At 56.9% G+C, this 64,106-nt stretch overlaps 11 protein-coding genes across 14 annotated transcripts in view; 6 read left to right on the top strand and 5 right to left on the bottom strand.

Moving 5' to 3' along the window:
- The window catches only part of BOLA1 (bolA family member 1), a 1,401-nt gene extending 64 nt beyond the window's left edge, over positions 1 to 1,337 (bottom strand). The window contains exons 1-2 of the mRNA XM_066206683.1: positions 1,249 to 1,337; positions 1 to 649 (exon numbers count right to left, since the gene is read on the bottom strand). The exon at positions 1 to 649 is cut by the window's left edge and continues 64 nt beyond it. Coding sequence (XP_066062780.1) covers positions 229 to 639 — 411 coding nt within the window. The 5' untranslated portion in view covers positions 640 to 649; positions 1,249 to 1,337 and the 3' untranslated portion in view covers positions 1 to 228. The remainder of the gene's footprint in view (positions 650 to 1,248) is intronic.
- Positions 1,338 to 3,397: 2,060 nt separating this feature from the next.
- Positions 3,398 to 7,262, top strand: HJV (hemojuvelin BMP co-receptor). Its single transcript, XM_066206711.1, is given in 5 exon segments — positions 3,398 to 3,649; positions 4,038 to 4,199; positions 4,375 to 4,877; positions 5,315 to 5,881; positions 5,884 to 7,262. Coding segments are annotated over 5 exon segments (1,380 nt in total). The 5' UTR covers positions 3,398 to 3,582; the 3' UTR covers positions 5,965 to 7,262.
- Positions 7,263 to 12,915: 5,653 nt separating this feature from the next.
- On the top strand, positions 12,916 to 16,241 carry TXNIP (thioredoxin interacting protein). Of its 2 annotated transcripts, XM_066206906.1 has the most exons (8): positions 12,916 to 13,325; positions 13,952 to 14,024; positions 14,115 to 14,262; positions 14,549 to 14,651; positions 14,743 to 14,999; positions 15,097 to 15,253; positions 15,363 to 15,511; positions 15,599 to 16,241. In XM_066206906.1, the coding sequence occupies exons 1-8, from the start codon at positions 13,076 to 13,078 to the stop codon at positions 15,632 to 15,634; spliced, it is 1,173 nt and encodes a 390-aa protein (XP_066063003.1). In that variant the 5' UTR covers positions 12,916 to 13,075; the 3' UTR covers positions 15,635 to 16,241. The 2 variants fall into 2 exon arrangements, with proteins under 2 accessions (XP_066063003.1, XP_066063001.1); XM_066206904.1 differs by having other exon boundaries at positions 15,363 to 16,241.
- Positions 16,242 to 18,425: 2,184 nt separating this feature from the next.
- Positions 18,426 to 20,844, bottom strand: POLR3GL (RNA polymerase III subunit GL). Of its 2 annotated transcripts, XM_066206908.1 has the most exons (8): positions 20,776 to 20,844; positions 20,185 to 20,322; positions 19,970 to 20,099; positions 19,537 to 19,605; positions 19,383 to 19,439; positions 19,235 to 19,302; positions 19,039 to 19,152; positions 18,426 to 18,956 (listed from the first exon to the last, which is right to left on the bottom strand). In XM_066206908.1, exons 2-8 carry the CDS (start codon positions 20,302 to 20,304, stop codon positions 18,870 to 18,872), a joined length of 645 nt encoding a protein of 214 aa, XP_066063005.1. In that variant the 5' UTR covers positions 20,305 to 20,322; positions 20,776 to 20,844; the 3' UTR covers positions 18,426 to 18,869. The 2 variants fall into 2 exon arrangements, with proteins under 2 accessions (XP_066063005.1, XP_066063004.1); XM_066206907.1 differs by having other exon boundaries at positions 20,185 to 20,816.
- Positions 20,845 to 21,247: 403 nt separating this feature from the next.
- Positions 21,248 to 23,986, top strand: ANKRD34A (ankyrin repeat domain 34A). The gene is given in 3 exon segments (XM_066206903.1): positions 21,248 to 21,446; positions 21,449 to 21,645; positions 22,277 to 23,986. Coding segments are annotated over 3 exon segments (1,812 nt in total). The 3' UTR covers positions 23,693 to 23,986.
- Positions 23,987 to 24,302: 316 nt separating this feature from the next.
- On the bottom strand, positions 24,303 to 27,133 carry RBM8A (RNA binding motif protein 8A). The gene is made up of 6 exons (XM_066206909.1): positions 27,029 to 27,133; positions 26,414 to 26,473; positions 26,240 to 26,317; positions 25,522 to 25,658; positions 25,053 to 25,189; positions 24,303 to 24,690 (listed from the first exon to the last, which is right to left on the bottom strand). The coding sequence occupies exons 1-6, from the start codon at positions 27,093 to 27,095 to the stop codon at positions 24,645 to 24,647; spliced, it is 525 nt and encodes a 174-aa protein (XP_066063006.1). The 5' UTR covers positions 27,096 to 27,133; the 3' UTR covers positions 24,303 to 24,644.
- Positions 27,134 to 27,396: 263 nt separating this feature from the next.
- Positions 27,397 to 33,262, bottom strand: LIX1L (limb and CNS expressed 1 like). The gene is made up of 6 exons (XM_066206689.1): positions 32,971 to 33,262; positions 32,521 to 32,684; positions 31,434 to 31,574; positions 30,716 to 30,811; positions 29,272 to 29,349; positions 27,397 to 29,186 (listed from the first exon to the last, which is right to left on the bottom strand). The coding sequence occupies exons 1-6, from the start codon at positions 33,260 to 33,262 to the stop codon at positions 28,944 to 28,946; spliced, it is 1,014 nt and encodes a 337-aa protein (XP_066062786.1). The 3' UTR covers positions 27,397 to 28,943.
- A 147-nt stretch (positions 33,263 to 33,409) lies between these two features.
- On the top strand, positions 33,410 to 36,647 carry PEX11B (peroxisomal biogenesis factor 11 beta). 2 transcript variants are annotated; one of them, XM_066206709.1, is made up of 4 exons: positions 33,410 to 33,873; positions 34,156 to 34,283; positions 34,395 to 34,596; positions 35,098 to 36,647. In XM_066206709.1, exons 1-4 carry the CDS (start codon positions 33,818 to 33,820, stop codon positions 35,465 to 35,467), a joined length of 756 nt encoding a protein of 251 aa, XP_066062806.1. In that variant the 5' UTR covers positions 33,410 to 33,817; the 3' UTR covers positions 35,468 to 36,647. The 2 variants fall into 2 exon arrangements, with proteins under 2 accessions (XP_066062806.1, XP_066062805.1); XM_066206708.1 differs by having other exon boundaries at positions 33,410 to 33,930.
- Positions 36,648 to 38,475: 1,828 nt separating this feature from the next.
- Positions 38,476 to 48,507, top strand: ITGA10 (integrin subunit alpha 10). Its single transcript, XM_066206538.1, has 30 exons — positions 38,476 to 38,670; positions 39,353 to 39,464; positions 40,042 to 40,139; positions 40,221 to 40,300; positions 40,400 to 40,514; positions 40,632 to 40,759; positions 41,312 to 41,460; positions 41,784 to 41,934; positions 42,017 to 42,182; positions 42,275 to 42,348; positions 42,497 to 42,641; positions 42,981 to 43,129; positions 43,218 to 43,361; positions 43,631 to 43,834; positions 43,925 to 44,055; positions 44,377 to 44,543; positions 45,140 to 45,282; positions 45,385 to 45,492; positions 45,567 to 45,652; positions 45,730 to 45,871; positions 46,282 to 46,374; positions 46,453 to 46,529; positions 46,628 to 46,711; positions 46,799 to 46,883; positions 46,949 to 47,062; positions 47,140 to 47,223; positions 47,320 to 47,433; positions 47,541 to 47,633; positions 47,904 to 48,017; positions 48,244 to 48,507. The coding sequence occupies exons 1-30, from the start codon at positions 38,619 to 38,621 to the stop codon at positions 48,301 to 48,303; spliced, it is 3,462 nt and encodes a 1,153-aa protein (XP_066062635.1). The 5' UTR covers positions 38,476 to 38,618; the 3' UTR covers positions 48,304 to 48,507.
- A 615-nt stretch (positions 48,508 to 49,122) lies between these two features.
- On the bottom strand, positions 49,123 to 57,560 carry RNF115 (ring finger protein 115). Its single transcript, XM_066206540.1, is given in 10 exon segments — positions 49,123 to 50,201; positions 50,272 to 50,387; positions 51,666 to 51,759; positions 51,837 to 51,909; positions 51,999 to 52,070; positions 52,662 to 52,867; positions 54,223 to 54,274; positions 54,745 to 54,803; positions 57,232 to 57,320; positions 57,323 to 57,560. Coding segments are annotated over 10 exon segments (1,110 nt in total). The 3' UTR covers positions 49,123 to 50,090.
- Positions 57,541 to 62,451, top strand: POLR3C (RNA polymerase III subunit C). The gene is made up of 15 exons (XM_066206539.1): positions 57,541 to 57,586; positions 57,757 to 57,949; positions 58,369 to 58,624; positions 58,971 to 59,156; positions 59,253 to 59,341; positions 59,603 to 59,707; positions 59,783 to 59,875; positions 59,950 to 60,030; positions 60,653 to 60,704; positions 60,787 to 60,847; positions 60,928 to 61,078; positions 61,326 to 61,427; positions 61,869 to 61,918; positions 62,002 to 62,151; positions 62,230 to 62,451. Exons 2-15 carry the CDS (start codon positions 57,803 to 57,805, stop codon positions 62,309 to 62,311), a joined length of 1,605 nt encoding a protein of 534 aa, XP_066062636.1. The 5' UTR covers positions 57,541 to 57,586; positions 57,757 to 57,802; the 3' UTR covers positions 62,312 to 62,451.
- Positions 62,452 to 64,106: the final 1,655 nt, after the last annotated feature.

The raw sequence follows: 64,106 nt of genomic DNA, 5'->3' as shown, positions 1-64,106 counted from the left end.
CCCCCCCAGCGTGGGAACAGGGAGGGGTGGTTGGGTGGGTCCGGGCTGGGGGTGCTGGAGGCTCTGGGGGTGGTGTGGCGTGCGGGGGTCAGGGCAGAGCATGATGGGGAGGGGGTGTCACCCCCATTACTTTTGCCCCCTCTCCACTCCAGGCTCCTTCTGCTGTGCTGACACCGGGCTGGGGGTCCCGGGAGCCTCACGCTGTTCCTGGGGGGCTTTCCGGGGCTGTCACTGCGGCCCCGGCGCCGCCTCCTCCTCCCCGTCCCCGCGGCGTTGCTCCCGCTTGGAGCCCCCCAGGCAAGGCGGTGCGGGAGGGGCGCGGGGGTCACTCTGCCACTGCTGGGGGGTGCGGGCGATGACCTGCAGGGCGTGCAGGGGCCCGGCCAGCTCTGCCCGCAGCGCCTCATGCACCAGGCGGTGCCGCTGGAGCAGGGGGAGCCCCGCGAAGCGCCCGCTCACCACCAGCACCCCGAAATGCGTCTCGGCGCCGGGGGGGCCCCCGTGGCGGGGGGAATCGTCCCGCACCTCCAGGTGCGTGGGCTGCAGGGCCGCCGTCAGCTTGGCACGGATGGTGCGGGCCAGGGGCCCCCCCGCGCCCCCCATGGCCCCCCCAGCGGCCGCCAGGAGGGGTCCCCGCATCGGAGAAGGGCTGCAAGAGAGAGGGGCGATTTGGGGGGCTGCAGAGAGAGAGGCGCCCCCCTACCCGCCGTGGCCGCCAGGAGAGGACCCGGCATCGGAGGAGAGGACGTCTGGGGGAGCTGAAAGGGAGAGGAGGCTCGAGGAGAGGGCAGTGGGGGGCACAGGGATTGGGACTGAGGGTCTCCGGAGGATCCCGCATCGAAAGTGGGGATGGCAGGAGGGGGAAACTTGGCACGGAGGGATGAGGTGGGGGAACTCTGCCAGGTCAGCAGCTGCTACTGGGGACGGCGGAAGGGGGAACGAGGGGGTGCCGGGGGCGGCGAGCCCATCTCCTGCCCCGGGAATGGCAGGGGGGGCGCAGGGCGATGTCCACGGAAGCCTTCGCGCTCGGAGTGGGGAGGAGTCTCAGAGCAGGAGAGAAGGGCCTGACCCCCCTCAGCCCTCCCCAAACCGGGGGTGCACCCAACGTCCCCCTATCCCCCGTGCGACCCACGGCGGGCACCCCCGACCTTTCCACAGGAAGGATCCCCGGGACCACCAGACCCTCCCACAGCCCGCAGTGGTGCTCGGGACCCCCCGATCCCCCTCGGGCCTCTCCCCGGTTCTCACCGCCCGCTCCGGTCACGCCGCCCGGGGTCGCTCCGCCGCCGTCACGTGACCGCCTCGGCCCAATCCCCGCCGCGAAACCCGCAGGTGGCGTAGGCCACGCCCCTCACGCACCGATCCCACGCCCCCTTGCCGAGCCCGCCCCTTTAGCCTAATATGGCGTTTGTGGGCGGGGCCGGAGGTGTGCGGGCGGAGCCACGTGTGCCGGGGGACGGGGGGGGGGCTGCTGGTGGCCGAGCGCCCCATGGCATCCGCCACACAGCACGGCAGCGTGGGAGACCTCTCGGGGTCTCTGCACAGAGCTCAGGAGGGTCCCGCTCCACCTGCTCTTGGATTTTTTTAGCCCCCAGCTGCCCGGCCCCAGAGCAGGTGCTTGGGGATGGGATTTATCCACATGCCAGTATCCCGGGAGCTGCTTACAGCGGTGGGATCCTCTGGGATTTTGGTTGTACCTTTGAGCCAGGTGGTTCCTTCCCCACCCCGCTCAATGTCTTCCAGGCATAAGAATAAAATATCCAGTTTCTCTCAATATCTGCCCCTTTCCAGGACCTTCCAGGCTCTCCAAGGGAGGGAGAGGGAAAGCTCTGGAATGGAGAATCGCAGAGAAGAAGTGTGACTGGACACCACCATCTCCATGGGTTTTCCCATCTCTCTGCTCGCAGAGCCAGGACGGGAGTGCTCTGCAGCTGGGGCGCACACTGCCAGGTGCTGATGGGATGGGAGCCTCCTTGGATTTCTGGCAGCACTCTGCATTCCCAACCTGCTTATTTCTCCCAGAGCCTGGAGAAACCTCAGGATGGGCAGCTCTAAGGGACTCCATGTCCACCTCACCCACTGCTTGTGTGTGCAGTTGGGAGGTCTTGGCTCTCCCTGTCTTCTTCCTTCCCCTCCCCACTGGAATTTGCCTTTTGGGATCAAAAATCCTACCAGCTATTTTTAAAGTGCTGCTGGAGCCCACTCAGTTCCCGCTCCCAGTGACAGATCCGGCTGTCAGAATCTTCAGCTGTTTTTTGCTCCCTCTGCTCTGCTCCAAGCCCGGGTGGCAACAGCCGGGATTCCCTCCTCATTTTCACCCGGAGCCGGACCCAGGCCAGGGACCAGGATTTTCCTCTGGAGGGTCTAGGGGAATTCGGTGCCCATCCCGTGGCATTTGCCAGGGTAAGTGGAGTGCTGGGATCCTTGGCAGAGGTATGGGGATGGAGGGATGGGATTTATGCTAAGCATGGCATGGAAAGAAGAGTGCATCCTTTGGGATTGCTTGTGCACATGGCCCATCCTGGAAAAAAGAGGGATCCACTCTTCCACCTCTCTGGCAAATGCTGCTTTCCCCAAATACTTCTTATCCCAACCCAGCCCCAGTGCTGTAGCTCTCCTGGGCTCAGGTGGACACTAGGCTTTGCTCCCCGCAGGCCAGAGCCGGGTGTGGAAAACTGCAGGAACTTGGTTTAGGAGACAGAAGGCTTTCCTGAATATGTTCCCAAAGGGATTCGTGGGTGCTGGAATGCTGAGGGACCAACTTCCCATCCCTGTCCTCCTCCACGGCCTCTGGAATGGACCTGAAAAATCCTGGTGTGGACATTCCTGACCATTCCTCTTCTTTGCAGGGAGCAGGGGCTGGTGCAGCTACTTCCTGCACCTTTGTAGGTGGGATGTCAGGAGTGCAGACAGCACAGTCTGGCAGTCATCGATCCCTGGGGACATTGGCCACCAATCCCTGGGGACACTGATCATCGATCCTTGGGGACACTGGCCAACTTTGGCCCGTCCCATGTTTATGTTCAGGACTTGGCTGTGCCCCGGGAGGGGAGGCTGTGACAAAATGCTGGAAAAGTATTCCCTGTCAGGAAACATCCCGTTCCCTATTGGACGCATCCCGCAGGGAAAAACATGGTGCTTTTCCACAGGGATTCACTCCTGGGGGGTGCAGGCAGGGGGTACCCAAGGAGGAAAATCCATGGAGCTCCAGGGAAGCTCCCATGAGTGACACGACCCCACAGTCACCAGGGTTTGGGGACTCCCAGCTCCTCCTGGAGCTCCTGTGCCCCACCTTCTCCACAGTCCGGCTGTTGTTCCCAGCTGGATCAGAGCCCAGCTAAATTTAGGAGGATCGATTTCAACCCCCGCCTCTGCCCTGCAGGGGAAAGGACAGAGCAAAGGTGACCAGGGACGAAGAGCCACGGGGGGCTCCACTCCCTGGCCCCTGGACGGGCTCGTGGAACCGTGGATTTTATCAGGCTGTGAGGCCATGGAGGAGCCCAGGGAGGCTGGAACTTTCCTGGGTCATCCCATGGGTCTCCCTGGCTGTCACTTGGGGCAGAACTTGTGACAAGGACGCCCATGTGTCCTACAGAGAAGGAGCTCCCAGCGCTGGGAGCCAGATCGTGTCCTGAGGAGGCTGACACAGGTGAGTGGAGCAGTGGGAAAGCAGGAATGAGGGTCCCAGGACATCGCTGGCACCCAGGGATGCTTCAGGCTCTGATCCCGCATGTGGTGTCCCCAAAGTGAGGGAGGAGTGAAATGCTCAATATCACCACTGTGAGGAAACAGCTCAAGCACCACCAGGGGAGGTTTAGGTTGGATATCAGGGAAAATTTGCTCATGAAAAGGGTGGTCAAGCCCTGGCACAGGCTACCCAGGGCAGTGGTGGAGTCACATCCCCGGAAGGGTTCAAAGCTGTGTGAATGTGCCACTTGGGGACAAGTGGTGGCCTCGGAAGTGCTGGGTTGGACTTGCTGCAGGGCCCCTTTTAGTCCTGCCTGCCAGGCTCTCTCCAATCCCACCTCTGCTTCCAGGGGAGCTGCCGAATGAAGCCGGGAGCTGCTGGTGGGTGAGAGACCCCCCCGGCTCCGCATGGATGGGAATGGGGACACTCACCCACAGTAGGAGCCCAGGGCAGCTGGAAAACTCTGGCCTCTTCCTCCGAGCTTTCCTGCTCCTTCTCCTCTGCAGGCATGGTAAGGATCCACATGGGCAGAGTTGTTCCCTGTAAAAACCAGGAGACAAGTGCTTCCAGGAAGAATCTCCATAAGAATCTAGAGCAGGCTGGATGGTGGGAGGTGGTGGGGGGGAGGAGAGGCTCCCCTTCCCCACCCCATCCCCTCTCCCAGGAAGCCGTCCCGTCTCTCCCAGTCTCTTCCCAGTGCAAGATCCTACGCTGCAACTCGGAGTACGTGGCGGCGACGCTGCACCTGCGCGGCCCCGACCGTGGTGCCGCGTTCTGCACCGCGCTCCGCTCCTACTCCCTGTGCACCCGGCGCACCGCCCGCACCTGCCGCGGGGACCTGGCCTTCCACTCTGCTGTGCACGGCATTGAGGACCTCATGATCCAGAACAACTGCTCCAAGGAAGGGCCCACAGCCCCACCACGGCCCCGGCCCCCGGCCCCCAACCCCCATGGCTTCGAGTCGCTCGACATCTGTGATTATGAGCGGAGTTTCCTCTACAAGCATGGCCGCCCCCCCAGTTTCCAGCACTGTGCTGCCTTTGGGGACCCCCACATCCGCACTTTCCACGACGACTTCCACACGTGCAGGGTGGAGGGCTCCTGGCCGCTCTTGGACAACGATTACCTGTTTGTGCAAGCCACCAGCTCACCAGTGGCCAAGGGGTCCAACGCAACTGTCACCAGCAAGGTAACATTAGCACACAGGCTGGGCAGCGAATCCAGAGTCAGGGGGCCTCCTATACATCCCAAAATCCTTGGAACCTTCAAACCCAGGGGGGATGAGGAAGGAGGGACAACAATGGTGAAGGCTGTTGAGGGGACCCTCAAACACTCCTGTTGCTGTCAGGTGACTGTGGAGTCCATGGGGTTCCTGGGGGAATCTTGTGGCCCATGGGGTACCTGAAGGAATCTTTCTGGGTTTGGCTCCACCTGAGTTTTCCATTGCTTAAATGGCGTTAAAAAAAGAAGGAAAGAAGGAAAGATTGTTGTTATCCCAAAAGGACTGTGGCAGGGGTGGTTTGAGGATGGATAGGAGGGGAGGGACCTGCATCCTGGGATACCCCGAACACCTGGGATGGGGATGTGGCCACCATGCTCATCCCCCTCCTGTCCCGCACCCCGCAGCTGACCATCATATTCAAGAACATGAAGGAATGCATTGACCAGAAAGTCTACCAGGCTGAACTGGACAACGTCCCGGCAGCCTTCCAGGACGGCTCTGTGAACGGGGGTGCGCGTCCAGGTGGGAGCAGCCTGGTGATCTGGGAGCGCAGCCCTGGCCGGCACGTGGAGATCCGTGCCGACTACATTGGCACCACCATCGCCGTGCGCCAGGCTGGCCGCCAGCTGTCCTTCTCCATCCGTGCTGCCGAGGAGGTGGCCCGGGCCTTCACGGAGGAGCAGGACCTGCAGCTGTGCGTGGGCGGCTGCCCCCACAGCCAACGCATGTCCCGCAGCCCCCGTGGGCGCAGCCGTGTCCCTGCGGAGACAGCACAAGCGCTCTGCCGGGAAATACTGCCCGTGGAGGATGTCTACTTCCAGTCGTGTGTCTTCGACGTGGTGACCTCGGGGGACACAAACTTCACCATGGCAGCGCATGGGGCACTGGAGGATGCCCGGCTCTTCCTGCCTGATGCTGAGAAGCTTCACATCTTCCAAGCTGGGGGGGGCTGCCCGCTCACCTCTCCATCACCTCTTCTCTTCCTCCTCCCCTGTGGATTTTGGGCTGTTTTGTTGCACTTTTAATCCCTGCCTGCTCCATAGGGAACTCGTGAGAGCTGCTGGCTCCAAGCTGCAGCCAGGAGAGATTCCTCACCTTGAAGGAGGTGTCTCCACAGCCACAAGGAATCAGAGACCCAGGAGAGGGGAGAGATGAACCCCTGGTTTGCACCCACTGGTCTCACATGGATGGTGCAGCTGCTCCCAGCTCCTCTCCTGAAGGCAGATCCAAACTTTTCCCTTGCATTCTGACATGTTCCTTTTCCCCTTAGGATGTGACACCGCACTGCATCAAAGAAAAATAAACCCCCTGGGTTAGAAACCCCCTCTGTCCCTCAAAGCCTTTCCACAATTCACTTCCCACGCTTCTCCTAGTGTTAATCTGGCAGAATTCCACTCAGGAACCCTACAGATCCAGAAATAATGAACTCAGCCCAAAGCCCAGTTTTTAGCAGTTAAAAGGTTTTTTTTAGTGGATTTGGGACCCTTCACTCGGATGCTCCCAAAGCAGAGCGAGGCGACAAAACGGTTTGGGGAGCGTTGTGACCAAGAGGGAGACTTTTGGGTAGAAATCATCTGGTTTTGTCCAAATGCTCCTCTTCCACGATAAATAACAAGTGGATCTCCAGCAGAGGGAGCTGTGGAGCTTGACACATACATCCGAGGCCACTGTTGCTATTTTTCCTTGTTTTCTTGGCACCTGTTGTGGACTCAATTTAGCAGGGTCTGGACTTGGGGCTGGTGTCAGGTTTCAGGGAGGACAAAACACTCCTTGGGAATTCTCTCCTTTGGGCCCAGATTCTCTGTCACTGCTCAAATTTGACCCAAACTGGAGCTTTCGCTTGGAAAACAGAATTCCTGATGGCAAAGAGCCAGCTGGGCACACAGATGGGCAGGGTATTGCCCCGTGGAAGGTGCAAAACTGCAGAAGGGAGAGCAAATTTCACATATTTCAGCGGATTTCAGTAAAGCAGATGGAGATCTACAGGAGAAATCTTTTCCATGGGGAAGACTTTTCTTTATTTTTTAATGAAGTATTAAAAATTTGGCTATCCCTGTCCCACAGAATTGCAGGAAGGGCTTGTGGAGATGGGGGAAGGGGAATTGCAAGCCCTCCAGGCATGGAGGCTCCATCAAGGGAGGTTTTACAATTCATGTTTCAATACATTCAGTAAATGGGGTTTTCTCTCTCTTTATTTTTTTGTGCCAAGAGCACAAAGAATACATAGGAAATAATTTCATGGATATCATGGCAAATTGTCCCTTGGATGGGTGCTCACAGCAAACAGTGATGAGCAGGAGACCTGCTCCATGTCTTTTACCCTGCTCCTAGTAATCTCTGATGGATTTGACATTAAAGGGGTCTATTTTTGAGTCCCTATTTCCCGTCATCTGTCTCTTTATGTCTTTGGGCAGCAGTGGCAGATGAGGATAATAATATCTCCTTCCTCCCCTGCTCCTTCGACACTGGAGCTTTGGGTGGATGAAATGAAGCACGAATGAGGAAGGGAAAGCAGGCTGCTTCCCGATGTGCTCCACATGTCCCTTTGGGAAGAAAATCATCTGGGGAGGAATAAAATCCTCTGTGGGGGGATAAAAGCCTCCATGGGGAGAATGTTCTCCATACAGATAAAATTATCTGTAGGGGTGAAATCCTCAGGAGCAGCGTTGATAGTGCTGGAGTTCCTGATAGAAATGGGATGGATCTGATGATGCAGAACCTAATTGTCCTTTAGCTGTTGGCCAGGAGAGCCATTCTACAAGAATTCCATGGGGAAAGGAGGGTTCCCAATGGAACTAGACTCACCCTCCTGAACAGCCCATCACCTGCACCACCAGGACTGGGCCTGGCGCTTTCCTTGTCAACTCTTTCTCAGGAGCCACCTCTGAAATTTAGAGTGCAGCTCCCAAACTGAAAATGTCTGGGAATTCTAAAGACATGCACCTGATTTGGAGAGCCCTGGTTCCAGGTTCGGCATCTCCACCTGACCCAGAGTTACACTAGGAGTGGCCCAACATGGGCACTTCTGACAACTGGATTTCAACACGGAGAAGCTGTTGCTGATGAATTATGGAATCATTAAGGTTGGAGAAACCTCTTAGATCATTAATCATTAACTCTCCCACAGCACTGCCAAGGGCATTACTGTCCCATGATCCCACGTACCACATTCCATTTGTTTTTGAAAACCTCCAGGATGGTGCCTCCACCATTCCTCTGTTCCAATGAACACAATTTCCCAAATATCCAACTAAACCTTCCCTTGAGTCCTCCTCCTCTGGTCCTGCCCCTTGGGAGACTACCCTGAACCCCCTCAGCTCCAACCACCCAGACTGCACACCTGGATGCTGAACCACCCAAAGTGGGTTCCTGTCATAGCTGGACGGAGTGGCTGAGGTGGTTTTTAGCAGGTGACATCAGCCAGGGAGGGAAAGGGTCGATCCAAAGTCCGCTGACGTCAATGGAAACATGCTTATTGACATCAACAACTAGGATTGGCGCCGATGTTCTGCTCCTTTATTCGGGGTGGGGGAAGAGGTCTGTTCTCTGCCTCAGTGTGGCTCTGAGAGACCTCATGTCTCCTTCGCACTGAGGAGGAGCAGTGTGAAATAATTAGGGAATGGGCCAGGACCATCCCATACTTGGCACATTTTCCCCACTTAGCTGAACCCCTGCCTGGCTATGGCTCAGATTTGAGCCTCTGCAGGGTGTCCAGATGAGGTGGTGTCCCTGTGACAGGGTGAGGTGGTGGTCCTGTGACAGCAGAAGGAGATGGTGGCTCTGTGACCTGCTGTGACACCCCCATACCTGCCCTGACCAGAGCCAGAGATGCAGCCCCACCGTGAGCTGCTCTGGGTGGGCCAGATCACCTTCTCCAGGGAGTATTGGCCAAAGTCCCCTCCTCCAGGGGACAAGACCCTGAGTCACAGGGCCCACCTGAGGTGGAGACGCTCAGAACACACCTGGGACACCATCCCTGGAGGTGTTCACAGCCAGGAAAGTTCACAACAGCAAGGGAATAAGGAAGTTTTCCTCCTTCTTAGCAGCCAAGACTGCTCCAAGGCTGCGAACGAGAGCTGAGGAATCTGACCTAGGGAAGAGGAGACGATGGAGGGATGGAGGGATGGAGGGATGGATGGATGGATGGATGGATGGATGGATGGATGGATGGATGGATGGATGGATGGAGAATTCTCTGCCATTCCCGGGAGAGCCTCTAGATGTCCACAGAACGCAGCACACAGGAAGGACTCCAGCACAGCCAGAGCTCCAGAGTGCCAGGATGTCCATCCTCACCCCAATCAACCAGGAATCACAGAATTCCAGACTGGGTTTGGCTGGAAAAGACCTTAAAGATAATCTTGCACATGGCAGGGACACCTTCCAGAGACCAGATGGCTCCAAGTCACTTTACTTCCCCAAGTTTGACACTCCCAGCTCTTGCTCACCACCTTGGAGCAGCTTTGGCTGCGGAAAAGGAGGGAAAATTGCATACTCCTTAGGTGTCTGAGGGGCTCCAGTGGCTCTGCCAGCAGCTGGGGGACGTCCCTCTCTCCCAGCTGAAGTGGAGCTGATGTCACTGCCTCTTCCTGCAAGAGCAGATGACAAACACGGGACTTTTCAGAACCAAGATCTGAATTCCTTCTTGTTTATGGTTGGCTGAGCTCTTCTGGAGCTTCATCTGCTCCTCCCTGATCCAAAAACACTCTCTGGGCAGAACACAGGAAAAAGTCTCACCTGGATGAAGAACTGACAGGCAGGAGGACTTCCACATCCCAGTCTCCAGTGGGAGCTGGAAAAGTGGTACTTCAGGGGGAAAATCCTCCTGTGCAAGCCCTGAGAGGACTTGTCCCTGCTCAGGGAAGGGGAAAAGGGGATCCCAATCCCTGTTCCTGGGGTATCTCAACACGGGAGTCAAAAGCCTCTGCTGGGGACGAAACAGCAAAAAAGGGGGGTTTTGGGAATCCCCCGTGGGAATCTGCCCCGGGATCTTTCTAAACTGCTCCTAGAAGATCTCTGAAGAGTGTCAAACCTCTGTACTTGGCAATCCTGCATAGCTGAGCATTCTCTGCCTCCAGCCAGACATTAGAGACCTTCCCTTCCATCCCCAAACCACTGCTGGGATTTAGGAACTGACCTGGCCCCGCTCTGGAGCCTCCACTCCTGAAAATCCCCGCCGTGGGACAAGCAGTGACTTTCCAGGAGCCACCCTATTCCCATAGTCCCTTGTTTTCCAGCTGGGCTCTATTCCCAGTGTTCCTTGTACACAAACAACCAGAGGAAATGCGTTTTCCACCCCAGCTCCCAACTGCACACCCGGGACACTCTGTCCCCACGCTCCAGCCATTGTAGATCCCTCCCCGGCCCTCTCTCCCCCCTCCCAGCCTGGAATATGCTGGAAGAGACCATATAAGGTGAGAAATATGGAGCAAACAGCCCGTGGAAGCTGCGGGGCTGTTGGCACCCTCCGGCTGCCCAGCGATCCCGGCTGGAAACTGCTTGTCTGATAGCAAGGACAAAGGCCAGGCTGTCACAGCAGCAGCGTGGCTTCTCCTGGCAACCAATCCCGATAACCTGGAGCAGAAAAACACGGATCTTATCAGCACCAGGAGCTGTGCTGGGGAAAACAAGTCTGTGCCATGCCCAATTCCTTGCCCGGGACCCACCCAGTGCTCAGTGAGTCACCTCAGGGCCCATTTTCTCGCTCTGTGGCTTTGGAAGTGGGTTATTCCGAGGCGAAGTGTTAGTCACGCTGTCCTGACCATCTCTTTCCCCTGGCTAGGAGCTCCGGGAAAGGCAATGGATCCTGGCACTCTCCCCATCCATCCACCTTCTGCAGAGGAAATTAGGGTCTGGGATCCCACGGGAAAGCAGCCGGGGGGGAGGGGGGGGATGAATGCCTTGAATAACAGTTTCGTGGGAGCAGGAGGTCATCCCTGCCCAGAACTCCTGGTGATTTCTCTCCTGATTTTCTTTTTTTGAAGGAGATCTGGGAAACATTGGGAAAGTTTGCTTTTTACAAGTGAAAATCCCACAGTGTTCCTGACCCCCCAGATCCATCCGGGGGTGCTGCTGGTGTGAGAACAGTTCCTGGAGCAAGTCTGACCCCCAGCAGCAGAGAGTGGGGAGGGATTGACATCGGATGGAGGGCAGGGGGGGAAAGGGCAGCACTGATTGACAAGTCTGGAGGAACTGAGGAAAGATTCGGGATGTGGAACATGCCTTGGATCATATCCTTGACAAGTTCCTTGGCGTGAGGCTCCAAGGCCCTTTGGCTTTGCAGGAATGTGTCTAGCAGCTTTAGGCTGAGAACGGTTTCCTTGGAAAGGCACACACCGATGGGAACCGGAGAGGGAGAGCGTAAACATGGCTCAGACAGGAACGCCAGCACAGATCTAAGGGGTCAAGTATCCCATGGCAGAGAAGGCTGGAAAAAGCCTTTCACCAAATTAGAGCAAATCCCTAATTCTCCTTTAACCCATAACCTTTTTCCTAGTGGGAGACAATGGGGACCAGAGGAAAAAAGGTGCAATTCCTCCATTCTGCCCCAAACCACGGAATAATTCCCTCTCAAGGAGGAATTCTGTCCTGTGGTTTGGCAGGAGAACAGTTTATGCCCTACAGTTTATCCGGTGCTTTATCGGTTTATACGATCAGGTGTGAATTAACTCTGGGGGAAGGAGGCAATGGAAGGGCAGGAAAAGTGCCAGGAACACTCGGACAAACAACCTCTGAAGGACAACTCCCAACAAAAACACCTCCCTGCTCCTGGTCAGGGTGGGGAGCCCCCCCATTTCCTTTGCTCCAGTGCTGGGTCACTCCATAAACATAGTTCTCCTGTTTCCTCTGCTCCGAGCATTTTCCTGAGCTGGGAAAGCACTAAGGGCTGAGGAAAAAAAAAGGGGGAAGGAGCCAGTTCCTGTCCTGCAGTAATGCTGATCCAGGGAGTGAAATCTGAAGGTTTCTTGGAAGTCAAAGTCTCCTGGAGGGGTTGCAGGGGAGGCAAAATGCTGTCCTACTCCCCAGATCCCGGCTGGAAGACAGAGCTATAGTTTCTGGAATGGATGTGTGTGTTTGCTGTGCCTTGGATCAATGTTTGGGAGGGGTATTTTGGGTAAGTAGGAGTGGGAAGCTTTGGTGTCCCCAAAACAGAGCGGGAAGCAATAGAGGTAGAGGGAACACTCCCACAAACACACCAGAAGGAGGGAGGGAACCCCCAAAGTCAGGTTTTCATGCTGAACCCCCAAACCCACCCTTTATTTACCCCAAATAACAGGGAAAGTGTGTGGTGGGTGAGAAAGGGGGCTGAGAAAACCCTTCTGAACCATTTGAAGGTATTCCAGGGGATGGGGGCTGTGGAAGCAGCAGAGAGGGGAAAATCCTCCCCAGAGGGGCTCGATCAATCACGTTCGATGCCGTACCCCAAATCCGCCCTTATTTACTCCAGTAAACAGGGGAGGGTTCACCGGGGGGGCTGAAGTTACCCCGGGGGGTGGACATTGAAGGTGCCCCCAGGCTGCCCCGGAGGGGCGGGAAGGAGTCTAAGGAAGGGGGTGAAGCCCCCCCCCTTCAGAGCCCGGCCTGGCCGCTCCCAGTTCCCCCAGTACAACACGGCCCGTCCCGAACTGGGAGCCGCACCCCCTTTCGCCCTGAGCCTGGGAACATGACATCGTGTTCCGCGCTCGCCATTGGCCACAGCCGCCGCCCTTCCTCGCTCTCCATTGGCCCTCTGTGCTGTCACTCCGCCTCCGTCCTGCCCGCCCCATTGAACACGCGCGGCTTTCCTTCACACGCTGTCCACGCTCCGCAGCCGCTGCTCTGATTGGTCGGTGGTGCCGTAAACAAGGCAGCGGCGGCCAATGGGCGCGCTGATCACGCGAGCAGCACGCCTGGCCACGCGCCCTGAGCGTGGCAGCCCCGGCAGCAACGGGCGCGGGCGGGGGTGGGCGGGGTTCCCGAGCCTATAAAAGGCAGCGGCGGCGGCGGCTTCTGCAGATCGCTGAGGTTCCGGGGCAGGGCGGTGCGTTGGTACTTTGCAGCGTCTCCAAATAAAAGCTTTCGATCGCTTTTTTTGCCCCGGACTTGCCTGGCCGGGCGGCTTTTGTTGCTCCACGGGGATAAAGCTGCGCAGCTGTTCCTTTGTGCGTCCCCGTGCTCCCCCAGCCATGGTGATGTTCAAGAAGGTGAAGAGCTTCATGGTGGCCTTCAGCGAGCCCGACAAGATCTATTGCAGCGGGGACAAGGTGGCTGGGCGTGTGCTGGTGGAAGTGGCCGAGGTGACCCGTGTCACCGCCGTCAAGGTGTTGGCATGCGGCGTAGCCAGGGTGACCTGGGCCAAGGGCCCGGCCCAGTGCCGGCAGGAGATGGAGTACCTGCGCTTCGAGGACGTGCTGGCACTTGAGGAGCAGCCCACGGGTGAGGGCACGGGGCTGCAGGGGGAGCAAGGGTTGCCTTAAACACCGGTTCATAACCCCAACCCTGACCCAGGGCTTGGCCCCATGGGCGGTGTGGTGGGGCTGGATGGTGGCAGAGGGTTTGGGAGGGGACAGAGAGATGGAGGCGCTCTTGGGATTGGCCACATGGGTGCTGTGGGTCCCAGTGGAGCCCCTTGATCACCAGGACAGAGTCGATGCTGTGTCCAGAGTCTGGAAAATGACGAAATCTAGGAAAACTTAGGTACGTTGGAAGGTTTAGCCAAGTCAAGTTGAAGTTTGGGAGCTGAAGGACAAAATCAGAGCCTGAGGAGCTCCTGTGCTGTGTTTTGACTCCACAGGGGTTGGTAACATTGGTGGCATAGTCAGGGAGGAGCACAGGATCATACCCCGGGACTGGAGCAGGGAGATAAGGGGAAGCTGGAGGTGGGGTGGAGCCAGTGAGACACTGTGTTCTGCCCCGGGGGCTTGGGGTGTTGGTGAGGTGAAGGGAGCAGCATGGAGAGAACACGGGGTTCCCGGGGTGTGGACAGGTGTTACATAACGCCCTTAGGACTGAGGATCACCCTGGAGCTCTATCTGATGTTTCCCTCCCCTTCTCTTCTGCAGACGAGGACGGCTCTGTCATCCTGAGACCTGGGAACAAGTACGAGTACAAATTTGGCTTCGAGCTGCCCCAAGGGTGAGTATGAGGCAGCGCCTGCCACTGGGGATGGAATTAAATTGGAAAATCCCTGTTTAGGCTCGGGAGTAATCCTTTGCTTGTCTGTAGGCCACTGGGCACTACGTTCAAGGGGAAGTATGGCTCCGTGGATTACTGGGTGAAGGCGTCCCTGGAGCGTCCAGCGTGCCCCACACAGCAGATCAAAAAACGCTTCGAGGTGATGGATCCTGTGGATGTGAACACGCCGGAATTGCTGGTGAGCCCCGAGTGCTCCAGAGGCTTGGGAGAAAAGCCCTTGGGGAGGGTCAGCCCAACCTAGTGGCATCCAGATGTCTTCAATCAGATCCGGGCTGAGTAGGATTAAGGATGGGATTAAGTAGTTCTGGATAATTCCAGAAACTGACACTGGGTGGGGCGTGTTCTGTACTCCAGGGGAATTTGAGGGTTGGTTGCAGAAAGGGAAGGAAGGAGGGGAGGAAGGAAGGGTGGAGGGTGGGAAGGACAGGATGGGGCCAGCGTGTGATCGTTCCCTCTCTCTGCAGTCTCCGGTTGCAGCCAAGAAAGAGAAGAAAGTGTCATGTATGTTCATCCCAGATGGACGCGTATCCGTCAGTGCCCAGATTGACAGGAAGGGCTTCTGTGAAGGTGAGGATTGCTGGGAACAGGGAACTGGGAGCAGGGGAACCAGCTGAGGAAACCCCCAACATCCCTGACATCTGGGTCCTTCCCTTGGCAGGTGATGAGATCTGTATCAACGCGGACTTCGAGAACACCTGCTCCCGCATCGTGGTGCCCAAGGCGGCCATTGTGGCCAAGCACACATACCTGGCCAATGGCCAGACCAAGGTCTTCTCCCAGAAACTCTCCTGCGTTCGTGGCAATCACATCATCTCTGGTACCTCTGAATCCTGGCGTGGCAAAACCATCCGTGTGCGGAAGCTCAAACCCTCTATCCTGGGCTGCAACATCCTGCGTGTGGAGTATTTCCTGCAGGTGAGTGGGGGATTCCCTCATCCTCCCCCTCATCTTCCTCTTTATCCTCGGGATCTTCTTCCTGTCCCAAACACCCCTAAATCCTGCTCTCCTGCAGATCTACGTCAGCGTCCCAGGCTCCAAGAAAATCATCCTGGAGCTGCCACTGGTCATTGGGAGTCGCTCAGGCATCGGGAGCCGCAGCTCCAGCATGGCCAGTCAGACGAGTTCTGAGATGAGCTGGGTGGACCTGAACCTCCCAGACGCTCCAGAGGGTGAGTGGAGTGGGATCCCTGAGTGGTGGGATCACTGTGTGGGGAGCCCCTCAGTGGCTTGGGGGCTGCACACAGGTGAGCTCACAAATCCCTCCCTGCATCCCCACAGCCCCCCCTTGCTACTTGGACATTGTTCCTGAGGATCACCGGCTGGAAAGCCCCACCACGCCACTCCTGGATGATCCCGATGGATTTGACAGCCCCATCTTCATGTATGCGCCCGAGTTCAAGTTCATGCCCCCCCCCACCTACACGGAGGTGAGCGTGGCACCAGCACGGGATGGGCCGGGTGGATCTGGGATCACCTGCCTGGATCCCTCACCCGCTTCCTGCTCCGTCGCCCAGGTGGATCCCTGTGTCGCCAACAACAACGTCCAGTGAGCACCACACCCGGTGGGTCGCTCCCACTTTTCTGGACTTGGCTCCATGTGCCACACACCTGTGGCACGTCTGGCCCCATTCACCTGGAGGGGACGTGCTCCCGAGGAACTGCCACATTCCCGAGGAACTGCTGCATTCTCGAGGAACCACTGTTCCAGGCCTGTCCCGGGCACCCGAATCTTGTGGAAAACCCCGGCGCTCTGAGCCGGCAGAGAACGCTCAAGGACTGGGGGGAGACAAGGTAGATCTGGCTGGAAAAGAGCTGGAAAACCTCAGCTGTCATGGCTTTTGGGACACACTGCCTGTCCTTGCTCTGTCACGACATGTGGTGACAGGCAGGAGATTCTGGTTTTAACTAATTCCGTCCTAATTCTGTAACTCTGGGTGCTGCTCCGGCTGCCCTGCACTCCCGCCGAGGGAGGAGGGGGACACTGTGACATCATGAATCCCTTCTGTCGCGACACAAACCCATTATTGCGACCAGCACCTTTTGTACTCTTTGGTTTTGTACATAGTATTGGGAGGGGAGGGGAAGCACAAAAATGCGAATTTTGTACCTTTTTGTGGCCCCTGGGGGGCAAAATTTGTAATAAATGAATGAAATGGTGCCTTTATCTCACGTCTTTGTTGGGGGTGGGCGAATGGCAGAAACCCCCTTGGAGTGGGGATTAACCTTACTTTCCCAATTGCTGTTCTTTCGGGGAGCAGCCCTGGGGAGGGGTCTCCTGGTTTTTCCAGGGGAAAAAGCAAAAGCGGAGCAGAAAAGTGGTACAAGGAGGGGAAACTGAGGCACAGGGAGATTAAAATGGGCTGGGTGGGGACATACAGAGCGGGGAAACTGAGGCAGGCAGGAGACTATTTCTGCCGTTCCTGCCTGTTTTTGGCACTGCTGTAGGAGCCCCTCTGGCTCATTTTTGGGATGTGGGTGAAAGGTGCTGGTGTCCAAGAACAAGGCCGTGACCTTGGCTCTGCTTCTTGCCCTCTCTCCCACTTGGAGCCCCCCCAAAACTGCTGTGCCTCCCTCGCTGTGCCCCCCAGCCTTACCCCTGTCCATGGCTCGGTTTTCCTTTGGAGCTGGAGCCAGCCTGGCTCCCGGCCAAGGAGGCGAAGGGTCATCCTGCTCTAGGCCAGGGATGGGCTGGGCCGAGAGCCTGCAGGAAGGCGGGGGCACGGGCAGCCCAGGGCCCCCCCACTAAAGTTAGAGAGAAACTGCCAGTCCCCTGCTGGAGACCCTACTGTATCACTCCCCTGAAACAGCTCCCCCTGGAAAAGGCTCTGGAGGAGCCAGCACCACCCCCAAGCTCCCCATTGCCCCTGAGGGCTGAACCCTGCACTCACCCTGCCCCCCCCTCCCCAGTTTTACAGCTGTAATTAAACTAATTAAGGCCATAAACCTCCCCCACCATTCCTCTGCCTGGCTTTTGTGCCAGAGCAGCTCTGGAGCAGGATCCACACAGATCTGGGAGTTCAGCCTGACGCTCCCTGGTTTTTTGGGGACCCTCTACAGGGCAGCTCCCTGGCTCTCGGCCTGTGATCTGTGCTGGCTCCAGAGCTTCCCGATGAATTCCAACTGGGCCAAAGGGCCTGGAGTAAACTGGGAACGCTGGCAGAGGAGCAGTCAGAGCCTCCAGGGTCAGGATGGGAACAGGATGGAAGCACGGGGGGACCCATGGAGGTGGGACAGGCCCCACAGTACCAGGGAAACTGAAGCACGTGGCTGATGGGGGTGACACATATCCAAGGGATTTGGGCACCTTGCTCAGTCCCAAATCCTTCCCCAGGCTGGGGGAGGCAGACCCCACCCCTGAAAGCACCGGGGGCTACAGATGGGAGTCCCATGGTTCCCACAGACAGCTTGAAAGAGGGGAGAAAGAGGGAAAGGGATAAAAAGGGGGCTGGCATGGGAGCAGCTGGAAGCCCACAACTGCTGGAATGTTCGTGGCCTCAAACAGGAACCAGCCGGGGGCGAGGGGGGGAGAAAGAGGACCAGCATGTGACGCTCATGTGAGCAGTCCCCGCCCCAGACCCACGGTACAGACACACCCCCCTCCGAGAAAAAAAAAAACACTCCTTCCTCTTGAAAAACCCACATTGCCCTTTCCCAGAACACCTCCCCCTTTATCCTCACCTTTATCCTCAAGAAAACATTTCCCCCGCCAAAAGAGCCATTTTTCCTCACAAAAAAAAAAAAAAAAGCCTCTCCCCCCGAAAAACTTGCCCCCCAACCCCACCTTTCCTCACTCCAAAAGCTCAACTCGGAAAAACACCTACCTTTCCCTCTCCCAAAATCCACCTTGTCCCCTAAAATCCATATTATTTAAAAAATACACCTTGCTCCTCCAAAGAAAACCTCCCCCACAATAAACCAAACTTTCCTCCCTCAAAAAAGCACCTTCCACCAAAAAATACCTTTTCCTCCCCAAAAATACATCTTTCTCCCCAAAAAGCCAACTCGACCCACAAGAAGATACATTTCCCTCTGCAAAACTATACCTTAACTCCTAAAAAATCCACCTTCCACCAAAAAAACTCTTCCAAAAAAATACCTTTCTCCCCCAAAAAACCTTTATCTCCTGAGCACTTTTTCCACCCCCAAAAAGATCTTCCCCTCCCCATAAAACCTTTCCTCCCAAAATACCACCTTTTCCTTCTTCAAAGAAACACATTTTCCACCTCAAAAAGCCCCCTTTCATCCCCCCAAAACCCCTTTCCCCCCTTATAGTCCTTCTTTGCCCCGGTAACCCACCTATCCAACCCCCCACGCAAAAAGAACCCAGAGCTGAGCCACAAATACCAAAATCCACTTCAATCCACTTCAAAATTTGTTCCAAAAAGCTGCTGTAAAAGGTGTGGGGGGCGGTCAGAAGAGTGCCAGGGCACGTTTGAGGCCTTCCCATCACACCAAAACCCACCCCAAAAGCACGATCCCCCCGTCCCGCTCAGGAGGGGCTCGCCCCGCGCTCCGCGCCTGGACCACCGGCGCCACCTGGTGGTGATATGGAGGATGACGGGCGGGCAGGGGACCCTGCTGCCCCAGGCAGGGGGCTGACAGGGGACCCCAATGCCCCCGAGGGATAAGAGAGTCTCTGCTTCCAGGTGATGGAGTGAGGGGGTCCCCACTGTCCTGTGGGTGGGGCAAGGGGTCCCTGCTGCGTCAGGGGTGTGGGGGAGTCCCCACTCTCAGGGTTCCCCACAGCCTGAGGATGCATGCTCTCGCAGGTACCCGTTCTTGGGGTCAGTACACTGCCTCATCACCATTATCATCGCTGTCAGGGCCGAAGCTCTCCCCGTTGTCAAAGTAGGACAGGACGTAGTCGGTCTCCTGTGGGGGAAACAGTGGGAACACAGTAGCACCTGGGGATGCCCCCACCCCACCAACCTCCCCAGGGTTCTCCCCTTTCGACCTCTTCATGCTCCTCCTCATCGTACTCCTCCTCCTCTTCCTCCTTTCCCTCTTCTTCCTCCTCCTTCTCCTCTTCCTCCTCTGATGTCACCTCCTCCTCCTTCTTCTCCAGGCTCTGGGTGGGTCAAGGGAGCGTTACCAGGGAGAGACATGCCAAAATCCAGCCAGTGGGGACACCCCCACCTTCACCTCCCTACCTCCAGCTTCTTAATAGTCTCCTCCTTGTCGAGTGCCACATATTTCTTGGGGACGAGGGAAGTGGTCCCTGGGGTGGGCACAGGGGACTATCAGCCACCGGCGGTAAAAGAAGGGACACACGGGTGGGGGCAGGAAGGAGTCACTCACTGCCTTTCCGTAGCCGCCGCACCCGGATCTTCAGCTCCCGTGGGAGCCGCCTCCAGTCTGGGGGGCAAAATGGGGCAAAGTGGGAGATTGGTCAGCCCCCCAGTCAACCCCACAGCCCCATGTCCCCCCCAGGGCCTCTCCCATGTCCCCGCACCTGGGTTCCAGTCGATGGCACTGTCCACAGGGCTGGAGAGCTGGTACTTGTCTGAGTAGCGCTCAATGTCTGTGTGGGAAGCAGGAGGGAATGTGGGGAAACACGCTGGGGGGGACTTAGGGGACATCCACCCCTGGGGACACCTGCGGCAATCGCATGGGGATGGCTGATGGCACGAGGTGGTGCAGCTGCGGGGAATAAAATGGGGGGAGGAGAAACAAAATGGGAGGGCTGGGGGTTCCCAGCCTCGTGGAGGGGGAGTGAGAGGGCTGAGGGGGGGTGACAGCGCTGGAAAGGCCATGGAGCAGCAGGGTGGAGGGGACAATAGGGATTGGGATAAGCTCCCTTTCAAACCCATTCCCACCCCTCTTCCTCACAGGGGCATACAGGAGGGTCAGGATCCAACCACATCCCCCCTCCCCATCCCCCGTACCTCTACGGGGTGCCCCCGGTTTGACGAAGTAGGGGAGCCCCCTCATCGCCCTGCGCAGCTCCTGTTTCAGGGCCAGCATGTACTCGCCCTCCTCGCCCCCGGGCAGGGGCGCGGCGCGGCGCTCCAGGGCCTAGGTCAGGGGCACGGATGTGATGAGCGTGTCAGTGCTCAACCCCCGAGGGGCCTCCGGACCCCCAAACCCCCGGAGGACTCACCGGGAAGAGGGGCGAGGGCTGCAGCGTGGGCGGGGGCAGCGCGTCCCCCTTCCCGATCCCCACGGCCTCCACGTTGAACGTCATCTGCCCCCGGCCCCGGCCGCGGCCGCGGCCCGCCATGCTGAGCCCCAGGGGCCGCTGGGGACAAGGGGGGCACGGTGACACCTCCATCCAGCTCTCCTGTGCCCGCTCCCGGTGATGCCCCAAGTCCCGTCCCCGTCTTTTCCCTCCTCGCCGCCGTCCCGCTCCCCAACACAGTTTCTCCCTCGGTCTGGTCACGGTGTTTCTCTCACTCGATCCCGGTCCCGGCTCCCGGTCCCCCCGGGCCTGATTATCCCCCGTCCCGGGCCTGATCCCGGTCCTGGCGTTCCCCCACAGTCCCGGTTCCACCCTGTTCTCGGTCCCGGTCCTGATCCCAGCCCCGGTGTGTCCCCCTGGTCCCTGTTCCCGTACTCCCCATTCCTGTCCCGGTGTCGCGTCGCTGTGCACCGCTCAGTCCCGATGGCCTCCCCTGGTGGCCCCCGGTCTCGGTCCCCGTCTCAATCCCCGTTCCTGGGTCCTCCCGGTCGCCCTCCCAGTCCCGATGTCCACCTCGTACGCCCGGTCCCGGTGCCGATCCCCGCGCCGGTCCCACCCCGCGCAAGCGCAATCACTCCACACGTGTACGCGGCCCCGCCCCGCACGGAGCGGGCGGTGCTTGGGCGGGAGCACCGCGCTGATTGGCGGGTCGGGACGAGGGGCGGGGCCGATAGAGGGATCAATGGATGGACGGGGGGGCGCGGGGTGGGAAAAGGGGGATGGAAGGAGGTAAGAAAAGGGGGATCAAAAGGTCCCTCAGCCCCCCACACCCGGGCCCCCCCAGCCCCTCTTCCCTGGGGTAGCTCAACCCCCCTGTATAGGGTCACCCTGGCCCCAGCCCCGCTGTGCTGTGCCCCGCAGTCCCGCTGCCCCACGGCCCCCAGCCCCGCTGTGCTGTGCCCCCCAGTCCCGCTGCCCCACGGTCCCCAGCCTTACTGTTTTGGAACCCCCGGGCCCGTTGCCCCCTGGCCTCCCCCAGTGCCCGATGTTCCAGGGCCCTCAGCCCCCCTGCTCAGCGACCCCCAGCCCCGCTGCTCCATGGCCCTCAGTCCTGCTGGACTGCGACCCCCAGTCCTGCTGTCCCACGGGCCTCCTACAGCCTCCTGTGCCCCACAGCTCCTGGTCCCCCCTCCTCACTCCCACGCAGGGCCGGGCGCTGGATGCGCCGTGGGTGATTCATCCTGCTTCAGCCCCCCCGCGCCGGCAGCTGCCAAAAATAGCACTGCAGGAGGGGGGGGGACCCTCCACATCACCTCCCGCCCCCCCGCCTCACCGGCGGCAGGCCGGGATGGCGGCCACGGGCCGCCGTCCCCGACACCCCCATCCCTGGGGCCGTGGGAACCGGGACCCGGAGGGGAGGGACCCCACGCTCTGGTTGCCACGGTAAAATGGGGATGGAGTTGGGCTGGATGCGGGGTCCCCGCTGTGGGGTGTCCTCACTGCGTGGGGGGTGGCGGGACAGCCCCCAAGCCCGGGCTCGGGGGTCTCTCACTGAGGGGACTGAGGGCACTGTGAAGGTGGTGGCTTCTCCCCCATTTTCCCGGCTGATCGAAGCGGGATGAGCGGCCGTCGCCATGGGAACCGTGCAGGCAGGGATGGGGTGTGAGCAGGGATCAGGGTACCGGCAGGGATGGGGGGACAGGCAGGGTATAGGAGTACAGGTAGGAATGGGGTTGTGGGCAGGGGAAGCAGGTGAGGCAAAGGGAGGAGAGGGAGGAGGATGAGGAAGGGGTGCAGGAAGGGATTTGAGGAATGTGAGAGGAACTGCCAGCAGGGGCAGGTGGGGTTTGTGGGTGCGGGCAGGGGGGACGGGGGTCAGTGACACAGCCTGGGGGGCTCGGCCTCGCAGGAAGCCTCCCTTGCTGGGGTAACTGAGGCAGGGAGGGGGGACATCCCATCCTGGGGGACTCCAGGGTCTCACCCTGTGCCCATCCTGGGAATCCCAGGGGGAGTCTGACCCTCTGCCCATTCCGGGGAACTCGCGGATTTCACCCCGCGTCCTATCCCCTTGCAGTGAGCGAGCGCCATCCCTGTCCCTGCACTCCGTCCTCTGAGCCCGACCATGCCCAGCCCTGTCCGCCGCCCCCCCGGCGCCGCGGTGCCACTGGGACTCCCCATGATCCCGGCGGAGGGTTCGGCGCTGCTGCGCGCCGTATCCCAAGGGAAATTCCGCCTGACCCGGCTGCTGCTGGAGGGAGGAGCCTATATCAACGAAGGCAATGCCGCGGGCACGACGCCGCTGATGGCAGCGTGCTCTGCCGGCTACGCCGACCCGCCCGAGCAGCCACGGATGGTCCAGTACCTTCTAGAGAACGGCGCCGATCCCAACATTCCCGACAAATCCGGGAAGACGGCGCTCATGCACGCCTGCGCCGAGCGCGCCGGCCCGGCCGTGGCCGCCATCCTGCTGGCCCACGGCGCCGACCCCAGCGCCCGGGATTATGCAGGCGGCTCCGCGCTGGTTTACGCCTTGGAGCGCGGGGACCGGGAGACGCTGCAGGTGCTGCTGGACGCGTGTCGGGAGCGCGGGCGCGACGTCATCATCATCACCTCAGCCACGTCGCCCCGGGGCACCAAGACCACCCGGCAGTACCTGAACTCGCCCCCGTCGCCCGCCCTCTGCGCGTCCCCCTCCCAGGTGCAGGTGCGGGCGGCGGCGTCGCCGGGTGCCAGCGCGAGGGACGAGGAGCGCGACGTGTTCCGCTTCCCGCCCGCGGCTCCAGGCGCCGCTCCAGAACCGTCCCGGGCCGGGCCCAAGAGGCAATTGAAGAGGCTTAACTCAGAGCCATGGGGGCTGGTGGTGCCGGGGGTGGAGGGGATGCGGGGGCACTCCGAGGAGACACAGGGAAGCCTGGAGGGGACACAGGGACCCCCAGAGGGAGCACGGAGGATCTTAGATGAGATATGGCGACCCCTGGAGGGGACACGGAGACCCTTGGAGGGGTCACAGGGCCCCTCAGAAGGTTCGTGGGGTTCCCCTGAGGGCCCACGGGGGCCCCTGGAAGGGACGTCAGCCCCCCCAGAGCGGCTGGCGGTGGGGTTGGAGGGGCTGCGGTTGCGCCCGCGCCGGCACAGCGTGGAAGGCCGTGAGGTCTCAGGGCTGCCAGCAGTCACCTGGGCAGAACGGGTGCCCCCCGTTCCCACCCCGGGGCGTTGGACCCCGGCCCCCGATCTTCCACGAGGCAAACCCCTGCGCCGAGACCCCCCCAATCCTGAGCTAGCCGTCCCCGGTCTGCTCCGGCACCCGGCTGGGCTGCTGGAGCGCCGCGGCTCCGGAACGCTTCCCCTGGAGCCCCCTGGGCCGGGCAGGGCCGGGCTGCTCCCCCCGCTGCCCCCCCGAGCACTGCTCCGCCGGCATTCCATGCAGCCGGAGGCCCTGCGGCATCTCGGGGCCTTTGGCGGGGGGCTGGGTCCCGAGCCTGGCTCTTAGGGACCCTCCCCAGGGATATGGCAACCCCCCAAGCCCAGGACCCCTTCGGGAAGGCCTCACCCTGGGCAGTGGCATTGTTTGCTCTGAACCCTATTGAGGGTCAACTCTACCATCCCTCTGTCAGCACAAACTCTGCACGATTCTGAATTCAGGGAGCTGGTGGGTGCATTCCCAACTCCCAGGCCTCCCCAGTATCCTCCTCCTGCTCCTGCCTCATCCTCCCAGCAGCTTTTTCACCCAGACCCATCACTGGGGGTCCCCCGGGTCTGCCAATAAAGGCCCTGGTGTACCTCAGTGACTCTGAGTGGGGGGGTGGGCACATCTGTGGGCTTGGGGACATAAGGGACAGCCAGGGGCACAGCTGGATGCTGGCACAGTCTGGGGACAGAAACCCCACTGGGTCCCCTCAAGCTGCACAGCCATTACTTCCCAACGCCAGTTTTAAGGGGAAAAAATGGTTTTCCAAAACCTGAGTTGCTCTACTGCCAGGCTGGGAGGGATCCCCAGGATCCTTGGGCATCCAGCAGCCTGGATGGGGAGGGTTTTTAGGGAAAGGGGCATGAGAGGGGCTGGGGAGTGTTAACGAAGGACAGAGAACAAGAAGACAAACTTAGACAAAATCTCGTTATTTGACAGAAGACAAGGGATTCCTGGTGGGATAAATAACATTGGAGATTTAGGGACCATTTGCTTGGGGCATGGAAAAAAATCCCGGGATGTACTGGGATATGGAGCTGGGAGGGATCCCCCCAAACCTGAGGGAAAGCCCCCCAACCCTCAGAGACTGCTGCTTTCCTCATATTTGTCCTTTGAAAACAATAAAATTCCATAAACCCCAAATTTCCCCAGGGATGGAGCTGGTTTGGCTCCCTTGAGGCTGTGTACAAACCCCAGTTTTCCCAGTTTCCCCCAGTCTGGACTTGGAACACAAATGGGTGGAAGTCTGGATGCATCATCGGCGGCGCCGGTCCGGACTGCGGCTCCGCCGGCGCCCACCCCTGGAAAACAGGGAAGAGGTGGGGAAGGGAAGGAGGAAAAGGGAAGGGGGGGTAAGGGAGAAGGAGATAAGTGAAAAGAGGATAAGGGAATGGGGAAAGTAAAGAAAGAAGGGTGAAAAGGGAAGGAAGTGGGAGGAAAGAGGAAAAGGGGAGAAAAGGTGGAAAAAAGTTACAGAAAATAGGGGAAAAGAGAGGGAAGGAAGGAGTCCAGCAGCAGAGCATTTTGGGGTGTTTGTCCCTATTTTAACCCCACCACCCCCATAATGATGCATGGAATGGCCCCATTCCCCTAGCCAAGGGTTCCAGAGCTCCCACAGGTCCCTCCCATTCCCAGCTCCTGGAATTCCCAGGAATTCCCTCACCTTCGCTTGCCCTTGGGAGGGCCCCTGACGAAGCACCAGTCAACGCTGACTGGCTGCCCCATGAGCTCCTGCCCGTTGAGCCCCTCCATGGCTGCCTGCGCCTCCTTGTACGTCTCATACTCCACCAGTGTGTAGCCCTGGGATGAGATTGGATCGGGAATGGGACTGGGAATGAGCCCTGACACCAGAGGAACTCCCACCTCAGGTTTGGGGTGCACAGACCCCCTTGACACGCCGGGTTTGGGAATGGGAATGACCCCAGGCACCACGGGAACCCAGCTCACCACTCAACCTCCAGCTCAGTTTTGGGATGCAGGGACCTCCCAATAGCTCAGTTTCGAGGTGCACGGACCCCAATGATGCCCAGAATTGGCTCAGTTTTGGTGTGCACCAAAAACTCCCAGGCCAGAGCCTCCTCCAAGCTGAGATGGAGCCTGGGGGTCCCTACAACCACCCCCCTGGCCCCCACCTTCAAGTATCCTGTGCGCCGGTCCAGGTTCAGGTGGATGTTCTTTATCTCCCCGAATTCGGCGAATCGGTCATGCACGTCCTCCTCTGTGGCCTCCTCATGTACCCCTGTCACAAACAGGATCCAGCCCTCCACGGCTGGGCAGGAAAAGGGGGGGTCACGGAGGTGGGAATGGAGCTTTCCCCCCAAAATCCGTTGCCTTGGAGAGGGGACATGGAGCCCCCACGGGTGAGATTTGGGGATTGAGCCAAGAGTGATCCTGGGAAGCTGGGGAAGAATCGTCTCAGCATGGCCCCAATTCCTCCTCCTTCTCATGGTGGGTCCCCAGGAAAGGGTCTGTCACCCAAAATCACTCCCTTTTCACAGCTAGGAAAGGGAGATGGAGGCCCAGAGTCCACAAATCCTGGGTGACGTTGGGGAAAACTCATCCCAGCAGGGCTGAACCCCAATCCAGAGCCAGGACACCTGTGTGTACCCCCCCCAGCTTCCCCTCCCTTCCATGGGCAAAGTGCCCCTGGTGATACTTGGAAGCCATGGGGTTCTCAGGAAGCAGCATCTCCTCCAAATTCCCCCATTCCCACCTTAGGAAGGGGATATGGAGCTGGGGTTTGCCCTAAAATAAGTCCACGGAGTGAGGGAGGGAAAGGGATTGTCCCAGCAGGGCTGAGCCCTGACCCAGAGCTGCAGAGCCCCCATGAAGCCCTCCAGGTCGTCTCACATCTCTGTGGTCCTGGCTCATCCCCGTCCTGCTCAACGCTGTCGTAATCTTCGCGCACTCGAGCGCGGGATCCTTCCTCTGGAAAGGAAGGAAAACGGGGGAAGAACGGGGCCCCCAAACTTCAGGGTCACCCAGCCCCTCCCAGAGTGCCAGGGAAGGGGTTTGGGGCCTCACCTGAGCCGAAGCCACGGCCCTTCCGCTTCTTGGCCTTTTCCTTCAGCTTGTGGATGCTCTCTGGTGGGAAATGCAGGGAGGGACCGGGATCGTGGAGGCAGCAGGAGCAGGGAAGCCCCCCCGGATGGACAGGGACTCCTCATCCTGGCTGGAAAGGGCCCCCCTGGGCTGGGAATGACCCCCTGGGCTTGGAAGGATGTCCCTGGGTCAGGAAAGACCCATCTGGGCTAGGCAGGATCCCCTAGTACAGGCAGGGACATGCCCGGAAAAGACAGGACGGTCTCCCCATGATGGGAATGACCTTCCCCAGGTCCCCCAGAGTCCCTCCGGGCCAGGAATGATCCCATGAGCCGGGAATGACCCCTTACGGACAGGCATGATTCATCTCCCATGCTGGGAATGACCCTCTGAGCCAGGAATGACCCCCCAGCTCCGAGAAGGAGCCCCCTGGGAACGACAGGAACCCCCGCCCCAGGCCGGGGCTGTCCATGAGGCTGACGGGGTTTGGGGGCGCGGCCAGAGACGGCGGGAGCGGCTTCGCTGAGCCGGGGCCCGGCCGGATCGGCCGGCGGGGCCGCTTAGGGCCAGACGGTATCGTCCCAGCCCCGCGCTCACCGTCGCCGTCCTCGTCCATAGCGAAATCTTCTCCGCCCGCCTCATGAAGATCCAGCACGTCCGCCATCTTGCCCAGGATAGCGGGGCACGCCGGGAGCGCGCCGGAAAGGCGGCCACAGTGGGAGGGTGTGTGGCGGAAGCACCGGCACGGCCACATTGGGGAGGACGTGGGACGGAAACACCTGCCCCCCCCGCTGGGGAGGGCTCTCGGCGGAAGCGCCTGTTCAGCCATGCTGAGAAGGTCTTGCCGCCGCACTGAGACGATCGGGGCGCTTCCCTTTCCCCCGGGATTCTCAACCCCGCACCGAGGCGGCTCAAAGCGGTTGTTGGGCACCGCTAGCCCCACAAAATGAGCAAGAGCACCAAAGTTAACCAAAGTCGCTGGGTTTATTGTATAAAATCCACAGCAGTGTTTATCCCGCCGGATTTCCGTAATTCCACCGCCTCGACAAGGAACAGAGTTTTCTCCATACTGAGAAAACTTGAATCTGTTAATTTTACACCTTCCAAGGAGAGCCGGTGCCTCTAAACTGGCGCCCCGATCCCACAAGCAATGGAATGTCCGGTTTCTTCCCTTTTCTTTTTCTTCTCTTCTTCCGCAGCGATGAACTCCCCAAATCCTCCCGGATCTATTTACCTGGGGCATAAAGAAGCCACCGGAAGGAGCTTCAGGGATTCCCTTATGTGCGGAATCAGGGGAATAAATTGCGGGATTAACTCCGTGTTATTCTTAAATCAAAATTTTTCAATATTTCAAGAAAATGACGCCTCCCCCCCACCCCTTTAAATTCCCATTTCCAGCGACATCAAACGTTAATAGTGTTTGTAGAAAGTATAAAAAATATATAAACCCCCAAAACAGGCTCGTTAGGATGCAGATATAAAAATGGGGTACCTACAGACAGTGGAATGATCACAATTTTATCCTAAAACAATGATCATTGCTGGAATATCCTGTGGTCACACAGAGGGAAGGAGGAGGGTGGGAATAGTGGAATCTGAAGGGTTTAAGGGGATAAGAAGTGGGAAAAGCTCTAAACTGGGGTGAAAATGGAATTCTGGCTTGGAATTCAGTTTATATTCCCAGTCTGCTGGGGAAAAGGGGAGTAAGATGGAAATTTCCATGGATAAACTGACATTTTCTTGGGTGAACCTTGAACCTGGAGCTGTTTGAACAATCCCATGTCATAAAAGGGGTTTTTAAAGCTAAATATAGTCTAAATTCCATATGGATGCCGATACAAGAGATAGGGAACGATTAGTGCAAATCCTTCCCTCATTCACTAACTCTCCAGGACCCTTCTAACCTTCCATGAAAAAGCCAATGCTGATGTTTGGCTACAGACAGGGCAATTCCAGGGGAAACTGGAATTGTTGTGCTTGGGACTGGAATGCTGCAGGCTGATCCCAGATTTAATTCCAAACCGCAGTTTTCAATCCCTTTGGATATTGCACGTGTTGGTATCCATTAAGATTTAATTAAGGAGCTCATCGAGGAGGTTTAATTGATCCCTTTCTGCTACAGGAGGGAGGGGGTGCCAGGCATTGGATCTAACAGGCTTTTCCAGAAGCAACACTGGATTCTGTGGAATCCCACCTGCTCCAGTACCGATGGAGTGTGGAGAGAACAAAACCTGTGATCTAAACACTGAAAATAAGGGACAGAAAAAAATCCATAGGGAAGGAGGAATTCCCGGGGAATGAAAAGTTCCCTAGAGAATAAGGAGTTCTCAAGGGAATAAGAAATTCTCTAGGGAACGAGGAGACTGAGGAGCAGCTCTAAAAACCAGGATGAAACTGCTAAAATCCATTCAGGAGCTTTTTCCCTAAATTTCTTTCTAATGTGCAAATGGGCCAGGATTCAGGAAAGGGGGTTGGGAGCATTGGGAAGGATCCCAGGGCCAGATCCTAGGGTTCAGCAGCCAGAGGAGTGTGCTGAGCCCAGCTGGCCAGCTGCCAGCAACAGGATGTCCTTCTTCTCCTTATGGAATCGCAGCTCCTTCCCGGCCAGCCGGGCCTCATCCAGCTCTCGCTCTGTGGCCGCCAGCTCCCGGGAAAGGGCGCCTGGAATGCTCTGCTCCCGGTTCACCCAGTCCAGGGCCATCTGGTTCCGGATGTCATCGTCCAGAGCACGGTGGGAGTAGTGAGCCAGGACTTCCTGGTGGGAATGGGATGCAGGGGGAAGCTTAGGAATGGGAAGGAGCAGCGGGATCAAGGCGGCCCCTGAGCAGCCCTGGACTCACCTGGCGCGAGCACTGACGCTCCCGCATGGCCTTCAGGCTCCCGTTCCAGTGCAACAGCTGGAATACCGTCATCAGCTCCTGGGATGGCAAGAGGGAGGCAGGATGAGAGCAGATACAGGACCAGGATCATGGACTCCTGGGGCCCACCCCTGGGGCAGAAGGGACCTCATAAATCACCGGGAGCCCAGGGTGGACACTGGACACCTGCCTGGGTGGCTCTGAGCCCCTTCTAACTTGGCCTGGAACACTTCCAGAGATGGGGCAGCTACCCTGGACATGGATTCAAGCCAAAGGCACCACCAGCATCAGGATACTCGGGCAAAATTCCCTGATTAATCTGGACTACAATGAAGACAGAGCCTCCAATGCTCCCTGTGCCCTGGGAATTCTGGGATTCTCTTCTCCAAGCTGAACCACTAGCAGTACCAGGTACAATTCCAGGTTTTCCAGTGACTTCTCCCCTCCAGGCCACACAAATTCTGGTTAAAAACTGGGACCTGTTAGGCTTCCCAAACCCAGATGGGGCTTGGAATCTCCATCCCAGAGTCTCCATCTGTAAACAGGGCCCTGAACATAAACACCTCCAGTCTGCCACCCTGGAGCATTCCCATACCAGGGAAAGAAGCCAGCAGAGGGGTTGGAAAAGTACAGACTCCCAAACACAGCCACATTCCAAAGCTGGATTTGAACCCTGGAGCGGAGCCAAAGCCAGATTTCTTCTCTAATGAAAATCGAGCTCCAGTGATGTGTGCTCCAGAATCATTTCCAGCCCCTACCCAAGGCCAAGTTGAAATTAAAAGGATTCAGGAATCTCAAGGAACTATTGGAACAACATCCTGGGATGGACAGGGAGTTCTAAACATGATTTCCCTGGCTCTGCTCCCAGCTGTTTCTTCATAAAGGCTGGAATAAAGCCCAGAGGACTCTCCATTCCCAGCTGTTCTCCTAATCCTGATCCATGTTCCAGAACCTTCCCTTGGCAGCTCAGACTTCCCATTGTCCAGGTGTTCTTCCCAGCCACATTCCCACATTCCAATGGGATATAAGGATAGCCCTGTTGTTTGGGGGAGTGTCATGACACCACTGACTCCCAGTTCCACAATCAAAGTGTCTTTGGGGGAAACATCTTCCCATCTTTCCTTGTGAGAGCTCTTGCATCCCTGTTTTCAGGGAAAGGATAAATCCCACTAATTAACTGGACAATTAGGACATTTGGAGGTACCACCTGGAAATATCACAGTGACAGTGAGAAACCCAATTCCAAGGACTTTGCTGCACCCGGAAGTACCCTGAATCTGATCAGAATCAGAAGGAAACCCTGAGTTTATTTTCCACAGAAAACACTAAAATGCAGCCGGGAGATCAACCCAAATATCCCTTAACCAAATCAGGAATGGGACCTGGGTAGATCAGGAACAGTATCCGCAAAAACTGGAAACAGTACCTGGAATTCCAGCATGGATTTTCCCTTGTTGGATTCCAGCATGAAGCGGAAGGCCCCGATCCCCGTGTTGGGATTATCTGCCTCTTCTCGATTGCCCTGCAGAGACATACCAGACAAGAGCTGCCATTCCCACAGGATCTGCTCCTGCTGCACTATCCCCACTCCCAGAATTCCCAGTGGGATTCAGGTGAGCCTGATGCCAGCACAGGCTGAGCTGTCACACTCTTATCCAGGTAATCCAGCCTTAACTGCGTGGCATGGACCACTCTGGCATTCCCTGGACAAATCTGGGACATCACCTGGATAAATCTGGCTCTCCTGGAGCAATGAATCCCCTGGGAAGAGGATTTTTCCTGCACTGATTCCAAGGCTTTCACAACACTCCAGAGACCACAGAGCACCATGGGCCGCATGGCAAGAATTCCCTCCGAGATAATCAGAGCAGGAAAGGGAGAATGCAAAGCTCCCAGTGATAGAAACTAAAATTCCTGGAAAATCTTTGGTTTAAGGAAAACTAGTGGGGGGACAACCCTGTCATGGAACGGCCAGAAAAATACACATCTCAGCCTCGCTATCCCACCCCAGAGTGCAGCACAAAGAGCAGAAGAATGGGAATTAAGCTACACTTAAAATCGTACTACTCCATCAACCCCCCCCAAGAAGGAGTTCTTATGCACTCTTTGAGGTTTTTCCCAGGATTTTCTGTCCCCATCCTCACATTGAAGGATGCCAGGGCCTCGGAGACACTCTTCTCGATGAAGTCATCAGTGATCCGGCGGGAAGGGTGCTCGTTGAACACGGAATTCATCAGCGCGATCTTGGCTGCGCTCCGGCGCGCCTCAGCCTTAGTGGGACAGAACTGAGGACACATAGCCACTGTCAGGACATTCCCAGGATCACGACACCCCCCGGTCCACCAGGAATGGTAATTGAGTAGGGGTGGAATTAGGAAATCATGCTCTCGGAATCAAGAGAGGTTCAAAACCTCCTGTTGCATTGTCAATTAATTAATTACCTCAAACCCAAACTGTTCCCAAATTCTCCCCAAAGACCAGGATTTTGGGATGGGATGACCCTGTGGCTGCTGGAATTGCTTCCTTTGGATCCATTTTCCCAACCAAGAGGAAGGGCAGGAAAGAATCTGGAACATAGCCAGGATTTGATGGGACATTGGGACTTTAATCTCTTTGGTGAGGGATTTGGGTCAGGAGCTTTCCCAGGAGGGGTGAAGGAATGAATTCCTCCAGTGGGATGTTCCCTGCCCAAAGCACAGGGCTGGAATTGGATGGTGTTTAAGTTCCCCTCCAGCTCAAGCCATTACAGAACTCCATGATCCAATGCTCTGACTTGATTTCCAGAGTCTTTTGGCATCTGGAGAAGAGGTTTTGGGACAAATTCTGAGCTCCAGCAGAGGAATATTCCTCTGCCAGTTTAAACCTTTGGCTAATTCTGGGAAGGAAAAGGAAGGATCAAATCCTGGGAAGGAGAAGGAAGATCAGATCCAGCCAACTGAACAGTTTTCCCCGATATCCCATCTCCTGCCTCATCACTAAGTTTCAAGTGACCAAAATAGGGAATAAAAGACACAAAAAAAGCACAATACACAGACAAATCTTGCCGGCTTGGGATCTGGTGGGGATTCACAAGTCGGGAGCAACTTGCAAGTAAACTTCCTTGGAACTAAAGAGGTTTAGAGCCAGGCGCAGGGGCTGGAATGGGCAGGAAAGCGCCCGCGCCGGGAGGAGATAATTGGGAAACGATTCCGGTGGGGTCCGGGAGAGGCATTCCCGGGATCGGGCTCGTACCTGGAAGCTGCCGAAGCAGCTGCCCCCGGGCAGGGTGACATAGCAGACGTAGGGGGGGCTGGCGGCCGGGACCATCTCGTAGAGTACCAAGGCGCCGTTGCGCAGCTCGGCCCCGCGCGACTGCTTCATCTGCCAGAATTCCTGCAGCGCCTCCACCACGTTCACTGCCGGACACAGCCGAGATCAGTCGGAAGAGAAGCCGGGAAGAATCCCCAGGGATTGGCATGGCAGGGTGGAAATGGGGCACGGAAAGAAGGAAAAGAGGCAAGGGGCAAGGGGGGAAGGAGAAGGGGGTGAAGAAGGAAGGAAATAGGGCATGGAAATAAGGAAAAGGGACAGGACACGGAAAGAAGGAAAAGTGAAAAAAGGGAATAAGGGAAAATCGATACCACCCCCCCCCCCCCAACCCCGGTCCGTCGGCATCCGCGGATTCCCCTCGATCCCGCTCACCGCGGCCGTAGCCCTGCGTGTGTTTGGCGAAGCTCCGCACCACGGCCTCCACCGCCTCCCGCAGCACCGCGGGCGGCCCAGGCACGGCCCCGGCCCCGGTCCCGGGGGGCGCGGGGGGGGCCTGCAGACCCAGCGGGGGCGGTGGCGGCGGCAGCCCCAGCCCCGGCCCCAGGCCCGACCCCGATCCCGGTGCCGGTGCGAGCCCCGCGGGGGCCCCGGTGAGGCCGGGCCGGGCCCCACGGGGCCCGGCGCCCACCCCGGGCTGCAGCCGCTGCGCCCGCACCGCCTCCATAGCCGCGCTCCCTCCCCAGCGCCGCGCTGTCAATCAGCGCCGCTCCGCGCACAGCAAACCAATAGAAGCGCCGGATCGGAGTGGAGGCGGTGGGGAAACCTCCAGCAGGCCAATCATAACGCGGTGCGCGATTTGCGGGGCGGGGACAGGGCGCGGCGCAGTCACCCACTAACACAAATAGCGGTGTGTGGTCGTGGGGCGGTAAGGGGGCGAGGATTAGGGAGCCGTTGTCCAATCGCGCTGCGGGGCTTGTTACATTGACAGGGGCAAAAACGAATCAAAATGCAGGAAGCACAAAACAGCAGAGATGGCGGTACGGGATGACAGCCACAATGTTATTGATCAGGAGAAGCAATTAATGGCAAAAGGAACCAATCAAACTGTTCGACACAGATTTAGAGGCGGAGATTACGGCTGTCGCCCATTCATGGACTCTGTTTTGGTAGGAGAGGGCGGATCCGCGAACAGCCAATGGGAACGAGCCGCGGCGGCTACCGGAAGTGACGGTCTGCCGGACTCGGGAGCGGGATCGCGTTCGGGACCGGGTCCCCCACCATGGAGGCCTGGGTGCGCTTCAGCGCCCAGAGCCAGGCCCGGGAGCGCCTCCTCAGGTGCAGCCTCAGCTCCCGGGCCCAGCGGGCAGTCGCAGGGAAAAGGGGGTCGTGGAGGTTCGGAGGGAGCGGTCACGGGAGCAGTGGGGATTACGGAGAGCCCGGGGATGGGGGTCACGGAGGCCTCGGAACCCGAGGAGGGGGGATCACGGGGGGTCCCAAAATCCCGGGGCGGCGGGTGGGCCGTCACGGATGCCTTAGACCCCAGAGAAAGGGGGTCCGAGGCCCCGGGGTGATGTTCCCAGTGCTTTCTGACCCCCCTGTCTCCCTCGTTGTCCCCAGGGCCGCCCAGTACGCCTGTGCCTTGGCTGGTGCCGCGCTGAGCCGCGGCGGGAACGGCTCCGGGGGCAGCTCCGAGACCCTGAGCCGCCTCCAGCACCTGGAGGCTCATCTGAGCCTGGGCCGCAAGCGTGAGTGGCGGGGGGGGGGAGCGGGGCTGGTCAGGGCGGTTTTGAGGGGGGTCAGGGCGACTCTTGGGATCTGCAAACCCCCGGTGAGCCTCTGGTGTCCTCCTCCTGCAGTGCTGCGCTTGGGGGGCTCGGCCGAGGCCCTGGGGGGGGCCCAGCGCTCGCTGCATCTACCCGACCCTGTCCTGCGCTTCTGCCTCACCTTGTCCCACCTGAACCGTGCCCTCTTCCTGGCCTGTGACAATGTCCTGTGGGCCGGGAAAACCGGGATTCTGCCTGGCCTTGCCATGGACAAGTGGAGCCAGAGGTCCTTCAGGTGAGGGAGGAGAGGTGTCTGGATTTGGTGGGGCATTCATGGAAGAAAGGTTGGAAAAGCCTCCTCAGGTCTGTTGGGCGAGCAGGGCAGGGAGGTCAGATTGCTAAAGGAGAGCACGGAATAGGATTCCTGAGGGAGAGCAGAGAATGGGGTTCCCTTGAGGTGAATAAGGAACGGAATTCCCAAGGGAGGACAGGGGGTGGAATTACTGAAGGGGAGTAGGCAATGAGCTCTCCAAGAAAAGGCAGGGAATGAAATTCTTCCAGGGAGAGCAAGTGGTGAATTTCCAAAGGAGGTCAGGGAATAGGCTTTCTGAGGGAAACTGGGCAATGGAATTCCTGAGTGAGGGCAGGAAATGTCATCCCCATGGGCAGGCAGGTTCCTGCTGGCTGAACATGACTTTTCCATTCCCCTAGGCGTTTCTATGGTTGTTGGGAGTGGCCAGAGGCTTCTGCTGCCACTGTTTCCCACTCTCCCACCCCTGCTCCCTGTTTTTCCCAGGTATTACCTGTTTGCTCTGGTGGTGAACCTGAGCCGGGATGCCTACGAGATCCGGGTGCTGCTGGAGCGCGCTGAGGCAGCCAGGAAGCGTGGAAAGAGCCCGGAAAACAGGCCCCAGCTCCAGGCTGATGGCAGGATCCAGCGTCTCCGTCTCCACCTGCAGGTCCAGCTGCAGCTCCTGCTTCAGGTGCTCCGGGACAACCCCCCACTATTGCTGGACCTGCTGCGGAATGCGTGTGACCTGGTGATCCCACTGGAAAAGCTGGGTCTGTGCCGGAGCAGCCCCGGAATCGTGGGATTCTGTGGCCTCACCTCCTCCGTGCTCTCAATCCTCACCATCCTCCATCCCTGGCTCAAACTGAAGCCGTAATTACCCTAGGGGCTTCCTTGGGATGTTTGGGAGTCCTGGAGGCATATCCCAGGGGCTGTGACACCTCTGGAGCTGAGTGGTTCATTCCATTCCCATCATTCCTGACTCCTTGGAGCCACGAGGTTCCAGCAATGGATACAGCGTTGGATCCCACAGGGACATCAGCTCCCAAAATGCGTTTCTTCCCCTTGACTTTTCCAGGAATTTTAGAGGTTCAACGTTCTCCCATTTTGCCCGGGAAACGCCTTTAACATGGAGCCAACTAACAGGGAATATTTGGGGCTGGAGAATGGGGATTGCTGGGAGCTTCTCATGCTTTTTGCAGGGGGTGAAGCGATGGCGTTGGGATGGTTCTGATGCCAGATAGTGTATCCAACCCCAAATTGTTTGGACAATTTGCCTGCCTTATAAGAAATCTGAGTGTAGGGAGAGGGGAACAGGCAATGGGTGTCAGGGATAAATCCATGGCTTTGGAGGGGAATACAGGCCGGAATTTGTCCTCCTGAATCTTCCATGAAAGCCCAGGGGAAGGAAGTGACTGAAGCAAATTGCATCAAGCTGGGGCATCACTCTCAGCATTCCCATATGGATTTCCCTCTGTTGCGGAACATGGAGGCGACTCGGCATCCTCAGTGCTTCCCAGCAGATCCACCTCCCTTCCCCTGCCCAGAGCTGCACAGATCCACCTCGGCTGCGCTCCCCAGTTATCCTGTTCAGTGGTGGTTTTTTGGGAAAAATCAGAGTGTGGCTGGCTCTCTGTTGGGATTTGCTGCACCCAGTATTCATGGTGCTGCTGCCTCACTGAATTCCCCTTTTCCCTGGATTTTGTGACACTGGATTGCATGGGGCCCCACCCCAGCTCCGGTGTCTATTACTAAGCCCTGGACCCAGGGACACACTGGGAGCTGGGAATTATTTCATTCCAGAGGCAGATTGTCCTTTGATCTGTCCCTGGGAGAGCAGGAATATCCTCCTGAAGCTTTCTTGAGAGCTCCGTACCAAAATGCTGCCCACTCCTGGGCCCATCTGGGCTGTGCCAAAGGCTTTTTCCTGGGAAAACCAGGCATTGAAGACTTTGGAGCAGGGTATATCCCAGCAGGACTTGGGATGGATGGGAAGTGCTCCAGGGGATCCCACAGTATCAGTGTAATTAATTAATTAATTAAATTATTAAAGTGCAGCAGCCTCCAGTCCCTGTGTTCTGAGATCTTGGGAAATGCCTACAGGGATGCGAATGCTGGGCTGGGGGCACTGGGGTGGGCTGGGAATCACACAGTCACAGAATATCCTGAGCTGGAAGGGACTTACAAGGATCACTGAGTCCAGCTCCTGGCCCTGCCCCAACAAACCCACCCTGTGCCTGAAAGCATTGTCCGAATGCTCCTGGAGCTCCTGGGGCCGTGCCCATTCTCTGGGGAGCCTGTTCAGTGCCCAGCCACCCTCTGGGAGAACAACCTCTTTCTGATACCCACCTAAATCTCCCCTGGCACAGCTCCAGCTGTTCACTCAGGTCCTGTCTCTGGTCACAGGGGACAGAGATCGGAGCTGTGGATTCCCGAGGTCTCCCCTCCGTCTCCTCTAGGCTGAACAAACCCAAGTGCTCTCAGCTGCTCTTTGTGTGGCCCATCCACACCACATCCCATCTGCGTGTCCTTCCTTTGGATACTGTCCTGTGATTTAATGTCTTTTGTGTTGCAATGCCAAAACTGCCCCCAGGATTGGGGGTGAGGCTGCCCCACCTAGAGCAGAGCGGGTCAATCCCCTCTCAAGCCTTGCCTGGTGCCTCCCAGGACATGGATGTCCCTCCAGGGCGCTGCTGGCTTACACCCAACTGGCCAGTGACCAGCACCCCCAGGACCCTTCCTGCAGCTGTTCTACAGCACCTTATTTCCCATCTGTCCATACATCCAAGGTTGCCCCATCGCAGGTGCAGGAATGCTGGATTGAGGACACTGGGATGGGCTGGGTATGCTGGGCTGGGAGTACTGGACCGAACTGGGGCCGCTGGGCTGGGACCTTCCTGTGGTTTCAGGGGACTTTGGAGAACCCTTGGAACTGGGGAGGGAACATCCCTGCTTTTCCTGTGGTCAAAGGGTGGGCAGAGGGGATACCCAGTCCCTTCCCTGTCCCAGTCCTATCCCATTCCCATCCTGTCTCTGGCGTTGCTCTTCCTGCTCCGGCTGAGCCTGGACCAACTTCCTACACCCCAGGGGCCGAGATTGGGGGGGGGGGGTGGGGGGGAAAGTGGTGTGAGGTGCGGTAGAGGGATTTTGGAGGAGGGGTTGGGTTGTCCAGTGGCAGTTGGGCATTGGGAAGGAGAAGGAATTGTGGAGTGGCAGTATGCTCCCCCTGTGCCTCAGTTTCCCCTATGACCCGGAGGGGCCCTTCCTGTGCCAGTGGGGCCCTACCTGGGTGGTGCCGTCTGTGGCCGCAGCTGGATCTGCACAGTCACTGTTTGTCTGTTTTTCTCCTCATTCCTTGTTTTCTTTCCCCAAAAATTCCAGCCCGTCCCGCAGCTGCTGGCAGCACACAAGTTTCCCTCTGTCTTAAATCGCAGAGTCTGAATTTTTTTTTTTTTTTTTTTTTTTTTTCTGAACCCACTCAACAGCTCATTCCGGGAGGTGGCAGTGTCACCCGGAGGACGTGGCAACCCAAAATCCGCCTAAATCCACACAAAATTCACCCAAACCAAACCCCACCCAGACTCCAGCGGGGACCCCCAAGACCCCTTATTCCAGCCCCCCTCCTGATGATGCCCACGGGGATGATCCAGATGTCACTGCCACCTCTGCGTGGTTTGGTCCTTGGAGGGAGATGCACTCTTTCCCCACTCCACCTTTCCAGAAGATGTGGGCAAATCCCCTTCCGGTGCCCCCCAAGTGCCCGGCATCCCCCACAAAATCCTGCACCCACCTCCTCCCTTTTTCCCGCTCCCCTTTTTCCTGTGTTTGTACCATTTCGCCTGGTGTTTTTTTTTCTTTTTTTTCCCGAACTCTTGGCCCCCCCCCAAAAAAACCACATTTATTTTTAGCAGCCAATTGAAGATGACGGAGGAGGGAAAATATAGTGAAAAAAGAGGAAAGAAAAAGGGAAAAAAACCGGGATTTTGTCCTGGCTGGAACCAGAGTCACCTTTGAGCTGCAGCACGGCGATGTGGGGTGTGGAGAGCCGGGGGGTGCTCCTGGCGCTGTTCCTGCTCCCAGGTGACGTCCCTCCCGCTCCCCCAAATCCCTTGGTTTTGGACAGTTTCGGGGTGGTTTGGGGCTGATGGAGGAGGGAGGGTGCGGAGCCGGGTACTCATTAATCCGAGTGCAGCCAAGTGTGGTTCCCCCCCTCTCTGAATGTCTGAGGGACCTGGGATAAAACAGGCTGGTTTTGGTCCTTTCCCCCGCCCAATATATTTTGGAGGTTTTTTGGAGGGAGAAGACACCTAAATCTCCTTGGATTTGGGGCGGGGTCAGGGTGGGAAGGGGAACCCGTAAAAGGAAATAAACCCCGGCTTTAATGAATTTTTTTTTTTGGGGGGGGGGGTGGGGGAAGACAAAAAAGGGCATTTCCACCCACTCCTTTCCCCCGGGGGAAGCCCGGGTCACTCCCCCGCGCCCGTCTGCGACCCAGTGGGCCCCCCCCGCTCCCCGCTGCGGGCGAAACTGAGGCACGTGGGCAGCGCTGGCACCGCGGGGCTTCGGGTGGCGGGGCCAGGGACTTAGTTTGGGCGGCAGGGACGTGTTTGGGGTGCTGGGGGTTCTCCGTGGGGTGGCCTCCCTCTTCCCCGCAGTTTCCTACTCCCCACCGGGGTGCCGGGCACCCCAACCCCCCTCCCGGATGCCGTTGAATGGGTGCGGGGTGCCCTCCCCACCTCAAGACCCTCCGTGACCTCCCCAGGGCTCTGCGAGGGATTCAACATCGACGTGGGGCATTCGCGGGTCTTCCAGGGGCCCCCCGAGTCCCAGTTTGGCTACCGGGTACTGCAGTGGGGGGGCGATGGGGACAAGTGGTGAGTGATCCCTGGGGGGACACGGGGGAGACGGGAGAGAAGGGGAAATTGAGGCAAGGAAGGGGAGATTGAGGTGGGGAGAGGGGGAAGGGGAGTTAGGGAAAAGAAAACTGAAGCGGGGAGGGGTAAAATGAGGTTGATAAGATTGAAAATTAGATAGGAAAGGGGAAACTGAGGTAGGAAAGGGGAAACATGAAGGCGAGCAGTGAGATGGGAAAGGGGCAACTGAGGAGGGGAAGAGGGAAACTGAGTTAGAAAAGGGGAGAAGGGAGGGGGAAACAGGTGAGAAACCAAAACTGTGGTGGGAAGTGAGTTTGGGAAAGAGAAACTAAGGCAGGGAGGGGGGAGATTGAGGTTGGGAAGTGGAAGCATAGGAGGGCAGGGACCAGAGCAGCAGGAGGCTGTGGCCTGACGGATGGACAGACACATGGAAGTGGCCTTGGTGCCGCAGTGTGGGAGGCAGAACCTGGCACGGTGTGCCCAACAACGTGGGGGTGGGTTGGAGTGGGGCTGGGGTAGCAATGTCCCCAGTGTCCCCTATGTGTGCTATCCCCTGTGCCTACCCTTGTCCCTCCAGGCTGCTGGTAGGGGCCCCTTGGGATGGGAATGGTCAAGGTGACATCTACAAGTGCGGCGTGGGACTCCAAAACTCTTCCTGTGCCAAGGCCAACCTTGGTATGAAGGGGGGTGGCTGTGGCCGGTGAGGCCTGGGAGGCCCTGTGGTGCTCACCCCGCTTCTGTCCCTGTGTCCTCAAGGGGCCACAGCTCCATGGCTCCGCAGCAGCGCCGGACACCTCGGGATGACGCTGGTAGACTCTAAGGATGGTGGATTTGTGGTAAGAAGAAGCTCTGCAGAGGAAAACTGAGGCATGGCAGGGGATGGGGGGAGGGAGATGGATGTCAACCACTGCTGTGTCCTCATGTCTCCCTGCAAGGTGTGCGCCCCACTTTGGTCCCAGGAATGTGGCACCTCTGTGTTCAGCTCCGGTCGCTGTGTCCAACTCAATGAGGAGCTCCAGCTCATGGGGACCATTGCACCCACAGCACAGCGTGAGTGGGGTGGGGCGTACTGGGATATACAGTTTCCTCTTGCAAGAACCTGGGTTGCTCCTGGGATCCTCCCAGGGCTCTCCATGCCCACCTTGGTGTCACCGTGTCCCCTGACAGGCTGTTCTACCTACATGGACATCATACTGGTTCTGGACAGCTCCAACAGCATCTACCCCTGGGAGGAGGTGCAGGCATTCCTCGGGAACATCCTGGGACGCTTCTTCATTGGTCCTGGGCAGACCCAGGTCAGGGTGTGGCACCTTGGCCAACACAGTGTCCCCAAGGTTGGGATGGTGTCCCCAGGGCAAACTGAATGTCTCCAGGGCAATGCTGTTGCTCCTGGGATGATGCTAGCCTTGGGGTGATGTCATTGTCCGCGGGGTGATGCTGTTATCCCTTGGGATGGTGCTATCCCTGGAGTGATGTCCCAAGGTAATCACCTCGCTGTCCCGGGGTGATGCCACCCCTGTGGAGATGCTGCCCTGGGGCGACATCATTGTCCCCAGGCCTATGCTGGCTGGAGATGGTTTTGGAGGGGCCAAAGGTGCCCTTTTCCAGGGATTAGGGGTTCCCATGGGTTTTGGGGGATCTCCCTTTGGATTTGGGGGAGTCTCTGGCTCAGGTTTCCCCCTGTTTCAGGTGAAGGGACCGCCGTACAGTGAGCGGCTGGTGCAGGAGCAGGTGCCAGGGCAGCACCCTGGGGATTTGAAGGGTTCCTGTGGACTTGGGGACTCCCTGTGGGTTTGATGTCCCTGTGGATTTGGGGCTCTCTCTGGCTTTGACTCTCTCCGTTTCAGGTGGGGGTGCTGCAGTATGGGGAGCGGCTGGTGCCGGAGTGGGCGCTAGGGCAGCACCCCACGGCCCAGCGCCTGCTTGAGGCTGCCCGGAATCTGACGCGTCAGGAGGGGAGGGAGACGCGGACCGCCATGGCCATCCGGCAGGCATGGTGGGCTCTGGAATGGGAATGCGAGCAGGATTGGGAATGGGGGTAGAACTGGGGATGGGATTGGCATCAGGATTGGGATTGGGAGTGGGGCTGGGACTGGGATCAGAATGGGGATTCGGGTTTAGGTTGGGATTGGGATTTGAATAAGGATCGGGATTGGAATTGGTATCAGGCTTGGGATCATGTCAGGATTTGGATTGGGGTTGGAGTTGGGATTGGGGTCAGGACTGGGACTGAGATATGGGTCAGGTTTGGGAGCAGGGTTACAACTGGGGAGACCATTAGGATGGGGATGGAACATTCTGCCAGCCACATTCCCACAGCACAGAGTCCTTCAGCCCGGCACAAGGCGGGCGCCCAGGGGCCACACGACTGCTGCTGGTGGTGACGGACGGGGAGTCTCATGACGGGGACGAGCTGCCGGCTGCCCTGGCAGAGTGCGACCGGCACAATGTCACCCGCTATGCTATTGCCGTGAGGCCCCTCCCACTGATCCTCATCCCTGCATTTCCCGTAACCCCAGGGGAGCTCCCGCTGACCCCTGTCCCTCCCTCAGGTCCTGGGGCACTACCTGCGTCGGCAGCAGGATCCCGAGGATTTCATCCGGGAGATCAAGTCCATCGCCAGTGACCCTGATGAGAAGTATTTCTTCAATGTCACAGATGAGGCTGCCCTCAATGACATCGTGGATGCTCTGGGAGATCGGATCTTTAGCCTGGAAGGTGCTGGCTTGAGGCTAGGATCCTGGGTAGGGCTGGGAATTCCAGCTGGAAGTGCAGCTGGAGAAACAGAGTCTCCTTCCTCCACTGGTCAGGCACCCATGGGAACAACGAGAGTGCCTTCGAGCTGGAGATGTCCCAGATTGGCTTTTCCGTGCACCGCCTCGAGGTGATCCCACTGGGAAAAGTGGAAAATAACCCTTAGCCCATCTCAGCCCTGCTGAGTGTCCTGGGACGGGAGAGCGACCTTGGTGGGGATTGGGGACACTGAGGCATTGTGGTGTCTCCGGGTTGACATGTCCCACCCATCCTGGCAGGATGGGATCCTCTTTGGAATGGTCGGATCCTATGACTGGGAGGGGGGTGTGCTGGAGGACAGCCAGCGTGGGCGCATTGTTCCACCCCGGGAAGCATTTCAGGAGGAATTCCCACTGGAGCTGAAGAACCATGCAGCGTATCTGGGTATGGGGGATCCCAAGGGATGAGGGTGTCCTGAGGGATGTGAGGTGAAACAGGGATACTCCATATCCTTGAGATTTGAGATGAATCATGGATGTTTCATGTCCTGGAGATCAGGGGTGAAGTGGGAATGTTCCATGTAGTGGATATTTGGGATGCTTGGTGATCCAGAAATGCTCCATGTCCCAGGGATGCTCCATGTCCTGTATATTTGGGGTACCCTGGGGATACTTCATACTCCAGGCATGCTCCAAACCTGGATATTTAGGGTGCCCCAGGAGCACACTGGGGACCCTGTCTCCCCAGGGCTGTCCCTCTCACTGACCCTGCTTCCCAACCCAGGGTATTCCGTGTCCTCGCTGCAGCTCCCGACGGGGCACCGCTTGTTAGTGGCTGGTGCCCCCCGATTTCAGCACAAGGGCAAAGTTGTCCTCTTCCAGCTGGACCCCACAGGGACTGTCACGGTGGCCCAGGCACTAATGGGGGAGCAGGTGAGGGGCGACCAGGGGCCTTGAGGGCGTTTGGGGTGAGTATGGGTCCCCTACCCCCAGTCAGCCTCACAGCCCCTTGCACTCCCAGATCGGCTCCTACTTCGGCAGCGAGGTCTTGGCCCTGGACCTGGAGGGAGATGGGGACAGTGACCTGCTGCTGGTTGCCGCACCCACCTACCTAGGGGGCCAGAGCAGAGAGACAGGGAAGGTCTATGTGTACCGTGTGGGGCAGGTGAGAGGGCAGGTGTCGGGCGGAGGGGTAGCTGTACGGTGTGGAGCAGGTGAGGGGCTGGAGAGGGGGCAGGTGAGAGGGGCAGGGGGCTGGGGTGGACAGGGGAATCGGAGTGTGCTTGGGGGCAGGAGACTGGGAGGATCGGCAGGATGCGGAGGGATTGGAGGCATGCGAGGAATTGAGGGGTTTTGAGGGGATCGGGGGAACACAGTGGGATTGAGGGGTCGCCTGTCCCGTGGGGATACCGAGGCCTTCCTCGCACCTCCCAGGACCGCCTGAGCCCCGCAGGGTCGCTGCACCCTGAGCCGAGGCCGCAGGATTCCAGATTCGGCTCCGCCCTGGGCGCGGTGCCGAACCTGAGCCAGGACGGGCTGGCAGGAGCCGTGGTGGGAGCTCCGCTGGAGGACGGGCACCGCGGGGCTCTCTACGTGTTCCACATTGCCCCGGACACCCTCCTGCCCCAGTACAAGCAGGTGAGATGGCGCTGGGAGCGCTGGGTGCCAAGGCTGCGGTGAGCACCACCCTGTACGAGCCGACGGCAATGCCACAACTCTCGTTCTCAGCGCATCGAGGCAGCGGCGCTGGGGTGGAACCTCCGGTATTTCGGGATCAGCGTGGACGGACGGGTGGACATGGACGGGGACGGGCTGGTGGACGTGGCCGTGGGGGCGCAGGGTGCGGCTGTAGTGCTGCGGTGAGTAGAGATCAAGGGGTCGGGGACAAGGACACCCCTGCCACAAGGATATCTCGAGAATAGGGACATGGAGAAGGAACAGAGACACCCCGGCAACAGAGCCACCCCAGGAACAGCGACATGTGGGTCATGGGGACATTTAGGGGCAAAGGGACTGCGTGCCTCAGTCTCCTCTTGTGAAAACCTGGCATGCTCCTGGGATCCTCCCAGGGCTCTCCATGCCTCAGTTTCCCCTGTGACAGGATCCAGGGTTAGGGCCAGGTGGGTGTCCCTGTCCCCACATGATCCAGATGAGATCCCAGGTGTGACTGTGTCTCTCAGGTCCCGCTGGATCATCCAGGTGTTTGCATGGGTGTCCGTGGAGCCAGCAGCTGTCAGTGTCACACGACAGAACTGCCAGCGCAGTGGCTCCAGTGCTGTCTGCCTCCGGGCCCGGATCTGCTTCCGTGCCAAGACACGCACACAGAACCCTGTGGACATGGATATTGGTGAGTGTTGCCAATGGGGGACTGCAGGGTCCTTGGAGCATCCTTGGAACATCCCAGAGTATTACCAGAGCATCTCGGGCTGTCCCCCAAGAATCCCAGAGTGGGATCCTTAGAGAACCTGGGAGCATTCCAGGAACATTCCAGGAGCATTCAAGAGTGTCCCTGGAACATTCCTGGAGGGTCCCAAGGTGTCCTGGAGAATTCCTGGAGCATCTCTCGAGCATTGTGAGGGCCCTGGATCATCAGAGGGTGTGGCTGGAGGATCGCAATGTCCCTGGAGACTCCCAGGAGCATCCCATGGGCATTCTCTTAATCTTTCCAGAGCATATATACTGTGATCCTGGACCACTCCTGGAGCATCCCAGGGTAGCCCTGGAATGTTGCAGGAGCATCCTGCAGTGTCCCTTGAATATCAACAGAGCACCCCTATCCCTGGAGCTCCACTGGAGTATGCCACAAGATCCTGGAGCCTCTGAGCCTTCCCTGGTGCCCCACCGGTGCAACCCAGCGTGTCCCTGGAGCGTCCCGGACTTCCCTGGAGTCTCACTGGAGCACCCACTCCCGCAGGTGTCTCTGACCGACTCTCTATCCCCCAGATCTCCGGTACAATGTATCCCTGGAGGAGCGGATCCCAGGATCCCGCGCTGCCTTTGACTCAGGTGCCCGCCGACTGCTCCAGCGTCAAATTGAGCTCCCGCTGGGAAGGCAGAGCTGCATCTGCATTCCCTTCCACGTCGTGGTCAGCCCCAGGACTCCTCCCTGCCCCACAGAAGGGCTCTTCCTGCCCCCCATTCCCCGGGCCTGAGTGGAATAAGGCTGATGGGATCCCTTGATTCTGCAGGACACCTCAGATTACCTGCGGCCCCTCAGCCTCAGCCTCACCTGGGCCCTGGATGTAGCTGCGAGGTCGGTGCTGGATGAGGCATCTCCCACCACTATCCGCAAACTGGTGTGTACTGGGACGGGTGTCTCTGGACACTGGGATCACCCCCGGACACCACGATCACCCCTGGCTCCTTGCAGATCCCGTTTTTCAAGGATTGCGGGGATGATGACGAGTGCGTCACCGACCTGGTGCTCAAGGCCACCACAGACATTGTGGGCTCCAGGTACCCCTGGTGTCCCGCCAGTGTCCTCATGGTGTCCCTGGGATCCCAGGAGCCCCCTGTGACCCCCTGGCCTCCAGTCAGAGCCCCCACATCCTGCGGAAGGGCCGGAGGCGGATGATGGTGGAGGTGGAGCTAGAGAACCGGGAGGAGAATGCCTACAATGCCAGCCTATGGCTGCACCTGCCCGGGAACCTCCACTTCTCCAGTCTCGTGCTGCAGGTACAGCCTGGAGGTGGGGGAGGTCCGTGAGTAGCCCCTTCAAACTCTCCCACCAGGGTAAAGATGGAGACTCAGGTTTTTGGAGAACCTCTAGGTTATTCTTGTCCCGCCCCATTCCAGGTGGAATGGGTTGAAGTCCATTGGGTCTCCAAACTCCTTTCAAGTGGGACAGGGGGGTATGTTGTGTCCCCAACCTCTCCTGGGTGGGAGCTGGGGATCCACTGCGTCCCCAACCTATTCCATGTGGGACGTGGGGGTCCATTTTGTCCCTAGCTCTTCCGACGTGGGAGATCATGTTCCATTGGTTCCCTGTGGCCCCCCAGTATCCCCCTGTGCGGGTCTATTGCCACCTCCCAGTTCCCCAAGTACCCCAATTCCATGTCCTGGTCCCCATTGTGTCCCCCTGGCAGGATCCCAGCATGGTGAAGTTGGAGTGCTCAGCACTGGGGGGGCACCGCCGCCGCTGCAGTGTCGGGTACCCTGTCTTCCGCTCGCAGGCCAAGGTAGGACCCCCGAGACTCCCATGAGTCCCTCGGGTCCCCCAAACCCCCATCCCACCCCTCTGAGCCCCCCCCCCCCAGGTGTCCTTCACCCTGGAGCTGGAGTTCAGCTGCACCATCCTTCTGGACCGTGCTGAAGTGATGCTCCAGGCCACCAGGTAGGGGTGTGGGGTGACCACTGAACCCTTGGGGGAGGGCCTGCACCCCAGGGACATGGGTGGACTCTGGGGATACTCCCGAGTATTTTCTCGTCTAGTGACAGCACCGAGGCGACACCACAGGACAATGTAGTCAAGCTTTCTGTCCCCATCCGCTATGAGCCCAACCTGTTCCTGTCCAGGTGGGGCTGGGAGAACGTGAGGCAGAGTGGGGGGGTCATAGAGGGGGAGACACATAATGGATGTAACGCTCCTGTGTGCCCCTCCAGTAACACCAACCTTCATCGCTATGAGGTTCATCCCCTTGGCACCTTCATCCACAGCTCTGGCCCTGAATTCACCACCACAGTCAAGGTGAGATGATGAGGGCCTGGGGAGTGGGGTCCAGGGGAGCCCTGGCTCATCGTGCGCCCATCCAGGTACAGAATTTGGGGTGCTACCCCATCCAGAATGTCACCTTACACATGGCCCTGCCAGCACTGGGCCACCATCAGGTCACCATCCTGTCTGTCACCCATGTCCTGGCTGAAAACGTGAGTATGAAGGACACTTAAGGGGCCTTGGGGTGGTGCCCGTGCCCTCCCTTTGAACCCCCTCTTTCCCTCCCCAGGCCACCTGTGTGCTCCAACCCCCCAGTGAGGGGACACAGGTGGTCCCAGTGCCCCCTGAGGACCTGCAGCACGTGGACAGGCTGGTAGGGATCACTGTGCCCAACCTGCCCACCTCTGGGGATTTGGAGGGTTCAGGGGGGACTCCCATCACTCCCCCAACCCAAATTTTTGCCCCACAGGACTGTTCCAACACCTGGTGCCAGGAGCTGAGCTGCTGCTTGGGGAGGCTGGAACGTGGTGGAGGAGTCTCCATCCAGCTCCTGCGCACCCTGCATGACAGCTTCTTCAGCGGAGTGAGTAAAGGGGGGGGCATGCGGGGAATTACGGTGCCCCCCACCCCAGGGAGGATCCCAGGTTGGGGGCACACATGGCTCAGAACCCCCCCATTTCCCATATCCAGGTGAAATTCCGGAGCTTGAGGATAGTCAGCAGTGTCTGGCTGAGGGTCACGGGGGGCGTGTTGGTGCTGGAGGAGGGGTCGCAGCGCAGGGAGGTAGGACCCCCCCCCATTCCCCACTGTCCCCCCTCCATCCTTGTTCCTGTTCTACCTCAATGCCTGTTTTATCCCCCAATCCCTGTTTCCCCTCTAATCCTTGCTTTTCCTTCCAAATTCCTTCTTCCAATTCAAGTCAGTTTCCCACCCCAAATTCTCTGTTTGCCCCCCCTCCCCATTTTTCCTCCACAAATCCCTGTTCCCCCCTAATCCATCCTGGTTTTCTCCCCCAAATTCTCGGTCCTCTCCCCCATCCCTGTGTTCCTGCAGCTGGTGCTGGAAGTGCTCCAGGGAAGGCGAGTGCCCGTGTCCCTGTGGATCCTGGGGGGCAGTGCCCTGGGCGGGCTCCTGCTCCTGGCGCTGCTCAGCCTTGGCCTCTGGAGGGTGAGGGGGTCACAATGTCACCCTGGGGAGGGTTGAGATGGCACCCGGGGGGTGGCGTCATGATACCACCTTGGGAGGGTCATGATGTCACCCTAGAGGAGGGTCACCATCTCACCTTGAGAGGGTCATGGTGTCATCCCGAGGGGGAGGTGTCAATTCCCACCCCCCCCTCAGAGAGGGGACATTTCCAGCTCCCCAATCCCTCTTCTTTCCCCCTTGCCCCCAGCTGGGATTCTTCTCCCACCAGAAGCCCTCCCGGGAGGAGGAGGAGGATGAGGAGCACTGAGGTGGCAGCTCTGCGGGAGGACATCCCGGAACCTCCCTCCCAGGACACATTCCAGGGCTATCCCAGGGCTTGGGACTCCTGGGATTGTGGAGGGATGAGCAAGCGACGCTGGAGCCAGAGGATCTGGGGGAACACCTGGAAGTGGGAAAAGTGTGAATGAGCTGGAATGAAGCAGATCCAGCAATAAAGCTCTGGCCTGTGGTAGTGGCGTGTCCTGCATCCCTGTGCATGCCAGATGATCTGGGAGCAGGAATGCTTCTTGATTCAGGGAAAAATCTCTGGACTGATCCCAAGTACAGCAACAGAGGGATGGGGAGAGATTCAAATCCCAGCTCCCACTAGCTTCAGACTTAAATCCAGGAGCACAGGGAAGGAATTCCTCATTTCAAACATGACGTGGAAGAGGGAAGAAGTGGAAGCAGGAAGTGAGTGTGTGTGACCCCCCCCCCCCCCCCGAAATCCCCATCAGGGGAGCTGGACATGCTGGATAACAGGGAAGAGCACTGGGATAAACCCAGGATCCAGCTGGATTTTCCCAACCTCTGTGGATCCACAGTCCTGTCTGAGCTCCTGCCCAAGGACTGGGGTGTCCCTGTGTCCAGAACAGCTTCCAGCAGAACAGGGAGGAAGGACGGGGACAATTTGTCCCAACAGAGCAGGAAGTATTTGGATATCCTCCCTAGGAGACACATACTGCCAATCAGGATTTTCCTTCCCCAAGAGCTTTTTCTGAGCTCATTTCCGCCCCCCTCTCCCAGCAGCATCCCAGCTCCTGCCTCCCTTTCCCAGCTCCAAGGATGAGTTGGGAAGGGGAATTCATTGAGAAAGGCCTTTATTGGACGGAAGAGCAAAGAAAATCAGGAATTAAATCCATGTGGATGTGGAGCCACTGAGCCCAAGGAGTTTGGGAATGCTCCCCCCCCAACCAGGGATGGGGGTCACTATGTCCCCCATGGGCAGTCAGTGGATACCACGAGTATGAGGGTAATTCCCAGGATTCAGACCTGGAAAAAAGTCACAGAAATGGGAAAAAATTCTCAAAACAACCAAAGAATCAGCAAAAATAGTTTCCTTAACTTATGGGGGAGGGTGGGGGATTCCCAAGGGAGTGGTCCGTAATTCCCGCCTGGAATGACTCGTGGGGGTGGAGGGAAGTTTGGACACACCTAGCGCCACAGGCATGTGGAAAAGGGTCAGAAAGACCCGAATCAACCCCAAAAATAGTCCAGGAAGAGAAAAAATCCTGCTCAGCACATCCCTGGTACCACAGCATTCCCAGAGCCTTTCCAGGACCACGAAGGGCTCCTGAGGGTCTGACCTTCCGAAGGAAGGGCTCCAGACCCCTCCTTCTTCCACCTGCCATGACTTTATAGACCCCAAGGATCCAAAATGGGGCAACAAAATCTCTCGTGGATACAATTCCACTCTCCTGGAGTGCAGGAACATCCCCAGAATCCCGTTTTTATCACAACCTTTTTCCAGAGAAGGCTATAAGGGACTTGGAACCCCTCTCCGGACTGGGCCCCACTGGAAAAAAACCCTTTTCTGATACAAAATGAAATCAAATCACTCCCAAAACTCCCAATTTAGGACTAACGAGGCAATTCCATAGAGCGGAAGGATAAATTTCTGGGAGAAGAGCGCTTGGTGCTGTAATCCCACAGGGTGGGCCCCCTAATTCCTACTACTTGGTGGGGTTTGTTGGAATTCTCAGACAATGTACACCTCGAGCAGGGATGCTCTGGCCTCCGGAACCCTCTGGAGCACTCCAGAACCTTTCAGAAGGGTCAGAAAGTCCATCGCTCCTGCACTGGGCTGTCGGAAGCATCAGGATTCGGCATTTGCCGGGTGGAATCTTCCCCCTTTAGGCTCTTCCTGCAGACGGGACATGTATCGTGCTGCGAGGAACACAGAGCCGTTACCCTGGGGGATTGTCCCGTGGGATACACGGGTTTTCTGGGATCTTACCAGCTCCAGCCAGGGCACGATACAGCTGCTGTGGAAGACGTGGTTGCAGGGGAGCTGCCGGACCTGCTCTGCCACGGTGTAATCCTCCTTGCACACCGGGCATTCCAGCCCTGTGTCTGCAGAAAACAGGGAATGGCAGGTCAGGGGAACAGGAACAAAGGCTCCAGTAATTGGGAGACACTTGTGTAGGGTCTACTGAGAGTGGGGTGTCCCAGGGACCGAAGGGATCCCGCCAGGAACAGGAGCTCTGGGATTTACAAGTCATTTGTGTCTGCTGGAGATGGAACATCCAGGGATCAAGGAATTCCTGCCAGAAACAAGCCAGGATCCATCCATCCACACAAAATCCTCTGGGGACGGGGCATCCAGGGATCAATGAAATCCCACTAGGAACGTAAGCACCAGGATTTGCAAGCTAGGATACAATCCACAAGGGGTGGAGCACACAGGGAACAAAGAATTCCTGCTGGGAACATGAGTTCTGTGATCTGCACCAGCTGTGATCCATCCATCTGTCTATCCACACATGACCCCCAGGGAATAAAAGGAATTCCTGATGTTCTCTGTACACCACCACCACCACACAAAAATCAAAGTAAGGATGTTTGGGATGCCCACCACAACTTCCCAGCCTGGAATATGGGTTGATGATCCTGATGCCGGGTGTCACCAGCCATGGGAGGTGGCTGAAATCCCACTCCCTCTCCTGCTGTTCCAAGCTCGTGATGCTGACATGGACACAGCCAGGAGCGGAGCTCCCTCAGCGATCCCAGGGACCCCTTCCAACTTTGGATATTCCAAGATTTCATGCTTCCTAGCCTGCTTGGGCTCCGTGCGCTCAGACATGTGGAATTCCAGCTAGTCCTTCGCTTCCCAGAGAAGGACAGAGGGGTGTGTAAAACCACGGGACAAAAATAGCCCACACAGAACTGTCTGGTTTAACCATAATGGAGGAGTAGGGTTCTGGTAACGGAGCAGCTGGGAGGGGGAGGGATCCTTGGGGTGAAAAATTCACAGGATTTTTAATTGCAAAGCCAGGATTGTTCCGAGACACCCCCAGGCCCCCGCTGGCAGCTTTCCATTACATTTCCAGAGCCAGTTTGAAAGGGAAGAAGGGACAAGCTGAGAGCACAAACAGATTTGGGATGGGAAAACCATCACAGAGATGGGAAGAGTCAGAACGGCACATTCTAGGACTCCCCAAACACTGTGGATGTGGAATGCTGGAGCTTCAAGATTCCTGGGAGAACTGAACACCAGGGATGGCAGCAGCAAATCTTGGGAGCTGACGGTTTCCAGCCCAATTCCACAGGGAACAAAGTGGTAATGGGGGAGCTCAGGATGTCAAACACCAGGATCCAAGTGCCATCGGATCCGGGGATGGAGTCACCCACCGACTTGTTCCTGTGTCACTGGCACCGTTGGGAGTGATGAGATCTTCTCCTTGTCTGCTGGCGGTGGTCCTGTGTTTTCCAGCTGTCCCAGAAGCTGTGGAGAGGGAAAAATTCTGTGCTCAGGAGCAGGGATCTGCCACTGGATCTGCCCCCAGCAGAGGTCCCCCTCACCTGGGTGACGATGGCATCAAGGCCGCTCTGTCCCCACGCATAATCCCCCGGATTGGAGTGCAGCATCCCACTCCTGCCAATAGGAGAGTCCAGGAATTCCCCCCAGTCCCAAACCAGCCCCTAGGTGCTGGGTTACTGGTAGCTGGGTTCTGGGCTACTCACCAGGAAAAGGGATGTTGGGAGCCAGGAACAGCTGAGTTGGCAAAAAACCCAGCAAAGATCTGCTGGATTATCCTGAAAAAGGAGGCATGGGAAGGAAAAACATGGGAAGAACAAGTTAAGTAAGTAAATAAATGGTGGAAGAAAAGTTGAGCAGGGAAACCAAGAATTCCTGCTCTACGGCCTAGCTGCATGGCTCATGACTCTGAATATCCCTGGATAAAGCTCCAAAACAGAAAGAGACAGTAGGAAGTAATTAGGGATGTGAGCTCATCCCAGGGTGGGAGAAGTAGGAATGCCTTGAGTTCCGATGGAAGAGTTGGTACTGGGACAGGGAAAACCAAGAAAAACATGGAAACAACAAGCTAAATAAATAAACAGTGGCAGAAAAAATAGGCAATAAACCAGGGATTCCTTTTCCCACGGATACAGGGCTCACAGTTGGAAATTTCCTGGATAAAGCACCAAAATGCAGGGAAAGCACAAAGGAATTAGGGATGAGAACAGGATGTGAGTGCTGAGAACAGGATGTGAGCCCTGTGTTCCAGGCAGCAGGACAGGGAAAATGACTCAGAATTGTGCTAAGAGGGCTCACAGGAAGTGCCAGGATCCCGTTTTCCCAGTTTTCTCACCAAATCTCCTGGTTTCCCTGGAGAAGACACTCACCCCTCAATGGCAGGCGAGCGATCTGGGCGGGAGCTACCACGGGATCGGTACCTCCGAGGCATTGGCAGCCGTGGGGGGCGACTGGGCCCCCAGAGCTCGGCTGGGGGGCCCCTCTCTGTGTCCCGGCTCTCCGGATCCAGGGAGCTGCTGCTCAGGAATGGCCGGAAATCCGGGAAGAACATCGTGTGATCCAAGTGATCCCAAAGCTGTTGGGAGGGGGAAGACAGGACACATGACCCCCATTCAGCTCTGGTGCTGATCCCAGTGGGAACGCAGAGGCAGTGGAGTCCACTGCACTGGAGCACATTCCCATAGTTGTCATGGATCCTGGGAAAAAAAGTCTAGCAAAAAGGCTTAATTGTAGCCCAAGCGGATCCAGAGCTCCTGCAACACCCCCAGTGCAAATGCCCACTCTGCATGGGTCCTAATAAATCTGGAAGCTGTGGGGTTGGTCTCTCCCTCTTTCCCAAAGGCTGGAATTTGAGGAGGAATAATGTGGGACACTCTCAAATCTATGGGATCACTCAGGGACCTTACAGCCATGGAGAGGGCATGGATGTTTAAGGGCAGAAGGACGGTATCCATATCCCCGGGGTGTCCCTGGAGTCTCCCCAGAAGCATCCCAAGGTGTCGCCCAATCCTGTGCCACTCATACTGCTGTTTCGTGGGATCTGTCCACATGGATAATGTCATTCCCTGCCCCTGCAATGGATTCTGTGGTGCTAAATCCCACCTGCTCCCTGACGTACCCAATTCCCCTCCTGTAGCCTCTCTGAGGGTAAGCAGGGGATGATCCATGGATCTCCTTGCTACACTGCTCCAGGAGTGCAGGAAAACCCCCAGAAATTAGGAGCCAGAGCTGGAGTCTGAAGGCCCTGCAGAGACCCTCTCCCATAAATCCATTTGAATTAATGAATAAAAAACAATGTATTAACATTCCCTGTTCCCCTGCTGCTCTGATGGGAGCTTTGTCTGCAACTACACCTCGGGGAGAACATCCAACTATTATTCATCCCCAGAGCCAGTTTAATTAACGGAGCTCAAAGCTCCATGGGCAGGAAGACGGGATCAGGATCTCCCTGAAACTCAGGAATTTCTGAGACATAAACTGATATCCAAGCAATAATTTGGACAAATGGATCCAGATGAGGAGGGGGAGGGACCCAGCTGGATGCTTGGAGCACGGAAGCAAGCAGGAAGGATCCAGATTTGGAACACACTGGAATTCCGACTATTTGGTGAGCCCATTTCTGGCCCAGGATTGAGTGGATTTCCTATGGGCTGGGATTTTAAAATGGATTAGATTCTGGAAAATCTGGGAGCAGGGAGAGCCAGTGAATACCTCCTTGCCTGGTTGAGCATCCCCACACAAATCCCAGGATCTGCCAGCGCCGGGATAAGGCTCTTCCCTAAATCCTCCTTTTCCTGTCGCACCCATCCCTGGCGGGTCCCAATGCCAATTTTCAGTTTCCTGAAAACTCCCCCAAATGCTGCAAGCTCTCAGGAAAAGAAGCTGCTGGGAAAGATGCTACAGGAAAACAGGAAAAGCAGGAAAACTCACCTCTGCGAACTGCGAGGAGGGACTGTCGTCCAGGGCATTCCCATCAAAAAATCTGGGAAAAAGAGAAGAGTGAGGGCAGGGCCCATTCCCAAAATCACCCTGTACTTCCCAAATCCCCCATTTGTTTCCTGAAATCTCCGCAGAAGGGGTTAAAAAAAAAAAAAAAAAAGACAAAAAGGGTAAGAAAAAAACCTAAAAAAAAAAAGGGCAAACACCAAAAATAGTAAAAAGGAGTGTTTTTTTTTCCAAAACACTAAAAAGGGTAAGAAAAAATCAAACGGGAAAAAAAAAAAAAAGACAAAAAGAGTGAAAAAATACCAAAAAGGGTAAAAATATCAAGACAACAAAAAAGAGATTTTCCTTTTACAGACAAACAAACCCTAAAAAAAAAAAAAAAAAAAAGAAAAAAAAAAAAGCAGGGGGGAACATACATCAAAAAAGAGAAAAAATGGCATTTTTCACACTAAATCTCTGTATTATTTGATCCATTGTCTCTCCACATGCCTGGACATTCTCTGGTACCTGGAATCATCAGTGACTTCTTCAATGAAGCCGGACTCACAGCGGGGGCAGGTATATTCCTGGGAAGACAAAAGGGAGCTGAGATTAGACACAAAATATTTGGAACTCTAAAGAAAAATCTGCCTTCAGGAAGATTCTTGGTCCTAGATCCCAAGCAGCTCATAACACCACCACAAAATCCGAATCCCATGGAATTTGGGCACCAGCGAGCAAAAGAGCCGCTGGTGGGAACCGCAGAGGCACAGAACAAAATTCCTTCCAAGAAGAAAAATTTTCCCTGCTCCAATTCCCAGAATTTTGTCCCAGAGCTGCAGATTGGCTTAAATTTGGAGAAAACCATGGAAAAAACAACAGACTCCACAGATCCTCTCTCATGGATCTTCCCTCTCCAGATTCCATCCCGCAGTCAGAGCCTTTCCAAATCCCACACTTTGAGCACTGATTTTTGTGAGATCTCCATCCAGAACCAATCTCCCTGGATTAGAAAATTCTTCCCTTCACCCATGCTTCCCAGATCCCTGAAAATCCTGCATCCTGTTCCAGAACACATGGAATGTTCCCCACACTTCTGGCATGGATTTTGTGGGAACTCCATCCAAATCTGGATCGGACCATCACCAGCAGCAGGTGAGATGCTGATGCATTCCGGGAAGCTTTGGAATACTTTTTTTGTTGGAATCTGAGAGTATGGAAACTCTCAGCTTTCCACCCATTAGCTGGAGAGAGATAAAAACGGCATTTGGGGTCAAGAGCTCTGGAGGAAGGGAGAAGGGAAACAGGAACAGATGGTGTGTAGGATCCTGCAGACCCTTGGAATCAGCTCCTTGCTTTCCCTGGGATGTTTAGGGATGTAGTGGCTGATCCTGGACCCTCCCAGGTGCTCACATCCTGGGATCTGCACAGGGATCTCATTCCCTAAGTGGAATTCAGCCATGGTACAAAGAAAAACAGATTTTCCAAGGAATCTGGTGGCATTCCATGGCTCTGACTCCCCTCCAGCATTGTGGTTGGTGATTCCCAGAAAAGAAAACAAACCAGAATCCCACCAGGAGCGTTTGCTTTGCACTCAGATCCATCTTGAGGCAGTTGGAGCTGTGTGGCACATCCACATTCAGCGTAGACCTGATCCCAAATCGGGGCAGAAAAGCTGGATCAGGTGGTTTTCCAGGTGAGCCCCATCCAAAAATTATGGAAAGATGCAAATGGAATCCCACAGAAAGGTGTGTGGGACAAATGGGACCATGCAGAAGTTTTCCTCGTCTCTTGCTCCATCCACCAGCTCCTTCATAGCTCTAATCCCAACTCGAATTTCCCCTTTCCCTTGTCTCCAGTCAGAATAACTCGGCTTCTCCAGCCTAGCATGGGATTGATACCGTATGAAATTCCCTACAGAGAATGCCATCCCCGCATTCCTCACTTGGAAAGCAAGAAAAAAAAAATCTCCCTTGCACCTCCAAGACTCCACTTCTCAACCCACAGGGATTTTCACGTGCAAGACCCTCCCTATACCACGTGGTTGGGGAAGAGGCATAAAGTCTTAGAAAGTCTCCAGCTGACTTCCTGGAGGATTGGGATTCTCCAACCCAGCATCTCTACCTCTGGCGTTGGGAGGTACAGGAGAAGTTCTGCTTGGCAATGTCTCCTTTTCCATGCCCTCATCCCTCTCAATGATCCAAACCAGGGAATTTGGGGTCAAAAAGGTGTTTTGGGTTGGGATTCCCCAAGGACAAATCCATAGGAAGTAGCTCCAACTGGGGTCCGTGGGCAGAGCCACAGGGCCATGTCCCCCCACTGCCAGGAATCTGGGAGGTTCCTGAAAGGGGAACTGGAGCAAGACCCAGCAGAGGATCCCAGGAAACGAAATTTCAGGTGTTTCCCTGGTGCAGGGCTGGAGTTTTCCTCCCAGGATAAACAAAAAAGGTGATGGAGGCACCAGGAAAGCCCAGTTTTTGAGGATGAAGGAGTTGAAGCGAGAGCTGGACAATGTTTCCTTTTAAAAAGTGGGTTTGGGAATGCTGGGGGGGGGTGTGGGGGGGGTGGGAAAATGGATCCTTCAGTGTGGGATGGACATAGGATAAAGAAAAATTTGTGATGCTCCCAGTTCCAAGGAATAGGAACTGGGATAATTTAGGAGTAGATGGCCAATTCCCATCCTGTCACACGAGCAGACACTGCAAGGGCTGCTCACGGAGCGGGATGGGAATGAGATTATCTGCTTCCACGAGGAACAGGAAATTCCCCCAGTTCCTTTCATGTCTGAGAACTGGGATGGCGAGGGGATCACCTATTCCACGTGGGAACAGCTTCAGGGGCCGGAGGTCACCCCGTCCTTAGGGGGCTCAGAGCGCGACTGGGGGACCACCACTGCCCCTACACCCGCCCGGGGCTCACCCGCAGCCCGGGGCTCCCCGCCCCCGGCCCTCCCCGCCCTGGGCTCACCGGCAGCTCGGGGCTCCCCCTCTCCGACCCTCCCTGCCCGGGGCTCACCGGCAGCTTGGGGCTGACCTCGCCCTTGCAGCTGTGGCAAAAAAACCGGTGTTGCGGCACCGCCGCCGCCGCTTCCGCCATCTTTCCCCACTGCCGCCGCTGCCGTCACTCCTCCCAGGGCAGCGAGCGCTGCCCAGAGAGGCCCCGCGCTTCCGGCCAGCTCGTCTGCTCCGCGCCCAGTCTGGAGCGCGAGTGAGCGGGATAGAGCGGTCCCCCGGGGCGGGGGAGCGGCCTGCGCGCCCCCTGCTGTAAGCCTCCCAATGGGAAACCGAGCGGCGGCAGCGGAAGTGGCGCGACAGGAAGTGGACACAGGACGTGGCCGTTGTCATGGCGGCGAGCTAGGCCCGGCCTGGTGGTAAGAGCGGGGCCAGCGCTGGGACCCCTGACGGGACGGGGAGTCCCACTCGTGGGAGGGCACGGCGAGGGAGATCGCACCCGGGGGAACACGGGGACACCTATGGCAGGACTGATCCTCACAGAACCCCTGCAACAGGGTCAGCATCTCTCCCCTCTCTGTGCACCCAGCTTTTCTTTACCCCCGCTTCATTCCTGGGATTCCGGAGCCGCCAGGATGACGCAGGCGGAGCTACGGCTCTGCTCCCTCCTGCTCCAGGAGCACTTCGGGGAGATCGTGGAGAAAGTGGGGAACTCCCTGCTCCGGACGGGACCGCGGCCGCTGCGGCTCCTGGTCGGGGACACGGGGCTGCTCCCGGATCAGGTACGGGATGGGAGGGGTCCAGGAGGGGAGCCTGGGAGGAAAACCTGGAGAAGGACAAGGAATTTTTAATTAAATAAATCAGGAGTGGGAGGTCCGTGTGTCTCCGAAAAACCAATGTGGGAAGAAGGAGGGACACTAATGCTCCGTAGCGAGCCAAGGCAGGACTGGAGTCCAGGAGCAGGGACAGATTGGTGGGAAAACCTGGCGAAGGACAAGGAATTTTTAATAAATCAGAGAGGAAGATTTTACTGGAGCAAGTGACTTGTATTTCCTTGAAGAACTAGTCTTTGAAGGAGCAGGGAAATTCTGATTCTGCCTAGGGAAACTCGGATCTGGGCAGGGAGAGAACACCTAGGAAGACTAGAACGGGGCCATTACCATTAAAAAGTGGAGTCCAACTCTCCCACTCTCTCCCACAGGTGAAAAAGGCCCTCTGTGTCCTAATCCAGCACAACCTGGTGCGGTATGAGGTGCAGTCCCGGGGGTCCGTGGAATATGAAGCACGGAGTGACCGGATCCTGCGGATCCTGCGCTACCCTCGCTACATCTACACAGCCAAGACGCTCTATGGGGACCCGGGGGAGCTGCTGGTGGAGGAGCTTCTGCTCCATGGGCACCTTCCTATGAGCTGCGCTGTTGCTAGGGTGGCCGATCGCCTGACTGAAACCATGGAAGGTGGGAAGGAAGCTCCTCCCTCAAAAAAATGGGATCTGGCAGTGGGTTTAATTGGTGAATGAGACCAGAGGCACCGTCAGGTGTTCACAGCCCAGCTGTGGTGGTGGCCGTGGTGTCACCATGTACTCCTGAGCCTCAGGAACATCCAGGATCTGGTCTTGGACAGGCTAATGGGGACCATGGAGGGTGGAAAGCTTCTTAAAAACCAGGGACTTGGGATTGGGTTTGTGAATGTGGTCCCGGAGAGTCTGTGGGGTGCTCACGGTAGTGGCAGTGAAGACTGCCACACTCTCCAAAACCTCAGGAATGTTCCAGATCCATCCACTGTCTCTCTCCTCCCACCTAGATGGGAAAAGCATGGATTATACGGAAGTGTCCAGCACATTTGTGCGCCTGGCAGATACCCACTTCATCCAGAGGTGCCCCATAGTCCCAGAAATTCCCCAGAGCACCAAGGCGCCGCCACCCCCTGCACCTGCCCTGGCCATTGATGAGAAGGATATGTACATCGTGCCTCGGCTCAGCCTTGTTGGTGAGAGCCCCTGGGATCTTGGGACTTGGCAGCACTCAGCCAGATATTGAGGCCACAGCGATGGGTTTGATGGGAAACAGTATCTTGGGTTGACAGGAAAAGGGAAGCGGAGACACTCGTGCAACGAGGAAGAGGAGGGGGAGCACAAGGCCAAAAGGCAGAAGCAGGAGGGAGGAAGATCAGAGGTACTGGGAATGCTGGAGTGATGATGCCTTTGGTACTCTGGCCTGGGAATCGGAACATGGGAAGAGTGGGTATCCGTATTCCCAAACCTGTCCTGGGGAAGCCAGGTGGTCCCCTTTTCCTCTTTTTTTTTGTGGCTCTCTTTCCTCATTTTTCTAGCTCTCATCGCTCAGTTTTGTGTTTCCTTTTCCTTAGTTTCCTACCCCATTTCCCTCTGTTTTCCTGCCCCCTTTCCTCTCACTTTTTGTCCTTGTCCTCCCCAGACTGCCCCAGATGATGGCATTTACTGGCAAGTCAACCTGGAGCGCTTTCATCAGCACTTCCGTGACCAGGCTCTGGTCAGTGCCGTGGCCAGTCGCATGGACCAGGTCGGTGGCTTCCACCTCCATTCCCACTCTGGAACTGAGCTTTTCCTACTCTAATTTCTGGTTTTCCTGATACAGACCAGCAGTGAAGTGGTGCGGACAATGCTGCGCATGAGCGAGGTGACCACAGCCTCGGGTGCATCCCACACGCAGCCGCTCTCTTCCAACGAGGTGGGTCCTCGGAAGCCCCTAGGAGGCTAGTATCCCTTGAAATCCCTTGATGTTCCATGTTTTTTCTGCCATAGATATTCCGATCTCTTCCAGCTGGGTACAACATTGGGAAGCAGGTGCTGGACCAGTACCTGGCACTCCTGGCTGACGATCCGGTGAGCCTGGAGACACTGGACACAGGGTTGGGCAGACCCCGGGGTGTTTCCAGCCTCTGTTGATTCCGTGGTTGTTTTTCTGTCTGAGGGTAAAACATGTTTTACTGAGAGTTAAGGAAGGTTTTTAACAGATACTGAAGATTTTTTAAGTTATTGAACAGATATAAAAGATATTGAACAGATACTGAAATTACTTATCTGATATTAAAGTTATTTTACAGACATTAAAGATATTTAACAGATGCTGAAGTTATTTAAAAATATTTAAGTTAACAGATATATAACTTATTTAACAAATATTGATGGTACTGGAGAGATACGTAAAAGATATTGTAGATATCAAAAGATACCAAAATTATTTAAAAAATACTGAAGTTATTTCAAAGTCATTAAAGCTACCTAAAATTCTGTCACTGAAGATATTTAAGAGATATTAAAAATATTTAAAAGCCCCTGGAAATGTCAGTTAAGACCTGGCCCATATTTTTAGGCTGTTAAAAGCCCCAGATCTTTTTTCCCTAAAATCGTCTTACTCTTCCCACTCCAGATTTTAAGGAAATAATCTATATTTTCCTTCCTTCAGGGGATGTCCTGAACTTTTCCCTGTTGTCTCTCCTTGCAGCTGGAGTTCGTGGGGAAGTCGGGGGACAGCGGCGGAGGCACATACACCGTCAGTATCCTTTGAGAGGAACTTGGCGTTCCCAGGCCAGAAACATTACCAAGCTCCGGAAGAGTCCTTGACCTCAGCTCCTACAGACCTGCACAAGGCCCTGGTGTCCCTTGCCACAGCCACGCTGGAGTCCATTGTGGAGGAGAGGTGACATGGGGACCTGAAGCCTCCTGGGCTCCCCCCAGCCCCTTCCCACATCCCTCCCTCATCCTACTCCTCTTGCACAGGTTTGGCTCCCGCTGCGCCAGGATATTCCGCCTGCTCCTGCGCAAGAAGCACCTGGAACAGAAGCAGGTGGAGGATTTCGCCATGATCCCAGCCAAGGAAGCCAAGGATATGCTCTACAGGATGCTCTCAGAGAACCTGGTGTCCTTGCAGGTGGGGCATCTCCAGGATCCTGGAGAACTTGGTGTCCCTACAGATGAGGGAGCTCTGGGATCCCAGAGATTCCCCAGGTGGAATAGCTATCTGGGTGACTGACACTTTTTATCCCACCTGGAATCCGGGCATGGAGAACCCTTTGGGGAGGGGGAATCTTACGGGGGAGAGAACACAGGGACACATCTGGGGAAGGGGATACCCCTAACTCGGTTCCCACCATGTCTGCCCCTCTGCCCTTCCACAGGAGATTCCCAAGACTCCAGACCACGCTCCATCTCGCACCTTCTACCTGTACACGGTGAACGTGATGGCTGCTGCTCGGATGCTGCTTCACAGATGCTACAAGGTGAATCCCAAGGACCTGCTGGGCCCCAAGTATCACAGATCCTGGTCTACCCATACAGTAATTCCCTGGGGATCCAGGCCCTGTTGCCAGCTCCTGCTCCAGGGAACTGTTGCAGCCCCCAGTACTGGAAGAGCCATGAGCAGGTATCACAGCCTCCTCCTTCCTGTAGCCACAGGCATGGCAGCAGCACTGTCCTCCACATGTCCCTCAGTTGTGTTTCTTGGGAGCGTAGGGTCCCTTGATGCTCCTCAGTATACCTGGGCTGGGGACTCACCTGGTTCTTGTCTCTCCAGAGCTCCATCCTACTCCAGGGTCCAGGTGTCACAGCCCCCTCCCTTGTGGTGCCACAGGGGTGGCAGTGACTGTGCCCATGTCCCCCCATGAGGTTCTTCAGTGCTCCCCAGCACACCTGTGCTAGGTGCTTACCTGTTTCTTCCCCAGAGTGTGGCTAACCTGATGGAGCGAAGGCAGCATGAGATGCAGGAGAACAAGTGAGTGCTGTGGCTCGGGATGGCCTGGCATGGTGGGTCCAGAGCCACCACTGCCATGCCCACGTGTCCATGTTTCCTCCTAGGAGGCTCCTAGATAAGTCCCAGCGTGTGGAGGCCATCCTGGCTTCCATGCAGGCCACGGGTGCTGAGGCGGCACAGCTACACGAGGTCGAGGAGATGATCACAGGTCCTGAGCGGCAGCAGCTTGAGACCCTAAAACGCAATGTCAACAAGTGAGGGGAGATGAAAACAGGGATGGAGATGGGTGTTGGGGATCCTATGGGGGGCTGCTCATCATTTTCTGTCCCCAGGATTGATGCCAGTGAGAACCAGGTGGATGAGACCATCTTTGTGCTGGAGTCATTCATCGAGAGCACCACAAAGAAGCCATGAGGGAATAGGACGGGAACAAGGACATGGACACAGACAAGGACAGGGGATATGGATGGGGACGTGGATAGGGACAGGGACCAGATGCCTGTGCCCACACTGCTTGTGCTACTGAGGAGAATAAAGCAAGAGTTGCTAATGCACCTGTGTGTCAGCTGGGCATGGGGACACAGAAACAGGGACAGACAGGCATAGGGATGTACAGGCCACAAGAGGACATGGATGTATAAGACACAGGGGACACAGGATATGTGGACAGAGGATACAGGACACACGGGGACGCCCACAGGACACAGACACACAACCAGACATATGGGTCATGGGGGAAATACAAAGGATGCAAGGCATATAGGGACACACACAGGACATGGGAGACACACAGAACTGTTCTTGTGTTGCTCAGGACTGGTCCTGTCTCCCATGACTGACAGAGAGTGACGCTGTCCCCGGCATGACCTGTCTGTCCTGGCAACTTTCATCTGGGAGCAATCCTTGAATGTATTGTATTTTGGAGGTGGAATCCAGATTTTAGCCAGGGTTAGGGCTAGTTATGTGCTATCACACTCAGGATGGTGACTCTGGAAGAAACTCACGGTGCCACACTCGAGGTTATTTGCCCATAACTCACATGACATCACACATACAAAAATTACTTCTAGATATAGATTAAACCTTTGAAGGCTAGAAAAATATAAGAAAATATCATCTATACGAAAGAAATAAAATAGAATGCGTTTACAACTCTGTCCTGCTTCCTGCCCCTCATTTTCTTATTCTGGCCCAGCGTTGTACTCTCTGATGCTCTTTTTTTGTTGCACTGTCCATTTATCTGTTTATCCTTGCCTGCTCTTCCCTTTTATCTGTTCTCAGTGCCTCTCACAGATCCCTCTTCCTTATTTATTCTGTTGCTCTTTCCTGCTCTGTGCCTTTGTTTCTCACTGTATCTTTCTGTCCTGTTGCATGCCCCTCTAATTTTTAATCCTTCAGTGTTGTACTGCCCAACAAAAAAAAAAAAAAATGAAACCCCCCACAACCAACCACTCCCCCGCAGAAAAAAGCACAGAAAGAGAAAATGCGCTGATATTATTTTCATAAAAATTAACCCTTAGAAAACCAGGCTAATTTAATTCTAATTAATTGTGGTTAATTAATTGTGGAACACGTGGCAGCCCTGGGCCGAGCTGTGCGGCAGTGCTGCCGTCGTGTGGACAGGGAGCGGTACTGCAGCTGTGCCCGTGCACGTCCCCGATGGGCGTGGCAGCCCCGGGCTGTGAGCTGGGGGGGCAGTGCTGGCGCCCGACCGTCGAAAGCTTGCAGGAAAACAGGCGGGAAAAATGCAAGAACCCCGAGTGCGGGGCAGTCGACTGCCTGCGCGCGACCCCAACCACGGCGCCAACTGGGCACAATTTTCTGCTAATGAATCCCGAAAGGATCAGGATTTCTTCCAGGTACAAGCTGCCACAAGCTGGAAGCCTGGCTGCCCATGGAGGGCCAAACGCCTCCTACAAACTGACGTCAGGAACCTGGGCAGCCGAGCTCCGCTTCCCCTGGAAACAGGCCGTCCTTCGTGCCCAAGTCCCCGTGCCGTGCACCTGGACTCTGCCAAGGGTAGCCAGGCTTCCAATCTGTGGCAGCTTGCATCTGGGTGGAATCCTGAGCCGTTTGGGATTCTAGCTAGCAGAAGCCCGGTGCCCAGCCCGGGGATTTGGGCACAAACAATGGCCTGTTTCCAGCGGAAACTGAACTTGGTCCCCCAGGTTCCCGTCCCGCAAGGGCCAAAGACAAGAACAACCTCAGG

This window comes from Chamaea fasciata, unplaced genomic scaffold (genome assembly GCF_029207755.1).
Source record: "Chamaea fasciata isolate MVZ Bird 193981 ecotype frontalis unplaced genomic scaffold, bChaFas1.0.hap1 SCAF_31, whole genome shotgun sequence".
In the NCBI taxonomy this organism is placed as follows: domain Eukaryota; kingdom Metazoa; phylum Chordata; class Aves; order Passeriformes; family Sylviidae; genus Chamaea; species Chamaea fasciata.
This window is presented reverse-complemented; position numbering and strand designations above follow the sequence as displayed.

What these genes read in the sequence shown, in the direction of transcription:
- TXNIP (XM_066206904.1), top strand. Translation starts at nt 13,076, where the DNA reads ATGGTGATGTTCAAGAAGGTGAAGAGCTTCATGGTGGCCTTCAGCGAG. An exon ending in CAGGAAGGGCTTCTGTGAAG is followed by an intron (nt 14,652 to 14,742) that starts GTGAGGATTGCT and finishes TTCCCTTGGCAG; the next exon opens with GTGATGAGATCTGTATCAAC. An exon ending in CCTCCCAGACGCTCCAGAGG is followed by an intron (nt 15,254 to 15,362) that starts GTGAGTGGAGTG and finishes GCATCCCCACAG; the next exon opens with CCCCCCCTTGCTACTTGGAC.
- POLR3GL (XM_066206907.1), bottom strand. Translation starts at nt 20,355, where the DNA reads ATGGAGGTGTCACCGTGCCCCCCTTGTCCCCAGCGGCCCCTGGGGCTC. An exon ending in AGCCCTCGCCCCTCTTCCCG is followed by an intron (nt 20,100 to 20,184) that starts GTGAGTCCTCCG and finishes CCCCTGACCTAG; the next exon opens with GCCCTGGAGCGCCGCGCCGC. An exon ending in ACCGGGGGCACCCCGTAGAG is followed by an intron (nt 19,606 to 19,969) that starts GTACGGGGGATG and finishes CTTCCCACACAG; the next exon opens with ACATTGAGCGCTACTCAGAC.
- RBM8A (XM_066206909.1), bottom strand. Translation starts at nt 27,095, where the DNA reads ATGGCGGACGTGCTGGATCTTCATGAGGCGGGCGGAGAAGATTTCGCT. An exon ending in TATGGACGAGGACGGCGACG is followed by an intron (nt 26,474 to 27,028) that starts GTGAGCGCGGGG and finishes ATTTCCCACCAG; the next exon opens with AGAGCATCCACAAGCTGAAG. An exon ending in TGAGCCAGGACCACAGAGAT is followed by an intron (nt 25,659 to 26,239) that starts GTGAGACGACCT and finishes TTTCCTGCCCAG; the next exon opens with CCGTGGAGGGCTGGATCCTG.
- LIX1L (XM_066206689.1), bottom strand. Translation starts at nt 33,262, where the DNA reads ATGGAGGCGGTGCGGGCGCAGCGGCTGCAGCCCGGGGTGGGCGCCGGG. An exon ending in CACGCAGGGCTACGGCCGCG is followed by an intron (nt 32,685 to 32,970) that starts GTGAGCGGGATC and finishes TGTGTCCGGCAG; the next exon opens with TGAACGTGGTGGAGGCGCTG. An exon ending in AGCGTCAGTGCTCGCGCCAG is followed by an intron (nt 29,187 to 29,271) that starts GTGAGTCCAGGG and finishes CATTCCCACCAG; the next exon opens with GAAGTCCTGGCTCACTACTC.
- PEX11B (XM_066206708.1), top strand. Translation starts at nt 33,818, where the DNA reads ATGGAGGCCTGGGTGCGCTTCAGCGCCCAGAGCCAGGCCCGGGAGCGC. An exon ending in TCTGAGCCTGGGCCGCAAGC is followed by an intron (nt 34,284 to 34,394) that starts GTGAGTGGCGGG and finishes CTCCTCCTGCAG; the next exon opens with TGCTGCGCTTGGGGGGCTCG. An exon ending in TGGAGCCAGAGGTCCTTCAG is followed by an intron (nt 34,597 to 35,097) that starts GTGAGGGAGGAG and finishes TGTTTTTCCCAG; the next exon opens with GTATTACCTGTTTGCTCTGG.
- ITGA10 (XM_066206538.1), top strand. Translation starts at nt 38,619, where the DNA reads ATGTGGGGTGTGGAGAGCCGGGGGGTGCTCCTGGCGCTGTTCCTGCTC. An exon ending in TCGGATCTTTAGCCTGGAAG is followed by an intron (nt 42,183 to 42,274) that starts GTGCTGGCTTGA and finishes TCCACTGGTCAG; the next exon opens with GCACCCATGGGAACAACGAG. An exon ending in CCCAACCTGTTCCTGTCCAG is followed by an intron (nt 46,712 to 46,798) that starts GTGGGGCTGGGA and finishes GTGCCCCTCCAG; the next exon opens with TAACACCAACCTTCATCGCT.
- POLR3C (XM_066206539.1), top strand. Translation starts at nt 57,803, where the DNA reads ATGACGCAGGCGGAGCTACGGCTCTGCTCCCTCCTGCTCCAGGAGCAC. An exon ending in CCTGACTGAAACCATGGAAG is followed by an intron (nt 58,625 to 58,970) that starts GTGGGAAGGAAG and finishes CCTCCCACCTAG; the next exon opens with ATGGGAAAAGCATGGATTAT. An exon ending in CTAAAACGCAATGTCAACAA is followed by an intron (nt 62,152 to 62,229) that starts GTGAGGGGAGAT and finishes TTCTGTCCCCAG; the next exon opens with GATTGATGCCAGTGAGAACC.